General features: G+C 36.9%; 3 protein-coding genes, 1 long non-coding RNA gene and 1 pseudogene across 6 annotated transcripts; 4 read left to right on the top strand and 1 right to left on the bottom strand.

Moving 5' to 3' along the window:
* The first annotated feature begins 25,735 nt into the window (after positions 1-25,735).
* Positions 25,736-27,712, top strand: LOC147495177 (uncharacterized). The gene is given in 2 exon segments (XM_086563789.1): positions 25,736-26,451; positions 26,453-27,712. Coding segments are annotated over 2 exon segments (1,815 nt in total). The 5' UTR covers positions 25,736-25,768; the 3' UTR covers positions 27,585-27,712.
* A 2,189-nt stretch (positions 27,713-29,901) lies between these two features.
* HEME1 (Uroporphyrinogen decarboxylase) lies at positions 29,902-32,673 on the bottom strand. The gene is made up of 6 exons (XM_086563787.1): positions 32,470-32,673; positions 32,253-32,377; positions 31,791-32,173; positions 31,360-31,644; positions 30,646-30,881; positions 29,902-30,265 (listed from the first exon to the last, which is right to left on the bottom strand). The coding sequence occupies exons 1-6, from the start codon at positions 32,487-32,489 to the stop codon at positions 30,097-30,099; spliced, it is 1,218 nt and encodes a 405-aa protein (XP_086419913.1). The 5' UTR covers positions 32,490-32,673; the 3' UTR covers positions 29,902-30,096.
* A 3,302-nt stretch (positions 32,674-35,975) lies between these two features.
* On the top strand, positions 35,976-46,559 carry LOC147495175 (uncharacterized). 3 transcript variants are annotated; one of them, XM_086563784.1, is made up of 14 exons: positions 35,976-36,839; positions 36,932-37,018; positions 38,289-38,398; positions 38,985-39,035; positions 39,595-39,766; positions 40,150-40,470; positions 40,568-40,771; positions 41,126-41,607; positions 41,722-41,931; positions 43,954-44,144; positions 44,915-45,078; positions 45,195-45,347; positions 45,465-45,543; positions 45,924-46,559. In XM_086563784.1, exons 1-8 carry the CDS (start codon positions 36,408-36,410, stop codon positions 41,459-41,461), a joined length of 1,713 nt encoding a protein of 570 aa, XP_086419910.1. In that variant the 5' UTR covers positions 35,976-36,407; the 3' UTR covers positions 41,462-41,607; positions 41,722-41,931; positions 43,954-44,144; positions 44,915-45,078; positions 45,195-45,347; positions 45,465-45,543; positions 45,924-46,559. The 3 variants fall into 3 exon arrangements, with proteins under 3 accessions (XP_086419910.1, XP_086419912.1, XP_086419911.1); XM_086563786.1 differs by having other exon boundaries at positions 36,243-36,839; positions 41,162-41,607; XM_086563785.1 differs by having other exon boundaries at positions 36,270-36,839; positions 41,126-41,623.
* Positions 46,560-47,744: 1,185 nt separating this feature from the next.
* Positions 47,745-48,497, top strand: LOC147495174 (protein IWS1 homolog 1 pseudogene; annotated as a pseudogene).
* A 13,958-nt stretch (positions 48,498-62,455) lies between these two features.
* LOC147495173 (uncharacterized) lies at positions 62,456-63,101 on the top strand. The gene is made up of 2 exons (XR_015199996.1): positions 62,456-62,738; positions 62,894-63,101. It is a non-coding gene; the product is annotated as an uncharacterized LOC147495173 (long non-coding RNA).
* The last annotated feature ends 8,988 nt before the right edge of the window (positions 63,102-72,089 follow it).

Genomic DNA, 72,089 nt, shown 5'->3' with positions numbered 1-72,089 from the left:
AATATTGTGAGAAAGTCTAACAATGACTTGGAGTTCAAGAGAGGTGTTTATGGAGGTGGCCCTTGTGTGTCACATCATCCGCTGTATGACTATGCAAAGGCACGCGGGCTCGCTGATGTTTGGGAGGGGCAGGTAATATTATCATATAGTGTCTATTAGTATTTAAATTTTGTATTACTAAAACTTGTGCATACATTAATACTAAGTTTTGTTGTTTTAGGCAGAGCGAGGGTGTTGAAGTGCCATGGGCACCTAAACAAGTTGGTACAATGGGATATCGAGGAGGAGTGTTCGACCGCTCTACTTTTCACGCGGAGCTTCAAAGGACCGGCTTATGTTCTCCGGTCTTAGGTGTATATAGGCATCGATCCCGTGTTGGTCTCTCGCTTTGTGGAGAGGTGGCATCCGAGACCAACACGCTTCATATGCCATGGGCGAGATGACAATCACGCTAGGACGATGTTTCCCAACTCTTAGAGTTCCGATCGTGAGGCAAAGCAAGAATCGGGGACACTTATTTGACCTTGAAACGTATTAAAAAGACTCCTCCACAAAAATCTTGGCATACCCATGGATAAGATAAATGCGGAGATGAAATCCAATAAGTTCACTTCCAAAGTTAGGATGGATTTCTTGATGAAGCAGCTTTGCTTGGAAGGTAAAATATTGAAGATTTACGGATGAAAATGGGGTTGTTGTGGAAGAAGGCGCCAACCCAAAAAGAGGTGCAGTTTTCTTTGTGAGAGCTTATCCGTTATTTTTCTTTGATGTACCGCCTTCACCGACATCGCCCCTGAACTGCAGCTCCCGCTTGTTATCCGAGATCGCTTTTGAAATTTGCCGGTGATCGAGACTACGCTGGGTGCGTTCTTTACCGGCTTACTTGTACAGGGTCTTGGATCGCCACAAGTGCCAAGGTGAAAGGTGTTTCGTGCTATTTCACTCTCCTACGTATTAGTTTTTGTTTTTTTTTTCAATGTCAATTTTATCTATCTATTACAATATTAACTCGGTGTCTATATTAATGTAGGCATGGATTTATGAGTACTTCCTAGTGTTCAGTGCCATACCCAAATGAGGACTATCATTTGAGCATGTCCCGGCTAATAGGTACTCGCCATTACTCTCAATCTTTTATGCTAGCACAACAAATGCATTGAAGTATACCCGAGCCACCATTGATAATATGACTTGTACCGATGTAAGCATTTTGTATGTAAATAGTTTTATTTATTAATTGATATTATTAGTATGTGATTAATGATTAATTTCCTCGATCATATGCTATTTGACAGTTGAATGGTATCCCTATGTTGAAGTCCGAGCTACACGCCGGTGGATGAAATAGCATTTTTCGAGGGATTTATATGCTTTCTTGATAATGTCGAAAGCAAGATAATGTCATGGTGGTCAGGGTCAGTCACTGGTCATATGCGCTTTCTACCCCTCGTGATCCCCAAAACCAAAGACCTCGACGCTTAACTACTTCCGGACGCTGGTATGATGTGAAATTTAATATCAAGGCCTTCCTAATGGAGTAATTGGCGTAATCACTTGATTCAACTTGAACAACGAGGACCCATTCCGCCTTATCCATGGGAGTGTTAGTAGATACATGAGTTGGTACGAAAACAATAGTCATATTCAATGATAAACCCCGATCATCTTAGTCACTACTCCCTACGAGTCTTCCATATCATAATCCGTGAAGTTAATATCTTACAACGCTAATTTTGTTTTGTTTTGTTTTGGTATTTTATAAATGTAAATGTATATACTAATGTAGTTTTTGTCTTAATTTTGACAAAGACTCCGTCGCCGATGAAATTTCTCGCTTGCTCAATCAAGGCCCGCAATTGGGTGGATCAGATTCCGTGACGATGCACGTAACGAAGTTCATGGAGGCATACAATTTGACCCGTGCAAGTTCATTGGCGACGATATCGCGGAAGGAGCATAAGATTTAGGTATGTTGAGTTTGGTTAGTTTAGGTTTAGTGGTTAGTTTGGTTAGTTTACCTCTTTTATCTTGTGTTGGGACGAAAGTGTTGGAAATGGAAATGGTTTGTTTGTGTTAGTTGAGATGACGCGGGGAGTGTTTATTGGCATTTAAGATGATGCTGGTTTTGCTTTACTTTTCAGTTTGTGTTAGTTGAGATGATGCGGAGAGTGTTTATTGGCATTTGAGATTATGCGGGTTTTGCTTTACTTTTCAGTTTGTGTTAGTTGAGATGATGCGGGAGTGTTTATTGGCATTTGAGATGATGCGGTTTTCCTTTACTTTTCAGTTTGTTAGTTGAGATGATGCGGGAGTGTTTATTGGCATTTGTCTTTCTTTGTTCTTTGAGAGTTCATCATGACTTAAGTTCAAGAGTTTTCCAATCAATGAGGTTTCTAGATTTGGTGTTGGATTTGACATATATGGTAGTATTTATACCGATTCATGTGTTTTTATTAGGGGTAATTAGGCAAATGGTGGTGGCGGAAGATGGTGAACATGAGGAAGCAAGTGGAGAGGTTAGTTTTTCTGTCATTTAACCTTAATAAAGCAGTTTTGATTTAACTTTGCTTGACCGACTGCTTATTCAATTTTTTGTTTTGCGTGAAGGAGATAAAGAACAAAGAGTTAGATATACAACTAAAGTCGAAAAGTTAGATTGGAAATCTCTTTGTAGTCAAAAAATGTTATGTTAGGACTCTTTTTGTAAGTGCAAGTTGTTGATATGTAGCAACTTAGCTTTATGTTCAAGATCTGCATAATGTATTTCACATGGTGTCACATTGTTGAAATATGAAATGATAGTGATCTTGCTTTGACTTGTCATTCTTTTCATGTTCACCTAAGATCCTAGGGGTTTCATGTATTTCATGTCACATTGCCTTTGGTTATGTTTCTCGCTATTAGCGTGCATTGATTTTAATAGGACGCCTCATCGCCGCTGAGTAAACAGCTATACTACTTACCGTGGTCGCTGTGATGTGCTTTGCTTAGATCTCGCTTTATATCCATTCAATGGCTCTTGTGCTCTCCGACAATTTATGATTTTAATTTGTCACATCAAGCATCTCTATTAATAATCTAATGCGAACATTGTCCCAATGTTATCTCTAATGTCCCAATGTTATCTCTATTAGTATCTCTAATGCAAACACAAAAATCCCAATGTTATCAACAAAATCCCAATGTTATTTACCAAAACACAAAAAATCTAATGCAAGACGCAATGTTTTTGCCAAAACACAAAAGATCTGCTTTTTGCCTTTGAACGGTGTGTGGTCACACCGCTTTGGGACTAAGTCCAAACGGTGTGGCCATATCGCTTGGATTTGAACTTGCAAAAAAATGCGCGGTCTGTTTGACTTTGTCCCAAACGGCATGGCTGTCTGTTTGGACTTAGTCCCAAACGGCATGGCCACACCGCTTGGACTTAGTTCCAAACGGCATGGCCACACCGCTTGAGACTAAGGCCAACAGTGAGTACCAAACGGTGTGGCCATGCCGTTGGGGACTAAGTCCAAACGGTGTGGTTATAGCCGTTGGGACAAAGTCCAAACAGACACACCATATTTTGTAAGTTCAAAGTCCAACGGTAGATGGCCACACCGCTTGGCCTTAGTTCCAAACGCATGGCCACACCGCTTGAGACTAAGGCCAAACGGTGTAGCCATGCCGCTTTGACTTTGAACTTGGAAAAAAAATGGCGCGGTTCTGTTTGGACTTTGTCCCCAACGGCATGGCCACACCGCTTGACTAAAAGTCCAAACGGTGTGGTTGCTTGGACTTTGAACTTGCAAAAAATGGCGTGTCTGTTTGGACTTTGTCCCAAACGGCATGGCCACACCGCTTGGACTTAGTCCAAACAGAACCGCCATATTTTTTATCCAAGTTCAAATTCAAAACGATATGGCCGCATTAAGTCCATATCGCTCGATGATGTTGATGTTTTGGCAATTTATCGGTTTGGTTTGTTTGTGTTGATGTTGATTGATGATCATATGAGTTGAGGTAAATTTGTTGTTGACAAATGTTGGCATTATAATCGGTGGTATAGTATCCGCATCAATACATCATATCAACTTACTTTAACAAAATTGCAAGTGGGCACACTTGTGTAACAACAAAGAACATTTATAATAAGCACATCAAAATGCTTTATGCAATCCCAAATATTATTGTTCTCAGATTACAACATTTAAGCACATCGAATGAATTAGAAACAAGTATAGCCCGCTTCGCACCTAGCTTTGGCTTGTTCAACCCTTTCACTCCAAGTTTCAGCTCTCTTCAACTTCTCCACCTTCTTTCAACACTTCTTCTTCTCTCGCTTCTTTCCATGACAATTTCTCCCATTGTAGCTAATAACTCAATTTTGACGACTTTCTTCAATGGTGCATAGTCAAGGTGGCGTTGATACCTTGTGGCATCTTGTGGAACTCAGAGCGGTAAACATAACCGTAGAGAATGATGAAAAGACTGAAGATCGACCGATGCAAAGTCGAGGGGCTGGAAACGAATGTGATGAGTAGGCAGATTTTTACCTAAAGCAAAGCTTTGCCTCCGGATTCTCCATTTCTCCTTGAGCCATACTTCTCTTTCTACAACATCAATGAGATTAGAACTCAAATTTAATTAAACTCCCCAAATGTAACCTAAACCAGCAATATTGAACTTTGAAAATAAAAAGGAGAAAGAAGTTATCAAAAGCACCGGGTCTATCATTATGATGTTTCCTATCTAGAGCCTAGCTAGCGAGACAACATTAGATACTATCAAATGGACATAATGATGCAATAGAACACAACCCCCATTAATACCAACTTAACAACACTTTGATAAAACTCTAACAAGGTTGCCATATCTAAACCACTCTTAACAAGTCCAGACATCAATGAAGTCCATGACGATTTATAAAATATCATTAGAACTAGTGAACATTTAGAATCAAAGAGTTTTGAATAAAGCTATACTTACAATCCATTGTGATTACGATTTTTTTCTCCCCTGACAATTTCTCGAGTCATGGTTAGCAATCATTCCACATCCGTGACACTTTCTTCCCTGAATTGTTTAGGGCTATCTCTCTTTGGGATTTCCATCCGTCCGCTTTCTTCTTCCCCCCTTTTTGTTTGAGAAATATTGGGATTCAAAATCAATAGCTGAAATAAAGACCGAATTAAAATAAATATTTATATCAAATTAAACACTAAATTTATATCAAATTAAACATTCAAATAAAAAAACCTCGTGATGTATTAACCGGTTGTATCGGGGCTCTCGCGAATCGAGGCTATGCAACTTCCTCGTCTCCTTTGTAGGAAGTCTCATTAAACTTTGAAATTTCAATGGCCATTTCACCTCAAATGTATGCGACGCATCGTAAGCCACTTGAGAAGCAACCTTGATAGAATGAGCCACTCTCAAAGGTTCATTTGAGACATTCCCACCACAAATCCAAAGATCAAACTCCGCTCATAAGTTGTTAGACTTTTGCATCCACCGCTGCGTCAATCTAAAATGGTTTGGAATCTCTTCAATCTCGTGAGCATAAAACCTTTTTAAGATATGACCACAAAGCAAACCCATAAACTGAAAAGTACTTGCATTTCATAGCTCCCTCTAAGGTTCCTCTATCAAACTCACTCTCCAAAACGAATTCTTCAAGTCTCTCCATTTCACCATGTAGCTTCCGGTTCCATACCTGTCAACCTGTTCCCCATCAATTTTGTACTCCATCTTTGCCTTTTCTAGTTGCTCTTTAAATTTATTGAATATTGAGATCGTTATAGACCTTCATGTATGCATAAGGATGAAAGCATCGTTAGGCACAATCCGTGAACTATGCTCGCGCGGTAATCAAAATATCTTTCTTTCCTAGCAAGCAGCCAAAGACTTCTCATTACCATGTACAAACCGCATAAAGCGTGAGTCGCCGAATTGACAAACCGGTCATAATGAGCATTCATCGATTCACTTCCCGATGGTGCATACCAAAGAAAAAGGTGCCACTGAGATAACAAGGAACCCATTTCTCCCGCATTGAATATATCTCACAACCAAGGATTTTCGCACAACTCATACTTCTCAATGATTGTACACCATCTTCTTTCAAAATCAACAATCCTATCTTAAAAAGAAATAGTGTTCTTCAACTCGGCCAACCAATGTCTCAAATTTGGTAAATGACATCTTCTCTTGAATTTATGCATAATATGCCAAAGACAAGAACGATGACGAAGTATTAGGAAACACTTTGGCAATGGGCTGCTTTGTCATGCGTAGCTCTATCCCGTTAGGTGATGACGTTGCAGTTGAGCGCCGCGACCACCCATGGCTCGCAAGCCGGGCCTTAAATAGCCATATGAATGTATCTTCCGTCTCTTCAAGCAACAATGCATAACCAAACTGAATCGGTGATAATGATGGTTGACTCCGGTAAAAGGGCAAAAGGCAAACTTTAGTCTACCAATCTCCACCGGTGTTCGAGTTTTGAACTCTTTCGAGTTCGTGAACTCTATCGAGTTTTGAACTCTTTCGAGAGTTTTGAACTCTGTCGAAGTTCGTGAACTCTTTCGGAAGTTTGAACTACGTCGAGGATTCGCGAACTCTTTCGTGAAGTTAAGAGTTTTGAACTCTTTCAGAGTTTTGAACTCAGAAGAGTTCGGTGAACTCTATCGAGAGTTTTGAACTCTTTCGAGTTTTGAACTCTGTCGAGTTCGTGAGTTTTGAACTCTGTGAGTTCAGTGAACTCTTTCAGTTCGTTCCCGAGTTTTTGAACTCGTCGAGTTTTGAACTCTCTGTTAGAGTTCGGTGAACTCTTTCGAGTTCGGTGAACTATGTAAGAGTTTTGAACTCTTTCGAGTTTTGAACTCTGAAGAGTTTGATGAACTCTATCGAGTTTTGAACTCTTTCAGAGTTTTGAACTTCTGTCGAGTTCAGAGTTTTGAACTCGTCGAGTTCGGTGAACTCTTTCGAGTTCGAGTTTTGAACTTCCCGCCGAAGTTCGTGAACTATGTAAGAGTTTTGAACTCTTCGAGAGTTCGTGAACTCTGTCGAGTTTTGAACTTAGATATAGATTGGCATGCACACACTTTTATTTCGCTTTTTTGTTTTTCACGCCGGTATTGCAACAATTTGAATTAGTTGAATGTCTTATTTTTTAACTCCTATTTATTTTGTAGCAATGCCTCGAACAAAGAATCAATGTGAAGAATGCAGCAAAAAGTGTTTTCCGCGGGTGCTAAGAAGTTGTTAAAAAGGGGGGAGTAGGTAGTTCGGGTCTCAGATTAGGAGCCCGAGAAAAAGAGAGGAAGGAGAACAACCACTTGGCATCAGTTAGAGAGAGGGATCGGAAAGCGGATGATCCTAGTAATGTTGTAAGTGGTGTAGAGTTAGGAAATCAAAAGAGAAGAAAGGGGACAGTTCTTAGTGATGTAGATGTAGATGTAGATGTAGATGTAGATTTAGATTTAGATGTAGATGTAGATGTAGATGTAGATGACGGCGATGGCGATGGCGATGGCGATGACGATGACGATGGAGATGGCGATGACGTAAATATGGATCGTGGGAAGAGTGTAGTTCTAAGTCATGCTGATAGTGAAGAAGAGGGTGTTGATGATGCAGAAGAAGAGACTGACGAGGAGGAAGAGGACGCGGAGGAGGAGGAGGAGGATGACGAGGAAGTCCATGTACTTGCATTCTCCTCCGGTGAATATTGTGAGAAAGTCTAACAATGACTTGGAGTTCAAGAGAGGTGTTTATGGAGGTGGCCCTTGTGTCAATCATCTTGTATGACTATCTATGCAAGGCACGGCTCGCGCGATGTTTGGGAGGGGTAATAATATTATCATTGAGTGTCTATTAGTATTTAAATTTTGTATTCTGAAACTTGTGCATACATTAATACTAAGTTTTTGTTGTTTTAGGGCGAGGCGAGGGGTGTTGAAGTGCCATGGGCACCTAAACAAGTTGGTACAATGGGATATCCTCGAGAGTGTTCAAACCGTTCTACTTTTCACGTGGAGCTTCAAAGAACCGGCTTATGTGCTCGTCTTAGGTGTATACAGCATCGGGATCTGTGTTGGTCTCTGCGTTTGTGGAGAGGTGGCATCCGAGACCACCAACACGTTTCATATGCCGTGGGCGAGATGACAATCACGTTGGGCGATGTTTCCCATTTCTTAGGAGTTCGATCGAGGCAAAAGCGCGTGGATTTGGGACACCGATTTGACCTTTGAAATGCATTAAAAGACTCCTCCACAAAGATCTTGGCATACCCATGGATAAGATAGATCTTGGAGATGAAATCCATAAGTTCACTTCCAAAGTTAGGATGGATTTCTTGATGAAGCGGTTCTTTGGGAAGGTAACCGGCGAAGATTTACGCGATGAAAATAGGGTTGTTGTGAAGAAGCGCCAACCCAAAAAGAGGTGCGATTTCTTTGTGAGAGCTTATCCGTTATTTTTTTCTTTGGATGTACGCGCTTCACCGACATCGCCCTGAACTACTTGCAGTTCCCGTTTGTTATCCGAGACGCTTTGAAATTTGCGAGATCGAGACTACGCGTGGGGTGCAGCCTTTACTTGTTACTTGTATTGGTCTTGGGATCGCCACAAGTGCCAAGGTGAAGGGTGTTTCGGGCTATTTCACTCTCCTACGGGTATTAGTTTTTGTTTTTCTTTTCAATGTCAATTTTATCTATCTATTACAATATTAACGGGTGTCTATATTAATGTAGGCATGGATTTATGAGTACTTCCCGGTGTTCAGCCATACCCAAATGAGGACTATCAGTTGAGCATGTGTCGTGGAGTCGTAGAGGGTACTTCGGTTACTTTCGATCTTTTATGCTAGCACAATGACAGCTGCGTTGGAAGCATACCGAGCCACCATTGATAATATGACTTGTACCGATGTAAGCATTTTTGTATGTAAATAGTTTTATTTATTAATTGATATTATTAGTATGTGGTTAATGATTAATTTCCTCGATCATATGCTATTTGACAGTTGAATGGTATCCCTATGTGCAAGTCCGAGCTATCTGGCCCGGTGGATGAAATAGCATTTTTCGGGGATTTATATGCTTTCTTGATAATGTCGAAGCAAGCATAATGTTTGAGGGTTATGCGTCGGTTAGGTCATATGCAGTTTGTACCCTCGGATCCCCAAGCTGGAAAGACCTCGACGCGAACTACTTCCCGGACGGGGCGATGTGAAATTTAATATTGCATCTTCATCTTCGGAGTAAATGGCGTAATCACTTGATTCAACTTGAACAACGAGGACCCATTCCGTCTTATCCATGGGAGTGTGTTAGTAGATACATGAGTTGGTACGAAAACAATAGTCATATGAGAATGATAAACCCTGATCATCTTAGTCACTACTCCCTACAGAGTCTTCCATATCATAATCTGGTGAGTTAATATCTTACAACGTTAATTTTTGTTTTGTTTTGTTTTGGTATTTTATAAATGTAAATTGTATAAATGTAAATGTATTTTTTGTTTTTATTTTGACAGCACCCCGTCGTCGATGAAATTTCTCGCTTGCTCAATCAAGGCCTGCAATTGGGTGGGATCGCGATTCAGACGATACCTGAAACGAGTTCATGGAGGCATACAATTTGACCCGTGCAAGTTCATTGGCGGACGATATCGTGAATGAGCATCTTATACTAGGTATGTTGAGTTTGGTTAGTTTAGGGTTTAGTGGTTAGCATAGGATTTTAGGTATGTTGAGTCCAAACTCAACATAGGGTTTAGTTTACCTCCTTTTTATCTTGTGTTGGGATGAGTGTTGGAAATGGAAATGGTGAACATGAGGGAAGCAAGTGGAGAGGTTAGTTTTGCAGAATAAAGCACACACACATGTTGACTTTGAAACTGGAAAGCTTTAAGGATTGTGCTAGTGTATAAATGATTAGGACAACAAGGCAAGTTTAGATATACCTTCATGATCCACCAAAGGGGATAGTCCCTAACATGGGGTTTAGGAAGTCCCCAAGGATACTTACACAAAGTATGATTCCCAATTCACTAATACAAGTATCCAGTTATCTAAAGGTAAATTGCTCCGACTATCACCAAAGCGTCGATTCACCTTCTACCCAATCGAGCGACAACAAAAGCCCCAACCTACGCATGGCGAAGCCTTAGTTTGTCTACTCTAAACTCATATGCAAATGGCATGTTTACTCAATTTTCTTCGAGAATTGAAGTTGCTTCTTTCCCATTACTCTTTGATTAAAGAGTGGATGCTACTAAAATTTCAAATATTACCCACATAATTCACCTTCTCATGTAAACTTGATATCATTTGTCTTGTATCCACGGAATCATTGATCGACCCATGAAACTAAAAAGTTTGTCTCTTTCAAATCTGTTATACTAATGGCAATTCAACTCAATTTTCTTGGTGAATTTCAAGATACTTAACCCTACTAAATTTATTTGATGAAAGGATACTTAACTTTACAAATATTAGACACAATAATACACTTCATCGGGATGGAAATTTGTCCAATTTGCCTTGATCATTCTGAACTTATCTTATAGGTTTGTTAATAGAAGCTTGTTTGCTCTTCTTGATTCTGGTAACTGAATCTTGGATTTGGAGACCTTAATAGAATAGATATTACGGCTTAATGATTGCAAAAGGTCTATTGCATAGTTAATTATATTTGGCTTTATCTGAAACATTTGTAATCTGACCTTACAATGTTCATCCTTATAAGACTTGTAGTGTTCCTCTTGGTGCAGGTTGCGATAATGGTTCTGCAAAGAATGTTGAAGAAGTTGAAGTTAAGAAAGTGAGGATACGGGTTCAGACTTCAGAGTGCCCTCTCTTTAGGCAGTAAAGCAGTGGTCTATTATATATCCGCTTATTTGCTGAAAGTTATGTCCACTTACTGGAGAGATTGCAACTTTTAAATCTTGGAGAAGCTGTATTGTCATTTTTTGGGATGTCAAAGTATTTTAGCATGCGTAACAAACATGTTAACCCTGAAATTCTGTTCCTGAAACATGTTACTACAGTAACTTATCTGTTCACATTTTAGATTTTGATAACATAGATTTTGAAAACTTATTAGTACTTTCAGAGGGTGTATGGTTATTATTCAGGTGGTCAGGATTGATTACACAAACAAACACTATTCTTTTGCCTGACCTGATTGATTACACTTTTATTTTTTTGTTTGTGTTATGTGCAAATGTTGTGTTTGTGTATTATTGCCTCTATAAGTCTATGGATTCATCATAGCACGAAAGTATATGGACTTGCAAAGGGGCCTGAAACTTGACCCGAGCCTGATCTAATAATTTTTTTCATTTCATTTTGTTGGTCTCCTCAGATAAACGCGCATTGCTTCATTTGAATTTATTGCTTAGCCCACGACAATATCCCTGCTTCATTCGCGTTTGCTAGAAAAGTGGCGGACTATAACCCCATGGTTTTCACAAAAAAAGTAATAAAACTTCGAGATGATTCCTAAAAACAAAACGAAATGCTTTCGGCGACTTAAAATTCGGACACTTGTGGCGTTTTCGATTCTTCTAACTATTTCTTCATTCCCTCTTTCAAACACCGAATCATCAAAGCAGACAACACCATTTTTTTACTTTCGATGTTTGGGACTAAGGCAAAGCGGTGTGGCCACACCGTTTGGGGACTAAGACAAAGCGGTGTGGCCACACCGCTTGGGACTAAGGAAAAACGGTGTAGCCACATCGTTTTATACTAAGGCCAAACGGTGTGGCCACCACCGTTGGGGACTAAGGACAAACAGAATTAAACAACATTTTTAACCCGGTTCAAATCCCAAAGCGGTGTGGCCACACCGTTTGGGATAAGACAAACGGTGTGGCCACAACGTTTGGGGACTAAGAACAACCGTGAGCCACCATTTTTAACCCGGTTCAAATCCCCAAGCGGTGTGGCCACACGTTTTGGGACTAAGACAAACGGTGTGGCCACACCGTTTTACTAGGACAAGCGGTGTGGCCACATCGTTTTATACTAAAACGCAAACACACCGTTTAGGGACTAAGGACAACGGACAACACCATTTTTTAACCCGGTTCAAATCCCAAACGGTGTGGCCACACGTTTGGGACTAAGGGCAAACGGTGTGGCCACACCGTTTGGTACTAAAACCAAACGGTGTGGCCACACGTTTGGGACTAAGAACAAACGGTGTGGCCACACGTTTGATACTCAAAACCAAACGGGTGTGGCTACATCGTTTTGTACTAAAACAAACGGTGTGGCCACACCGCTTGGGACTAGAACAAACAGACAACACCATTTTTTACCCGGTTCAAATCCGTACCCGTTTGGGACTAAGGACAAACGCGGTGTGGCCACACCGTTGGTACTAAGGACAACCGAGACAACACCATTTTTAACCCGGTTCAAATCCCAAACGGTGTAGCCACACGTTTTGGGACTAAGACAAGCGGTGTGGCCACACCGTTTGGTACTAAACAAACGGTGTAGCCACACCGTTTTGGGACTAAGGACAAAGCAGACAACACCATTTTTACCCGGTTCAAATCCCAAACGGTCGAGGGTAAGTCCAAACGGTGTGGTCACACCGTTCAAGAGGTAAAAACACGGACACCACCATTTTATCCAAGTTCAAATCCCAAGCGGCATGGCCACACCGTTTGGGACCTGAATCAAATGGTGTGGCCACACCGTTTGGTGTGCAATAAAACTACCTAGCCAAAAGGTCGTTTTAGCCTCGAATTTTGTCTCTCACCAAATCGATCCGATCACAACACATCAATAATTACTACATGCATAATTACGTTTTAAATCAACTGTTTATACTAAAACTCAAGTTCATATAATTTACACAAACTTCTGACATGTAAAACTTCTGAAAGGTAATCAAGTTCTGACATATAATCAAGTTCATATAATTTACTAAACTTCTGATTGGTTCCAAAATGAATAAATAGTTTACTAAAACTATGATAACTAAAACTCTGACAATTCACCCAAATAACTAAAACCCAAATAAAACTCAAATCACTAAAACTTCTTCACAATTCCAGAACTCTGACAGCCCCACCAAATAAAGTTGGTGACATGAATGGCGTAGATATTCGTGTCCTCAAACAGCCCCACCACCGCTCCTTGCTAGGTTCCATACGAGCAGGATAAAACTGGATAAAGGGAAATGTTATCATTTGTGCCCTCGTCTTCGTTCTCCTCCCCATCCTCGTCTTCGTTCTCCTCATCGTCGTCGTCTCTGTCCTCTAACTCTACATCCAATCAGTAAAATCAAAAAGAATGGAAAAAACGTTAAGTTTTAAAGGCAATTGTGTAAGATAGGATACTACTTAATTAAGCTTAAGGAAACAATATTATACTTACTTGGGCCCTTCTTTTTGTTTGGATTTTCAGGACAATTTCGTCTGTCATGGTTAACACCAACTTTGTTACAACATGTACATCTCCTCTCTGTCTTTGCTTTGGCTTTTGCGCATGCTTGTTCAAGACCCCCTTTTATTCTACCCTTGTCCTTAGTTTTCTTATAAATCTTCACCGACTTTTTTTCTTCCTTTTGTTTGAGAGATGTTAGGATTCAAAAGTAAAACTTGGGATAGGTCAAGGCGGCGGTCTTTGAACTATCGGCAATAGTGCATGAATTAACAAATCAAAACACCCGTGGTCAACTTCCTTCGTTTCTTGAGCTCCACTGGCAGTTCTTGCAGTCTTTGTAGCATTAATTGGTAAAATTTGAATCAGTTTTAGCGGCTTCATAAACCCGGTGATTAGCAACCATTTGAAGTCGAGTAATTCTCGGTACCTCGAGTTCTCATGGCCACTTACCGGTCCGGGTCATACTTTCGACTCTATACTTATTTGCCTTTCATCCACCTCTTAAGAATAAAGAGCTCGGGAATCTCAATATCCGACTCTGAAATACCTTTATGAGGTGTCCACAAAATATCCCTCTAAATTCAAAGTTTTGCATTCACAATTACCTTCTTTTGTCATTTGGGTTGAACTTCACCTTCCATTCACGTCACAATTAACTTCGCGACTTATAAGTGTAGGTTACATTGCCGTCGGTTACCTTTTCATCATCATCGCAGGGACATACTTTCGGTTTATAACTTCGAATTCTTGCTTGAATCTATCATAAGCATTCCTTGTGTATACACTTGTGCACTCTTCAAGAGAAATGAATTACTGCCTATAATCCGATTCGAGTGTTCAGTAATATAATCCTCTTTTTTTTTCTTTCAACAATCCTCATCAAACACTTATCATTCTTCACTACAAACTCTCTAAGAGTTGTGCGTAGATGTGAAAAAGTTCTTGTAAACGAAATTCATGCTTTGAGCGCCCGGTAGTCGAGTCTTAGGCATAAAAAGTATCAAGTGATAAAAGCTGGAGCCCATTTGTGTCGAATCTTGTACATCTCTTGAAGCCATTCATTCTCCTCCAACTTAAAACTAGACATCAATTCTGCCCACCTCCTTTCAAACACATCGGGAATAAATATTTGCGAATCGGATGTTTGAATTCTTTTTAATTTTGACTTCGATAATAATAATTTGGAAGTTTTTCAGAACTTCTTCATAATATGCCATAGGCAGATCAATGTCAGTATTAGGAATACCGTACCAATAGCTAGAGTCATAGCTCTATCTTGATCTGTGATAATTGCAGATGGGGCACGCCCCATAGCTCCAAGCCAAGTCTCAAAACCCACTGAAAAAGAATCTTACGTTTCATCCAAAAGTAGTGCACAACCAAATTGGATTGATTGCATATGGTGGTTAACTCCGATAAATGGGGCTGAATGGCATTTCATATACATTCTTCCGATATGTGGTATCAAAGAAAACCACGTCACCAAAATATTGAAACGTATGCGCGACCGACCATCTACCCGAGAAAAATTAATGGCCCTTGCTTCATGATCCATCGTATTGCATAAAAAGAAATTAGGATCCTCTATACTTTTTTTCTTGAAAAATGAAGCACCCACGCGATAGCATCACCTCTCACGGTTTTCTTGTATTCTTTTGAGGGGCCCAAATGGTTCCAACAATCCCTATCATCAAAACCAATTTGTACTCCGTCAAGTATATCAACAACTTTATTCACGGTACACCACCATCACGAAATGAGTCAATCAACACCTTAGCTGCAGCGGGCATATTTCTATTAACAGCATAACGCATTCTTTTTCTTGGACTAACCGGAGTTGTGATTGTGCTTTCGCTACTAAATTTCATCACTTTCAGTTTCCACTATTTTGCTTTGTCACCCTCATTGAAGCAAGGCACCCACATTTAAGCAGATTTGTTTTTCTTTTCTCACTTCTTTCTCGGTTCCATCCACATTCTTATTTTTGCCTCCTCGATCTCTATAAACCCCAAATCGCGAGCAAGTCATTTGACAACTACTAACTTCATCCTAACGCGAAACTGATTTTTTCAGAGCTTGAATTCTTGGACTAAATCCAAATGATTTTCCGTAAAGCTATATAGAATTGTTTTGCTGCCTCAAGAGTTTCAAAACACATTCCCAAACATGGTGGCTTCACAATTTCCACTTCCACTTCAAACTCGGAGGTTGAGCGGAGGAAAAAATGCCACGAAGGTGCCGCATAAGGTGCGCGAAAGACTCTGATATCGCAAATAAATGTGTCCACGTCAAAAATAAAACAAATAAACTAACACGGTACAATAATCTGATTATTGAATTCGTTGGTAGAAATCGAAAATAAAATTGAAACATTAGCTCACTGAACCGTATTCTTCCTTCTCTCCGACTTCATCAATCAATATTGAGTCGTCCATCTACACTGATAACAAAAAATGTCAAAATTGTGGAAACAAGGGCATTGTGAACAAAGTATAGTAGCAACTACAACTCAAACAAATTGTTGTCCATTTAAGCAAGTCACAAGTGTAAATGTATAATAAGGCTAGTCGAGAAAATGCATAAGGAAATTCAAAATAGAGAAATTAATGAGAAATAGAAAATAAGGAAATTCTCGATGTAATGTTTTGTTTATTTAGTGTTTTTGCTTTGCAAAATTTTGTTTTTTTCTGAAATTTCGTTTGGGATTTGGCGTGGATCTGTTTTTCTCTCTTGAGCGGTGCGCCCCACCGTTTTCACTAAGGTCCCCCAAAGCGGTGTGGCCATGCCGTTTGGGATTTGAGCTTGATAAAATGGTGGTCTGTTTTTTCCCTCTTGAGCGGTGTGATCATACCGTTTGGATTTAGTCCCAAACGGTGTGGCCATGTCGTTTGGGATTTGAGCAATGACAAACTAAAATCGCCAAGTTGTCGGAGTGTAAAACTAGTACGACTTGTGTTATGTTATGTTAGCTTGTGCTTTTTTCAGTCGGTGTTCTCATTGTCTTTTTCTATTCTACTTGCGGTTTTTTATGTTTTACGTGAAATACCAATACTCGACGGCTTGTACTTGTTCTCGACGGCTTGTACTTGTTCTCGGCGGCTTGTAGGAACTTGTTTATCTTTATGTTTATGGCAACAAAACTATTTAAGTTGTAGGAACTGTGGATGACTTTTATTTAGTTTTTATTTTCTCGGCGAAACTATTAGAACAAACTACCAATCAAACTTATTCATTGTTATTAGAACAAACTACCAATCAAATTTATTCATTGTTACATCAACACAAGATTCTCAGAGCAAATAAATAAAGTCATAGTTACGATAGATAAGCACAAGTTCACCACAAGTTCATAACGAGAGTCATAGTTACATGGAGTCATAACCACAAGTTCACCACAAGTTGTTACCAAGATAAGCAAAATGGATTAACCAAAAGTTCACAAAATGAATTAACCAGCATAATTACATTCACCACAAGTTCACAAAAAACAATACAAAGAACTTGAAATCAACCACGCACTCATCTAATTTTACAATGAAACTTCGAATTCTTTTCGACAAACCATCGTCGTCAATTTCAAGTGTAATTTTGACTTTTTATCTTTTTTTTGAAGGCGAGGAGAGGATGATCGTGGAAGAGCTTGAACTTCGCTGCCAACTCAATGTTGCTCCTTAACCAAGCTAACAAAGTATCCAACCATTCAAAATCCTTCCCACACTCGCAATTCAAGAATTTTTCTGCCTTCATTTTCCGTTTTCTTCATTGTTGTATTAACCTTTACGAACCCCCGCCAATTCAACCGCGCATCCTAGATTCTCTAGAGGTACTAATGGCGATGCTCCTCGTCTTCCAACCATTGGAAGTCTCCAAAGCCGACAGGTCAAAAATTTTTCCCAAGATTGGATTTGGCTCGACCGTTTAGGGATCCTACTTCCATCCACGACATTTTCGAATGCAACAAAGCGTGAACAACCAACAACATTTCTCGATGAATGAGTGTTATCACCACACCTATTGCACAGAGTTCTTTCCATCTACGATAACAAAAATCCAAACAAACAAACATCCATTTAGCTACACTTGTCTAACAAACCAATAAAAAAGAAACTACGACCTATTTGAACTAGGACACAAGGACCGCGACTAATTAAAAATAAAACTATTTCTATTCTTTAGTTACACAACTAACTCTTGGGTTCAAGACCTTAAAAGTGTCTCTTTACAGATAAATAACTATGGAAGTGGCCATATGTCATATACAAAGTGTCCATGTTACTTAGCAAAAATCAAAATTTGATTTTTTCATCACTCCGGTTGAAGATATCTCTTCTTGGACACCTCTGATTGTATAACTATCCAAATCACCTTTTCCTTTGCAACTTCATCTCTAAAAGCGTATTTAAGAATTAGCCTCACCTTCACATTAGATATTCTAACTTCAACTTCCCAATTTTGTATCAACAGCTCCTTTTTCATATAGACTTTAAAGAAGTAAAGTCACGAGGTACTAAGTAAAACTTCACGATAAAAGGCTTCCATTAATTTATATAGTAAAAGTACATAGTCAAAAGAAGGGAAAACCAACCACATAAAGTATCTTCCCCTTGGTAACCTTTACAAAGCGGGGGTCAAGTCTATTACCCTAGTCCAATGCGGGTCGAGACTCATGAAAGTATTTTGACCACGAGTTTGGTGAACATTTGGGCTTTAAACCTAGTGTTAGAGGAGGCCTGCAAGGAAATATGGCTTAGAAGACTTAAGATAAAATCAATGCAATCGATGTCATATGTGGTACTTTGTACAAATTCCGATCTCTTACAATGATTGTTAAGGTGAACTAAAGAGAAGAGGGTATTCCACACTCTCTTCATGGCAAATGAACGAAAAGAGATAAAGAGAGGCCTCGGTTTTACTGCAAGAGAATCAAATGTCTTTCAAAACCAAAACATCGCAAGCTTCAAACACATTTCCACGTAAGTCCCCGATCCGACTAAATACAAAAAAGAAAGCCCATGCACAACCATAAAAGTGAGTTCTTCCCTACTTCACTTGTCCAACAAACCAATAAAAGTTGAGTTTTCCAATTTTATATAGAAAGTCGGGGCTAACCGGTAGATCCAAGAACAACTTAAAACCTAATCGCACAATGCGGATGCATCTAAAAGCTTGTTGTAGCTCACAAAGACCATTACCACGGAGACAAAGAGGAAAAAGTATACATATTTCGAGGGTGGCTCCTAACTTCACTTCATTTCAAATGAACCAATTAACGTTAACTCACTGAACTCGTGAGTTCAAAACTCCCACAGAGTAGTTCAAAACTTCGAAAGAGTTCACCGAACTTCGACGAGTTCAAAACTTTGAACTTCGACAGAGTTCAAAACTCTGAACTCGAAAGAGTTCACGAACTCTAACAGAGTTCAAAACTTCTGATAGAGTTCACCGTTCATAACTTCATTGCTTGATTTAATGATTTATTTATTTTGAATCATTCATCTCTTATAACGAGTTCAAAACTCAACTCGGTTGCAACCCGAACTTCGGCCGAGTTCACGAACTCTAACGAGTTCAAAACTCCGAACTCGAAAGAGTTCAAAACTCTAACGAGTTCACGAACTTCTGACGAGTTCAAAACTCAACTTCGAAAAGAGTTCAAAACTCTGAACTTCGAAAGAGTTCACCGAACTCGACGAGTTCAAAACTCGACAGAGTTCAAAACTCGAACTTCGAAAGAGTTCAAAACTCTGATAGAGTTCACCGAACTCTGACAGAGTTCACCGAACTCTAACAGAGTTCAAAACTCCGAACTCTGAAAGAGTTCAAAACTCTAACAGAGTTCACCGAACTCTGACAGAGTTCAAAACTCTGAACTCGAAGAGTTCACCCGAACTTCGACGAGTTCAAAACTCTAAACTCTGAAAGAGTTCAAAACTCCCATGACGAGTTCAAAACTCGAACTTCGAAAAGAGTTCAAAACTCGATAGAGTTCACAAACTCGACAGAGTTCACCCAACTTCACGAGTTCACCGTTCATAACTTCATTGCTTGATTTAATGATTTATTTATTTTGAATCATTCATCTCTTATAAATCCAATCAAGTAAACAAACAAAATATCTTCAATTAATAATTCAATCCCACTTAAAATGTTTATAAAGCAAACAAATATCAAACAAACCCATAGCAACGCCAATTAGTTCCATAAAAAAGAAGCAAAATCCCAATTTATGAACAACAAAATCTTGTTTGAATGGAAGAAACAAACCCCAGAAAATAAAGGTTGCTCCGACTTAAACCAAGCTTGAAACGAAGATTGATTCGTCAATGAACACCTTAATTCAACACAACAATGGTTAATTAGCACATTGTTTTCGATTGAAACAATTAAGGTTTTTGGAGATAAGATTAAAAGAGAGAATGTAAACACAAACCTTAATTGTTTTCGGAGAGTGTAGCTGTGTCCACTGATTTTTTTTGGAGATTGATTCGTAAACACTGATTTTTTTGGAGAAGAAGGTAAACATTCGATTTTTTATTTGAATCCTATTTCGATTGTTTATCACACTGATTGTCACAATGATTGTCACACTGAAATTGGAGGAGATTGTCACACTGATTTTTTTTTGGAGAAGAAGGTAAACATTTCAAAATTTTGGTTTCAAAATTTTTGTTTTCAAAATTCCTGAAATTTTGGTTTTTCCGAATTTCGTTTTTCAAAATTTCGGAATTTACGTTGTTCGTAGGATCAGTTGGGTTGATGGGGAGATGAAAGGTGTGGATCGGTATGTCCACAATGTGGCTCTGACTACAGTGGCTGTATCCTAACCCCATATATATATATATATATATATATATATATATATATATATATATATATATATATAATTTTGAAAACAAAAATTTTGAAACCAAAATTTTTGAAATGTTTACCTTCTTCTCCAAAAAAAATTAAAATTAGTGTTTTGGTTTAGGTGTTTTGGTTCAAAATTAGTGTTTATGTCCTGATTTAAGTGTTTTTTTGGAGAAGAAGGTAAACATTTCAAAATTTTGGTTTCAAAATTTTGTTTTCAAAATTCTGAAAATTTTGGTTTTTCCGAATTTCGTTTTTCAAAATTTCGAATTTCTCATTTGTCCGTAGGATCGGTTGGGTTGATGGGGAGATGAAAGGTGTGGATCGGTTGTGTCCACAATGTGGCTACATCTGATGTACAATGTATCCTAACCCTATATATATATATATATATATATATATATATATATATATATATATATATATATATATATATATATATATATTTGTCATTTATTATTATTATTTTGTTATTATAGTTTTATATTATTAATTTATGATTTTATATAATATTTTATACAATAATAAATTAATAAATTAATTATATATAATAACTATTAATTTTTTAAATCAGATCAGATATTTTCGGATGTGGATATGGCAGTATTCGATACCAATTCGGACATAAAAAATTATCCGAATCCGATATCCGAAATTTTCAGATAATATCCGATTTTTCGAATACGAATTCGAATCGGATTCGAATATTTGGATATCCACTTGCACTCCTAATTCAAAGTGTAGTTAGAATTGGGGGTGCAAACGGATAGGTCCGGATTTGGATATGTCTGTATCCGAATCCGAATCAGAAAATTTATACCGATATCCGAATCCGACGGATATTAAAAACTGTATCCGTATCCGATTTTGGATATCCGAATCGGATATCGGATAATCTCCAAAATTATTTGAATATAAAAAATTATTCGAATCCGAATCCGATATCTGAAATTTTCAGATAATATCTGATTTTTCGAATTCGAATCGGATTTGAATATTTGGATATCCACTTGCACCCCTAATTCAAAGTGTAGTTAGAACTATGGGTGCAAACGGTAGGTCCGGATTCGGATATATCTGTATCCGAATCCGAATCCAAAAATTTATACCGATATCCAAATCCGACGGATATTAAAATAATTATCCTAATCCGATTTTGGATATCTGAATCGGATATCGGATAATCTCCGATCTGAAAATTAATATTAATTAAAATTTTATTTGCTTTGAATAATTCATTTTACCACTATAAAAAAGATTATAAATATATATATTTGTCATTTATTATTATTATTTTGTTATTATAGTTTTATATTACTAGTTTATGATTTTATATAATATTTTATACAATAATAAATAAAATAAATAAATAAATTATATATAATAAATATTAATTTTTTAAATCGGATCGGATATTTTCGGATGCGGATATGGCAGTATAATCCGTATCCGAAACCAATTCGAACATAAAAAATTATCCGAATCCGATATCCGATATCCGAAATTTTCGGATAATATCCGATTTTTTGAATTCAAATTCGAATCGGATTTGAATATTTGGATATCAACTTGCACCCCTAATTCAAAGTGTAGTTAGAACTAGGGATGCAAACGGATAGGTCCGGATTCAGATATGTCTGTATCCGAATCCGAAAATTTATACTGATATCCGAATCTGACGGATATTAAAAAAATTATCCGAATCGAATATCGGATAATATCTGATCCAAAAATTAATATTAGTTAAAATTTGATTTGCTTTAAATAATTCATTTTGCCACTAAAAAAACTAGTATATATATATATATTTCATTTATTATTATTATTTTGTTATTATAGTTTTATATTATTAGTTTATGATTTTATATAATATTTTATACAATAATAAATAAATAAATAATATATAATAACTATTAATTTTTTAAATCGGATCGGATATTTTCGATCCGATATGGCAAAGATCTAGGGTGGGAATTTGGCCCTAACGACCCTAACCCGCCCCGACCGACCTAACCCTAAGCCCTATAAAAGCCTCACAACTAAAGCCCTCCACGAGTTTAGGGCCGGCCGCCCGCCCCCCTAATGCTTTCTAGGGGCGGGGCTTAAAGCTAAGATTCTAAAAACATAGGCCCGACCCTAACAAGCCCCTAACCAAGCCCTAACCGCGCCCTTTCATACTTTCACTATATAAATACACATACCATAATTGTCCAACTCTTTTGTTAAATATTTTCAATTAAAATAACATTGTCGTTTGTAATTTATCACTTACACCCAAGGGTACTTCCAATAACTTGTTTTATATAACAAAAACTTGTCAACTTAGCAGCCATGAAGAACAATGAGCACTAGCCTAATAAAAAAAATAAGACTTTATTCCTTTTGATCATCAAGTCAAAGTCCATAACTTATTATTCTCAATTTCTTTTCTCACTTATTTCTTATAAATTATATTTTTATTCACATCCAAGCTAAGTCTAAAACTAAAGGTTTCCTTCCACACCATTAAAGTAAAATACAGAGCAGACATTTGTAACATAGAAACCAAAAAACACCCTTTGTCAGAAAAATGACATTTATAATCTCAAACCTTTCTCCATCACTTGTTCAAAAGCCAATATTTTCATTTCCATATACAAAGTTTGAATCACTTTTAAATTAGAAGAAAGGTAATATTATATTTGTTTGAATCTATTATAGAAATAATTTATGATATTACAAATAGTTTAACAACTTCCATGACCTTTAACCAAAACTATTATGTTTCTTTTTTATATCTATTACTTCTTCCTTTAAAATGATAATATAATTATTTGTCTATGTATTTCAATGTTAAATGTAATTTTAGTGAGGTTTGAGTACAAGGAAGAACAAATTCGAACTCTCATGTGACTTCTTGATTCATTAGATTGTGGATGTGCATTTTAAAATTTTGGACTTATCTGAGGATTATTACTAGATTGGTTGGACTTTGAGTTTGTAGATTATTGTACATTTTTGTAATATAAATGAGTTTTAAAACCATGTGTAGTAAAAAAAAAATATATAGGCCCTGGCCCTAAAGCCCGACCACTAAAGCCCTTAAAGAGGGCTAGGGTCGGTCGTGGCTTGAGATTTAGACTTGTGACCGGCCCGACCGCCCTATGTCGACTTTTAGGGTCGGGGCCGGCCCGACCCCCTAATATCTGAAGGGCTTTAAATGTTTAGGGCCGGGCTAGCCCGACCCGGCCCATTGCCCACCCCTAGCAGTATCTAGTTCAGACATAAAAAATTATCCGAATCTGAATTTGTTATCCGAAATTTTTGAATAATATATGATTTTTCGAATACGAATTCGAATATTTGGATATCCACTTGCACCCGTAGTTAGAAATGTACTAATTCAAACCCTAAACCCTATACATAAGTACAGTTGCTATCAATTCTGAAATAAAAAATTATAACCTAAACGTTTTATTATAGATTGGATAATGGATTTAAATTATATTATATAATCTAATTTTAATTTGTTGGTAAAAATTTAGATGTTAGATTCAAAGTCTAGTTAGAACTGTATTTATTCAAACCCTAAACCCTAGAGTGCCTAGAGACATGTACAATTGCTAACAATTCGAAAATCAAAATTTATAACCTAAATGTTTTCTACTTGTTGGAACTAAGTTATCACCTAAAACAATTACAAATAAGTTAAAATATGCTAATTATTAATCAAATTATTATCAAATAGATGATTAAATATTTAAATATTGGAACTTGACATCACAGCAACAAGATGCCAAATGGTTTAAGAATTTTCGGTGTCTATTTGTTGTATCTTTACTTGGTAAATGATAACCCGACGCTATAATTTATAGTTATGTTTCAGCAACTTACTGTGGTTTATGGTATTTTACGACAATGTGTTACCGTTCATCAAAATAGCACATACATCAAAATTACATAAAATTTATTTTGAAATCTAATATTCAAACTATCATAATTCATTTAGTTTCAATTCCATTAAGCAATTTCAATTACATTAATCTCCAATTTATTTATTTTCATGTTCAATTGATTCTTCTAACATTATATAATTTTCAATTTATTCGACATTGAGATGTGGGTCTTTGTATTATGATAAATCGTTCATTTGAGAGTTGGATAATAATACATACTCCATTTGAGAGTTAAAATATAGAGGTATTGAGAGTTGAGAAGTAGAAGAAAATTGAGTTGAGTTGAGTTAAGGAAAATTGAATTGGATGTAGATAATTGGAGAAGGAGAGTGTATTTTGATAGTATATAGAGTTGCGTAGTGCAAATTAATTACTTAAGGGCAATAGGAGGTTATTACTATTTTTGATGGGGAGTGCCCTCTTATAAAACATGGGTTTTAAGTTGGGACACAAATGTAATAACAAATTTTGGGTTAGAGAGTGCCCTCTTAGAAATGGAGAGTGTATTTAAGATTACACTATAAGTTCTATGTTGCTAGTCAGCTAGTATATATGGGATGACTTCACCAGGAAAAAAGAAAATACAAAAAAAAAAGGGGATGCGAATTTATGATATCTTACAAATTTAACTCTGTGCATTCTCCTTTGGGAAAATTAAAATATTTATATTGATCGTTTTTGTGCATCCTATCTTTCTCAAAAAAAATGTCAAGACAAGATGATTATATGTCCAACTTTATACTAATAAAAAATTAAAAGGTGTCCCATAAAACACATTAGGTGGTGTCTGGTTATTCAATATCCCAATATTACAAAAAAACTGTGAATATCACCCAATGCCAAACACAAATTTGATGAACCATCACATCATCTCTACACTAAATGATAGTCGGGTATTTAGCAACCCCTCTCCACCAGTGGAGTAGACAATTTGTAATTTTCATAGTTGCTCAATTTCAAAACACCTCCCTCACAAAAATTAGAACAAACCCACCCCCTATTTATTAATAATTTAGAAAAGCCTCCTTAATATTATTTAAATTATATAATTATTCTCAATTTTCCTCGCTAATATTAGAACAAGCTCTCTTTTATTAATAATTTAGAAAAACATTTTTAATGTCACTTAAATAACATAATTATTCCCTATTAAAAAAAATAGATGAGTCTTTCCTACATAATTATAATTACCAAATTACAATTAGAATCTAAAAAAAAAACCATATAATTATTCTCTATTAAAAAAATAGATAAGCTTTTTCTACATAATTACAATTACCAATCACAATTATAATCCAAAAAAATCATGTTAACTATCGAACTCGAGGGACGGATTTCAAGACTTTAGAAAGAAAAAAAACCAATGCACAACATGGTTTGCATATTTGTTTTTCTTAAAACAAAATGTGGAGACAAGATACGGCCACACCAATTTGGTGAACCAAAGTTTCTAACACAACACAAGAATTGAGAGAAGAGACATCGAAGCCCAGCCCACATTGTATGAAGCCCAGCCCATCAATCCAAACACTCTCGCTCTCCTCTTTTTGATTTTACACTTTGAGCTAAACCCTTAAACCCTTAAGAAATGTTATCCCCTTTCTCCACAAAACCCTTAAACCCTTCTATCTCTTCCTTCCAATGGATTTCCCCAAACACCCTCTCTTTCCCATCTTCCAAAACCTACACCACAAAATTTCCTTCCCCTCAAAACCCAAAGTTCCTCCCAATTCAATCCTTCCACAAACCCCCCACATTCCCTCTCTCTCTCAACAGAAGAAACCCAACTCTTGTTTCTGCAGGCAGAAGCAATAAGAAACCAGGTGGTCCATCAACAGGTAGACTTGAGGGTGGCTCAGAAATACGCCGCGAAGCGAAGAAGAACGCCAAAAGAAGAAGTAGAAGACTGGCTGAGAATTTATTCTACCGTCTTAAAAACCCGAATAAGAACCAAGCGGATAATTTTACAGAAGATGAGTTACAAATGATTGGGTTGGGGTATGATAGAATGGTTAGGTTTATGGAAAAAGATGACCCTAATTTAAAACACCCTTATGATTGGTATAAGTATGGGCAGTTTGGTCCGTATTCGTGGCGTGGGGTAGTTATTGGAGATCCTATTCGCGGTAGGTTTAGTGATGAACGTGTTAGTATGATTGGGTCGGTTAGAGATCATGAAGAGTGGGAGGAGATTGAACAGTTTGAAATGACTAAGGAGTTTGGGAATAGGTTGAATACATTGGATAAAGAAAAGGGGTTGAAGTATTTTTGGGTTTTGTTCGCATCCTAAATGGAGAGTTAGTGAGTTGCCATGGGAGCAATGGACTTTGGTTAGTGAGATTGTTGTTGAAAGTGGAAACAAGAGGTTGGATAAGTGGAACTTGATGGGTAGACTTGGGAATAAGGTTAGAGCTATGATAACACAGTGTGCTGCATGGATGAGACCGGATATAATTTATGTGAAGAGACCGGTGTATCAATGTAGGTTCGAACCGCAAGAGGATTTTTTTAAGGCCATGGGGCCTTTGCTTGATCCTAGTACGGAGCAGAATTTTTTGTTTGAGTTGCAACGTGAAGATGGGACGATTGAGACATGTACATATTTTGGTGGTTTGTGTAAGATTGTGAAGGCGAATCCGAAGGCATTTGTGGATGATGTTGTGAAGGGTTATGGGAAATTGAGTGATGAAAATAAGTCGAAATGTTTGTTTTTTCTATTGGGGAATCATCCGAGGGAGTTGTTGCATCCTTATACTAAGGAGTGGAAAGCGAAGTTGGAAGAGATGGAGCTGGGTTGTGATGCTCCTGCTGACGACGAAGATAATGTGAATGAGACACAGATGGCAGAATGGATTGAAGATGGTGATGAGGAGGATGAAGATGATGATGTTGAGGATGAAGACGATGAAGAAGAATATGATGAAGAGGATGACAATGATGAGGATGAAGTTATTGATGTAGAAAATGAGGAAAAAGAACTGGGGATTAAAGAAGAGGATGAGAGTCCTGAAGAGAATGAGAAGTACTGGGAAGACGAGTTTCAAAAGGCATTGAGAAGTTCTGAAGCAATGGAAGGCTTGGTAAAGCGAAGTGTGGAGAAGTCTACTGCATTGTATAAAAGGCAATTAAAAGAGATGGAAGAAAAGAATCACAAAGAGGTGAAGGAACCAAATGTGGAAGTTATTGAGGATTCAGAAGAGAGAATAAGACCAAAGATGTATAAAGATGAATGGGATTATGTTGGTTACGGGCGAAAGAGAAGAAGAAAGACCGGGAAGAATAGAATCCCACCAGAACTATTCTTGCGTGGTGCTGTTCGACCATTTACATACAGGAATCTAGTTAAAGAAATTGTGCTGATGAGACACGCCATTATAGATGGCGATATTAGTGGTCAGAGTTAATGGTGATTGTTTTGCATTTGACTGAGAGGGGCCATTTATGTATGTGTGAATTAAGATACCGTGTTGAATATGATTCTTGTAATGTGTAACTCATTATAAAATTTATCTCTCAACTGGTGTTTGATATACTTGCAGTTGTAATCAATTTTGATCACTAAAGAAAGCCTTTAAAAGTGACTTTCACTAGAGGTTTTTTATTTCTACGTGAGCACTGAGCACCATGTCAAACAATTTGTACCATTTGGATTTTGCAGCAAGTTAGCAACTCACTGTTGCTCAATAACCTGTTTATTCATCCAATATAATGGTATGCTAACTTGTCCAAGTTCGCAAAAGTTTCCTTGTTAGGATTGGAACTACAACAAGGGTGATTCAAGTTGGCGAAGTTTTATCTTCCCATGACAAAGTCGACAAGGTTTGTTAAAAAACGTTAAGGCTGGCTGGCTAATCTCCGGAGACATTCCATACATTCTTAAGATATATGTTGTTTTGAACGAAGTTTTGGTTAATTCTAACACAAAATTGTATCCATCTCTTCAAAGTTATGGTACCAAGTAGGGCAGGGAATTGGGTTGGGTAGACCCGAATCCGACCCGACCCGATTACTGAATACATCGGTTCGGGTGTATTTTCATATCCGTTTATTTATTCAGGTTCGGATTCATATATAATTTTTGGGCTTTTTTGAATTTTTAGTGTTATCCGATCGCGTCGGCCAGGTTCGGGGCTTTTTGAATTTTTTAGATATTAAATTTCGGTTTTGGTTCGATTCTCGATTCGATATAACCATATCCGACCCGATCCCTATCCTAGTACCAAGTATCTTTTTTTTTCCTAAATTATTGTACTTGGTAAATGGACAGAACAAATGGAGTCTTTTTAGCTAAAAGATGATAGTTTTAGGCTTTTAGCTAAGAGGATTCTTTTGAGATGATGGACTTTTTTAGGATTTCAAATAAGAGAACTTTAGGTATCTCTACACATATTTAGTAACCTCAGTAAGTCTCAACTGTCAATGCAACAAATACTAGAAAGAACAGACTTGTTATCATATACAGAGAAGTCAGTAAATCTGGCATAATTAAATTTAGTTTGAATAAATTTTGTGTCCCAAGTTATACAGCCTACAGACTTATATAAGAGAACAGTATCATCACATTGCAATATGCTCACACCAAGGCCTGAAGGAAAAGCAATGCAGACCAACTTCAACAATGTTTCTAGAGCCTTCAAACTTCTTTTGGTGTCGGTTGCACTTTGTGAGTGTTCAGCTGTTTATGGAAGAGTACACGTATATTTGAAAAATGAGATTGGCCCAAAGGTAGCCTTGAATTTCCGTTGTCAATCAAAGGACAATAATCTTGGTGATCACATACTCTATTACGGTCAAACATATACGTGGAGCTTTGGAGATCAAATTTTTGGTAGGACACTCTACTGGTGCAGGATGCATTGGTTGGATTCCAAGAAGAACATCTATATAGAAGGAACCTTCGACATTTATAAGACCTCACCAGATAAACTCATTTGTGGTTCAAACTGCACTCGTGTTGCAAGATCTCATGGTGTATATGCAAACAATTATGGCCAAGAAGAATTATTTTTGTATTATGAATGGCCTAGGCAGAAATATCTGATGCAACAAAATCAAACTAAAGCTTGAGAGAAGAATTATGCTAATTAGCAGAAACGTATATGATTTAGTTGAAGCTATGGCTGAGTAAATAAAATTATATTATATTACGGGTTTAAAATTGCGCCATCCATTTGTTTTGTTTTTCATGTTACTTGCAATTTGGTAAGTTTGATTCAATAAGATACATCTCAAATATGATCCTTTCAAATGCTATTTTGCTGTGAAGTCTGTAAGTCGACTCTAGAGTTTTGGATATTAATCCAATGGTTAAGATTTTGATCCTCAATTCTTACAAAGTTCAACCAAAACAACAAAAGCTCCCTCTTCAGAAAATGAAGTCTTCTGAGTGAGATGCCAAAATAGGTTGATCCCAGTCATGTTTCTTTCTTAGCAATTTCGAAACATCAATAAAGAATTCTTCTTGAGGATATGACTGCCTAGGTTAGGTAGAAGCCGATGAAGATTAATTAACATAGATCGGAATTCAGTTAAATGACACAGATATCTTACTGAATTTAATTGCATAAAACGATGTTGGGCAGGTGCATATTGCCGCTTCTCCTTATTATTTAAAAAGTAATACTCTGTTCCTGATTACTAGTGCGATAAAATAGAGACACGATATTGACGCAAACTATGACACGAGTTTGGTAACATAAAAGACAATTGAATAGAAGCAAATGAAACAATTTCCAACGATTGCATATAATTAACAAGCAGTGCAATTGTACAATGGAATAGAATTGGTATCATTACAAACTCAGATATACCTTGGGACTTTTCGTCAGTACATTTGTTGATACGGAGATAGACCTATTCAATGTCGAAAGGAAAAATAAATAAATAGCTCAATGGATCTGTCATCCTCTATTTTTCTCAAACTACCAGTTCTGATTTTTCTCTTGGGCGATCTTCAGAATAGATATCATACTTCAGGCTTCTTGCTACATCAAAGAAATGAGCAACAGCTTCCTCAGGTGTCCCAACGAGCACTCCATGGCCCAGATTAAGAATGTGCCCCCTCTGCCCTGCACATTTCACAACCCTGCCAAAGGGATGCCGTCAGATTATGTTGTTTACAAATCTGCATGGTCTTACAATCGACATAACAGTATCTCACATTTCAACTGAAGTACCATTATCTTCAATACAGGAGTATGACATAAAGAACACCCATTTGCTATAAGCCTATAACTACCATCGCCATTCCAAATTTAGTTCTTATTAATGTGGCTACAGCAATCAACCATTACCAGTATGATTTATAAAGGTATACGATTATAAATCAGTACACTTAACTTAAATGATACTGTTAAGCACACTCTACATCAAGATAATAATGACATGCGCAACACGAAAACTTGCCAAGGACTCTGAAATTTAGTCCAAATTGAAGTTCCAATGCCATAGAAAGTAGAAACTAACCTTTGGATCTCATCCGTCAAGGAAGGAAGTGGTGAAAATAGATAAGCTGGGTCCACGTTTCCCTGTACACTGATCCCAGTTCCTAAACGCTGTCTCCCATCTGCCATATCAACAGTCCAGTCAAGACCAATTACATCAACTCCAGTTCCTTTCATGCGTTCGAGAAGGCCACCGTTGCCATTGATGTAAAGGACTATTGGTGTTTGTGGGCACCTCTTCTTCACTGCGGCCACAATCTGTATGCATCAAATCCAAGGGGTCAGAATGCATGTTTCTTACTTTCTTTCAAAGAGTTCAGTAACTTGATAGTGTGAAAGTGGGGATTGAACACCCCAGACTTCTGGTATCATCACCCAAAGGTTTTACCAACTGAACGCATGGTTTTTTCAAAAAAGAAGAAGACGGAGGCATATATTCCTTGCAGTATCATCCCAGTACTAATGCATGCTTCCAACATGTCAGAACTATGCAGGAGTACAAGAGAAACTGTAACAATAATAAAACAAACCTAGAAGCATCCAATGCATCTTCGCAAGTTCTTACTTCAAAAAATAAGACAAAAACCTTCACTGGACACATCTCACGGTGATCATAGAGGTAACAAGTTACAAGTTACAGTATCATAGTTATGACTACTCTATCTTCATATGATGTCAAATTTTGAGCTTGAAGGCTCGTATGGCCTTATTAGGCAAGAAAGAAACATTGGGTTACCTCTATAATATAAGGTTTTGACCACTGCTCCCACATATTAGGAGGTAACTGTCCACCCCATGAATCAAATATTTGTATGCAGTGAGCCCCAGAATTCACTTGAAAGACTATATATTCTGTTATTGCCTGTGTCAGATGAGAGAGAAGAGCCTTCAATACATGCGGTGCAGTATGGCACATTCTCTTAATAGTTGTATATGTGCGAGTCGTACCCCCCTCCACTATGTATGTTGCAATCGTCCATGGTGCTCCCACAAAACCCAGCACCGCTGCTTGTTCTCCGACCTACATATAGTAAAGTTGAATCAGAGTATGCTAATAAGGAATAATCGACTATCAGAAAAGAAAGAGCTATGACCAAGTTATACATAAACTTCCTAGTAGAACAGAACTTCTATTCAAAATGGAAAACAAAAAAAAAAAATGTATACCTCCTGGTGCAATATTCGCAGGGACTCCCCCACGAAATGGAGTTTGTCTAAGTCAATGGGATGCAATGCTTTCAATCCCTCTTCAGAACGAATTGGAGAGTGAATAACAGGACCCCTCACTTCTTCAATGTCGAATGGCACACCGAATGCCGGAAGAGGAGTAAGTATGTCAGAGAAAATAATAACTCCATCGGGACGGAAAGCTTTCCAAGGCTGCAAAGAAATTTCCACAATGAGATCAGTTGTCTCTGACCTTTCCCTGAAGGATGGGTGTTTCTCTGCAAGCTTTCTGTAAACAGCCATATACCTTCCTGCTTGACGCATCATCCATGCTGGTGGCCGGCTTACCACATCCCCTCGTGCAGCTTTTACCAAGAGCGGGTCTGGAAGTATGCCAAATAGTGATCAAAACTAGGAAAAATACCATGTCCCGGACCCAAACAAGGTGTCGAGTATACATACCAGAAGAAGAAATGGTAGCCTTGGGAAGCAATCTATACAGCTTGAAATTGGTTTTGGAACAAATTCCATGAGGAAACACAACCCCTTTTTGTTTAAAGAAGCTTGATGAACTCCAACCAATTGAGCTGCATATATATATCAATAACACATTCTAGCTATAATTACACACATGCAACATAAAACACAAAAACAGAGGGAATGGAAGTGTTTTTGTTACCTGGTTGTAGAACAAGTCATTTCAAAATATTGACAGCATAAAAAAAAAAACCAACAACTTCTTCTCTATCTCCTTATCCCATATAAAATCCATTTCAGCCTCTTTCGTTCCCAACCATTCATGGGCCGTTTGGGCCTTTGCCCAATTCGGGTTACAACATATTGGACTTTAGCCCTGGGAAAGCCCACGAGTCTAAAAATGAATGTGGTTTCGACTTTGGAGATCGTATCAATGTGAACTGAGTCCAACACTAATCAAATTACTCAAACGATAAACGTTGCTATTTTTATTTTTTTATTTTTTTTATTGACAAATCTGTTTTAAATTAGATCAGTAACTCTTTGATGTTGACAGCGTTTGAGTCCCATACCTCTCCAACTTTACTCGGCCTACAAAATTTATAGACAAGCCTGTTTTTAACGTTGCTATTTCGTTTGTTAGCATCTCGTTTTCCTTTTTCGGAATGGCTTGTATTGAAATTGAAATGAGCAGTTGTTTAGGAGATGGAATAATTTAATAGGTTAATTAAACTCTGGGACCACAATTTGATTCATCAGAATTGTTGATTGATTGCTCGGTTTTGTAGTTGAATAAACATTCTTATGCGCTGATCGTCATCGCTTGAACTTGTCCTTTCTTCTGGTCTCTCGAGAATTGAAGTCATTTTCGTTAGCTGTCATACCCAATGAGGTATGTTATCTCACATGTGCAACACAGCCACGAAAATAGTTAGTTTATTATTACTTACTTAGAAGGTGTTATTTATTCTATTTCAATTGAACCATTCTATTGTCGCTAAAATATGTGTTTAGGCAAGTGAGCTAAGGAATTATGACTTTTAAAATTTTCTGTTTTTGGATAATCAATAATTGTGACGACCCTAAACAAGAGCTCCACGTTATCTCCACAGCAATTTTGTGTTTGAATGAAATTATAAAAAAAATCGGTATTTGGTGTTTATGCAAATATGTAAATCAGTGGTTACTTATCAAACGTAGAAGATAAAATGGTTTTCTGATGTATTATTATTACCCTGCCCGGCCCCTTAAGTCTTAAGAACATGGATGAGATCTATTTGAACTGGAATGCTGGATTCAGGCCTTTTTATTTGGACATAAAATAGACCTTTACTGCTTTACATACATTTTTTAAAGAGTTAAATCTACCCTACATTTTTATCCAAATCAAAAAATACATTTCACATTCTTTTTCTTTTCTTTTTTTTTGATTTTGGTTTTGATTTCCGGATCCAACGGCGAGATCCAACGGTCTCAGAACCTGCATCCCTATAGGGATATTCTCGTGGTAGCCCAAATCTTTTTAAAACAAAATACAATAGGTAGATAAATAATGTACCTGATCTGTAGTCGACATTAAAAGGTAAAAAGAATACACGTATTTGAAACAAATGTGATGTCATATGCGTTCATTTGCGACAAATGGAATTAGATGGTGCTTGCAAAAGAAAATTAAAAAATTCGTTGAGATCAAGGGGACCATAAGGGTTGAAGCCTAACCAATTAACACGCATTTTTTTTGGTGATCCGTTAATTGTCAATTGGTTTTGTGTTTTTGGGTTTATTCTCGTGATTCATATGTGACTAGCAAACATTGTGACTACCCGCCTCCATCCACAGTTGGGACCTCAAAAAAGTCTAGATCGAACTCAAAGCCCAGTTTACCCCCATTGGCTTGGGTTTAACATTACCCAATCGGAATCTTTATTCGATGCAAGAATTTTAGTTAGGGCATCTCTAATGGGGTGTAAAATTACATCTCCACATAGGCGCCACCTAGATACTATTAGGATTTTACAATGCCAATTGTAAATTATTGTAGAGTCCATAAATATACACTCTCTACTGTTCTCAATGAAAATGTATAAAAAAGTTAAAATTTAAATTCGGATGACACTTCAAGTGATATCCCTTTTTAAATTAAAGTGGGACGTTACTTCAAGTGTCGTTCGAGTTTAAAATTTACAAATTGTGACTTTCGAAATAGATAGGGACAACACTCCAAGTGACGTCCGATTTTTTTTTTTCCGGGCGCCCTGCTCGAAGTGTCGCCGGACTTTTATTAGCTGATAGTGAGAGGAGAAATTTCCCACTCTCTCTATCAACTAATACTCTATTATCTACAGTATAACACTTACATTAAAAAGAGTTTTTTGACATTTTGAGTGTAAAATTTCCACTCTATACGGTTTACACTCCCCATTGGAGATGCTCTTAGTTAATACTTGTAACGAGAATAACACTTGTAACTTCAGATTGTGTGAGTATTCTTAAATCACATTTACATTGCTTATCAACAGTAAAATATAATGACTCTAAAAAAACTCGTGATCCATACATTGAAATAAGATTTGGGGTTGTCTTGGATCTTCTCAACCAAACATGAAGGTATGAGGAAAACATCCATGGTTGAATCACATGTGGAGATTTAAAGTCTATCCGATTGATTAATTTACAAAATTTTGAAGATGCTCCATTCTTTGTCAATTGGTTTTGAATTGGAAGCTCTAACCTTTAAAATATTTTAAAAATAATTAATGTGACCATAAAGTAAAACATATTATAGGTAAAAACGCTAAAAAGAGCATAGGATTGACAAAATTGATGTATGTCAGCCTATTATTAGTAACAGTTAAATTGCCTCTACCAAGGGTTTATTGTTTTTATCATTTACCAAGCTGCACTAATTTCTTAAATGAAAAACATTGAACAAATGATCCGTTTTCATTTGGTGAAGGAATTTTACAAAACAAAATTATTTATTTTTTCTTTCGAGTGACAAAAGCAATTTACCCTCGAAAATAGGTAGAGCCTAATTAATCAACTTCTTCACTGCTGTACTTTGTAACCATTTTTCAAGGTTGATATTTTGACACCCATATGAATGAATCAAATGGTTAAACTTAAATAAATCTTGAAATGCAAATTCTTTTACCTTGGTAAGTGGGTTGCATTTTACTTTAACTTTAGGCTATGTTTTCACAGCGATTTAAATAATTTTAATTAGAAAACTAAATGCAACAAACATGTCTTCGGGGTTACAAAAAAACATTTCGCTCAACTCAATGTTGAAAGTCGAACCCGATAATAAACAATGCCGCTGCAAACCTGTTGGTTTGGGTTTGGGGTTAAACCCTCTAGGTGAAGTTGGTGCAACTAAATTTAGAAACACTAGTTGTGTAACTGTAAAATGTAAACAGTAAAAACATTAAACCAGAAAAGCAGTTAACAGAATCACGAAAATAACAAAGATCCTAAATTAGATTCCCTGATATCTAGCTCTCTGTCTTTCTCAGCAAGTAATGATGCTGTTTTATTTTGTTCACTTTATTTCTCAACTTAAATTCAACTCCACGGCTAAAAAACGCGGTGTCCTCTATTTACCACTCCTGTGTTTTAATATTCGTTGACTCTTAACCCATTCCTCCACGTCATCAACTGTTGAGGATGCGCACGTATCTTAACCTGTCCCCCCTCTTTCTTCACTCTATTCTTTACTCTTTTTCACAGACATCTTGCACTTTTTAATGGCATCCTCAAAAACCCAAAAAAGACTCAACCACTTGTTACAACCCCAATGCAGCAGCTTCACTATAAATATATAAACTTTCCAAAAAAAAAAAAAACTGTGTTTCTTTAGCTGGAAAATTCAGTTTTTTTGGCCTTGGGAGTGTTTTAGAAAGTTGGTTTCGTGTTTGAATGATTTGGGAAGTGTTTTTATGCTGTAAATAGAAGTGGGGTGTTTTTAAATTGGAAGTATTGAGTGGAAATATAAGAAAGTTTTGTTTTTTTTGGATCTTGGCTTGGCGTGCCATATGTTTTTAGGAAGTTTTGTTGTGGTTTAAATGGAAATGGGGTGTTTAGAAATTGGTTTTAGTTGTACAGATGATTGAGAGAAGTGTTTTTGTGATGTGAGTTGGAATGGGGTCATTAGAAAGTGGAATTTCAGTAAAGAGATCACCTTTACTACGATCTTCTTCCACCAGTAGAACAGATAGAACTTCGTTTTTTCATAGACCAAGATCAAGATTTGCACGTTTTTTGATGTTTGAGAAGGTGGACTATCTTCAATGGATATGTACTGTGGCTGTTTTTTTCTTTGTTGTTGTTTTAGTTCAGATGTTTTTACCTGGTTCAGTAATGGAGAAATCAGGAGTTGGTTCTGAATTTGGTGTTGTAAGGGATAGAGGGGAGTTGGTGAGTTTTAAGGAGATTGGTGGTTTGGATTTTGGAGATGGTATTCGATTCGAGCCTTCGAAATTGTTGGATAAGTTTCAGAAAGAGGCTACTACTCAGTTGAACTTGAGTAGACCTCTTGTGAGGTCAGGAGTTAGGAAACCTCAGCTGGCTTTGGTTAGTAATGTTTTTCTGGTTCATCTTATTTTGCATTCTTGTGTTTGGTTTGTTGATTCTGTTTAATTATGATGGTTGATTTGTCTGTGCAGGTTTTTGGTGATTTATCGGTTGAGCCAGGGCAGCTGTTGATGGTCAGTGTGGCAGTTTCTTTGCAAGAGATTGGATATGCAATTGAGGTACTACATGCATGAAACATGTGTTGATGTAATTCTTTGAATTTTGTTATGCATGTAAGTAAATAGTTGGTGGGATGCCTAATCATTAATATAGGAATAGACAAGGTGCTAGAATCTGGTTCGTTTCATAATTACATGGGGTGAAACAAAATACCATATGTTTTAACATTTGACACTGTCACATTGTTTTGCTGGGAACACTATTGTTACCAAATGTTGTTAGCTAACTGTTACGAATGTGAATGGGGAGTATGGTTGCATAATGCATCTTCTCTATTAAGGCTGGGAGTCCTTGGCTCTGTTTAATGGTTATAAGGAGATAAGTTTTCCGACTTTGAATATACTAGTGGTTGAATTGTAACATATAACAAGAATTAATCCAAATGAGCAAGTTTCCATAAACTTACCCAAGGTCATGTATGCTAATCCACAACCTCACAGAAGACAATGATTTCCTAAAAGCTCCTAGACTTCCTGATGTAGATTGAAGTGGCGGAAAATCAAAATCTACACTTTATAAAACCCTAAATGTCTCACCTTTATTGATAATCACTCAATAATTCATAACACACATAAGCACAATTAAAACAACTCCTGGAAACCCTAACCATAAGCCCTTATTTATATTAATCCTGACAACAAAACAAACCAATAGAAAACAAACACGTGGCAAATAATAACTAATGGACTCCTAATTGCACACGCAAAACACGACCATGGGCTTGGACTCGACTAAGGGCGCATGCCCATGGCACTGACAACATCAAACTAATGTTCTACGTCACTTTCATAATAATCATCATTTTTTGTATTTTTTGTAAGATAGTACTCCTACCTCCTTGGAGGTTAATTAATTATTAGATCAAGAAATTATTTGATGCAGCTTAGACTTGGTCACTTGAAAAAAAAAACTACACGAGTAAATACTAGAGGAAATTAGAAAAAGTTTTTCATGAACACTGGTCCAGTCGTCCAGCTGATTGTCACGCGACACAGTTGTTCAGCCGATCTCACAGTAAAATTAGAACTATATTTTCTTTGCTATGGTCATCGTGATTGATGACATCTAGTTGTTGAATCCTAAGATTTTTAATAATCAATCAGCAAAGCTATGCTATTAGGGTTTTAATCTCTAAATTGCAAATACTTGGATCCAAATATCCAATGTCTTGAAATTGGCAAATTTTCAATTGTTTGCCTGGGAAAGTGTTACTACGGATTTCCTCTGGGTTTTTTTTAACTGTGGTTGTTATGGCTTCGTTATTTGCAGGTTTTTTCTCTTGAAGATGGTCCTGCCAAAGCTGTTTGGAGTAGCTTAGGTGTGCGTGTCACCATTCTTCGCAATAGTATCAAACCAGAGGTCGCTGTAGATTGGTTAAAGTATGCTGGTCATTTACTTTATACAATGTGCACAATATAACTTGGCATTGATTCTTTCTTGTAGCAATGAGAAGAGTAATATGATAATTCCAATAAGAGAATAAATATCATGTTTCACTGTATTTGGAGTTGCTAAATGATTTGTCTTGTTTCTCTATTCGAAAAACATATACAAAAAAGTAAGAAAGAATCAAAAGAAAGAAAACGAAATGTTTTGATCATCTTGGGTTTATGTGTTGAAAATTTTCCTTTTCTTCCGGAAAGAGCTATATATCATGGATGTATGTTATCTACAATCTGGATGAATCAGATGATCCTAACAATTCAACTAATCATACTTTTTTGAAGTTTGAGCCTCTAATTGTTACTTCATATGTAGAAAATTATTTATTACTTCTGAAATGCATCCAATATAAGAGGTTTATTCTCTATGTGGCACTCATATGGTAACCCATCGGATATCATAGTTTGTTTTAAGGCATGATAGGATATTTGTTTATATGGATTCGTTTTTCTTATTATCAGGGAAGTAGATAATTCTGTTAATATTGGTGTAAAATCTAATTCATTCTAACATGTTGTGCAGCTACGAAGGTATACTTGTGAATTCTATTGAAACCAAGAGCATCTTCAAATGGTAAATATTATCTAACCACTTGTCAAATTTGTACGCATAGTTATCTGAATTCTTTTTGTTTTATGTTTTTATCCTCTCTTTTGCTCTGTATCCGTTTGCATTCTTTCTCCTCTCACTCTTTCTCTTCTGTTCATATTAGTATTGGTGATCCCATCATAAGGACCTATGACATTTTATTATACAATTGTCAAGTAAAATTTATACATTGTGATTGTGTTATATGGTTACCAAGTACTTATGTTATGCTATTCATGGGCATAATACCTCTCTTTTAACTAAACCCCCTCTCTGAAAGTTATAAAGATACTGATATTTGTTGATTATCAAAATGCGCCGGCATGTGTTTGATACGAGTCATTTGACTCATTCTTCCAACATGGCGCAGTCTTACAATATTGAATCATCTGATATAGCATAAAACTATTGGTGAAAAATGAATGTGAGAATAACATTAAGTTCCTTAAGAAGCTTGCTTTTAATGAATGTCCAAATACATTACAGCTGTAATATATCTTGTCACTTATCTTTTATTTCTTTATTATGTTCATGCTTGTTACAGTCTTCTGCAGGAACCTTTCAAATCCTTACCTATTATTTGGACCATCCATGAAAAAGAATTGGCCATTCGGTCAAGAGAGTACTCTTCAAATGGGCAAGTTCAGCTTATTAATGATTGGAGACAAGCCTTCAACCGAGCTACTGTTGTCGTCTTCCCTAACCACTACTTGCCGGTATGCTATTTGACACTTAAATTCATCTAACACAATCTTCTAATTTGCAGATCACATATAAATGGAGGGGATTCAAGGAGCCTATTGATTTGGATCCAACTTAGGAGATCTCCTTTGAAAACTAGTGTGGCCTATTGATCATCAAATGGTTGATCATTTCAATCCTTAAAAAAGAGTAACTTTAGTAAGCAAACCCAACATGCATGTATAGATTGACAATCCCTTCTTTAGGTTGGCTTTTAACTAGCGAGATTAGGCTATGATTTCTTAAAAAACCTAATCCTATTAGCTATTATAAATACCTTCTAGGACTCCAAAACTAGTCAGACTGGTGCTGAAATTGGCTTTTAATCTCTAATAGGTGAATCTTTTTCTCATGTCAGATGATGTACTCGTCTTTTGATTCTGGGAACTATTTTGTTATCCCTGGGTCTCCTGATCAAGCATGGGAAGTCAACAGTTTCGCCCACTTGAATAATAGGGATGGTCAACAAGTTAAATTGGTTCATGTACCTGATGATTTTGTTATCGCTATTGTGGGAAGTGAATTTTCGTACAGTGGTTTGTGGTTGGAACATGCCTTTGTATTACAAGCTTTATTACCAGTCCTCTCCGACTTACCGTCCAATACCAATTCCAGTTCTCGCCTCAGAGTGTGTATATTAAGAGGGGATTCTTCTAGCAATTACAGTGTGGCTGTGGAGGTACTACCAAATGAGTTTACAATTGCTTCCAGTTGAACATTCTTAAAGATACTGAATATCTTGGTTAAATAGCCTTGCTTTTAAACCCTATTTGTAGGCTATGGCTCTTAAACTGGGATATCCAACAGGAAGCGTGGAGCACATTGGCATTGATGGGGATGTGAACAGATTCCTAAGCAGTTCCGATCTTGTAATATATGGATCTTTTCTTGAAGAACAATCATTCCCAGAGATTCTGATTCAAGCTATGTGCCTTGGAAAACCGATTATAGCTCCAGATCTCTCCATGATAAAAAAATATGTAAGTTTTCTAATTGTGCATCTCTTCTTTGCATTTATAGAGGAAATTTAAGATACATGCTGGTTAGGCTGAAGAATAGTGTCTGGACACCATAGTGGTTCATGGGATAGACAGGAAACCATGTTTTGGTGGGATCTCCTGGGAGGTTAATGATCACGATTCAGAGAAAAAGTATTGGTCATGTGTATATACCTGGTTCATGTGTGCTGGGGGTTCCTGTTGTCTTTCTATTCTGTGTCTTATTCCTCTTTGTTGTATGTACTAGGTAGGATGAATTTATTCTAGGATTATGAAATGGGGGTTCCCTATTTTGATTTATTTCATGACAAACTATGAACTCTGTACCTTCACTAGGTTGATGACAGGGTAAATGGTTTTCTTTTCCCAAAGGAGAATATTGGAGTTCTAACCCAGGTTCTATCTCAAGCAATCAGTAATGGGAAATTATCTCCTTTGGCTCGGAATGTTGCATCAATTGGAAAAGGTCCTGCTAAAAACCTGATGGTTTCAGAGACAGTAGAAGGGTATGCATTTCTACTGGCAAATGTTCTCAAGTTCCCATCAGAAGTTAGACCTCCAAAGCCTGTTGCAGAGATCCCTTCTAGGTTGAAAGAGGAATGGCACTGGCATTTGTTTGACGAAATTATGCATTCAAATTATTCAATAGAAGTCTTAGCTACAGATACCTAGATGAGGTTGAGGAGCTGTGGAATCATACCACTAGTGAGAGTTCTGTTGCTGGAAGCGCGATAGATGAAGCATTCTCTTATACTGATTGGGAGGAGGAAAGGTTAATAGAAATGATAAATTCTAGAAAGAAACGAGAAGATGAAGAGGTAATAAATGGAGCAGGTGAAGTTTATGTTTTTTTAATTTGATTGTAAGCTAATTCTGCTTAGTGTTTATTGGTTCTTCAGTGGAGAAACCCCTAACCCTGGAACTCAATGCAGTTGAAAGATAGAACAGATCAGCCTCATGGAACATGGGAGGAGGTATATCGAAATGCAAAAAGGGTTGATCGGGCTAGGAATGATTTGCATGAAAGAGATGACAGGGAGCTTGAAAGGACAGGTCAACCATTGTGCATATATGAACCCTACTTTGGGGAAGGGGCCTGGCCGTTTCTGCATCGACGTTCTCTCTATCGTGGAATTGGATTGGTGAGTAGTGTACTAGTTTCGTCAACTCTGACTATACTAATCCCTTGTTTCCGTATTCATGGAGCTTTATGTTCCATTTTAAACAAAAAATGGCAGAAATATCTGTTTCACTTAGGCACCTGATGTTGTGGATTGTTCCCACATGTTTCCCTGGTGTCACATGCTTTGAGATACTAGATTGACCAGTTCCCCAACCGCATCCTGCCGAAGACGCCCAACCTTGTGGGGAAGGCGATTCTTGGTCACTACGATCTCCAAGTGGTCTTTTTCATTTCTTATTTAGGGAGCTCTAGGTTACAAATCTATGCAAAAAAAGAGAAATGGGCAAAAATAAATAAATAAAATTGAGATTGTGCAGCCAAACGTGTTTCATGATGGCTAAAATTGGGGTAATGCCCACATCAGGTGGCGCTGCATGGAATCTTATGTAATCTTCTGTAGTTATAGATCTCCGTTTTTTGTTCCTAGAAAGTGTACATAGTAAGCAATTATCAGATTTAGAGGTTACTACTATCTGCTAAAAAAATTCAGATTCTTATAATTTACCATACAGAAACAAATCAGATTGTATTAACAAGACAGTGTAAAACACTTCACACTGTATTAAAAGAAGCACTTAGCGACCAGTGGCGGAGCCAGAAAATTAAGTGAGGGTGAGCCGCCCAGACAACCAAACATACCGAAAAAAAAACTCATTTTTTTTAAACTAATATTTCGAACCCAATCACAAAACAAATATTAGATAAATATCAAAATTCATATAAAACGATAGCAATAAATGTATTATAAAAAAGAAAAAATAATGTGGGATGCTTTCGTAGAGTGTAACTATATATGTGTTTGGTATTTCTTGGTTTTTAAATATGATGGGAATTTGTTGTTTAATGTTGTTATATGTGATAATTGACGATAATAAATGTTAAAAATTTGGAAATTAATTGGAAATCGGATCGGATTTTGAAAACTCATCAAATTCCTATCAAATTATTTTTCGAAAAATTCGGATATTGGAATTTTGGAAATCGAAATACAAATATCTTTGTCAAATTCGGAAAAATATCGGATCGGATTTCGGATTATCGGAAAAAAGTGGCACCCCTATTAAAAACAATGGTTGAGCAGTCACAAGATATGGTCCAACCAAAACTTTGGGGCATAGCGATCCTTACTAGCTAGAAACAACTTTATTACGCTTAGGTTATGCAAATATGATGCAGCAAAAATTGGATCTTATTCAGATCAAATCCTCAAGGAATTATCAGTTTGGTTTCGTTATGAGGCAAGTTCAAATCACAAGGAGATTTAAATTGGATAACCAAAAGAATCAGATTCAATCTTCTGTAAATCGACGTACTCCAACCGAACATGAGCACTATTTTGTATAGATAGAATAAGAATTGAAGCACTTTCAACTAAGAGTGTTGGTTTGAACCTAGCAAAAAAAAGTGCTGAATCGGAATGAATTTACACTGTAGTAAGCAAGAAACCATAACTAGTGGAGCGAATGAGCTGAGAGAGAGTAAGTGAGGGTTAGTGGGTTACTGTTTTTGGGTGGGTTTGGTTGGGTTAATCATGAGAGAATAGCATATGAATAGGATGAATACTGTTTTTTTTTTTTTTTTTTTTTTGAAGTGAGGGTGCGCCAGGGCGTACCCTGGGCCCCCCTAGCTCCGCCACTGTTAGCGACTATTACATGTTCTTGCTCAGACATAATGTCCTTGGATGCCTATTACTTAGAATTTCGGAGAATAGGATATGTCAGTATACTACTTCGAAGAAACCTTGCTTAACCTCTACTTTTATACCTGTCTGAAGTTTTCTGGAAGCAGCAATCCTGCGTCACCTGGTTGACTGCTGGGATCGCAAAGTTAGAAGCAAATTTATAAACAATATATTGATTAATGAGTGCTTTCGGCCATCTTTGTCAACAAAGTTAATGTAGATCTTCATATATATGCTTTACTGGATCTTCTGCTTGTATATGATAAAATGGCTCTGATCTAGATGATTATTTGATTTCAGTCCACCAAAGGAAGAAGACCAGGAGAAGATGATGTGGAGGCACCTTCTCGACTTTCCCTTCTCAGCACCCATTATTACCGGGACATTCTTGGTGAATATGGAGCGTTTTTAAATAATTGCTAACCTAATTGATCGAATACACAAGAACGCTTTGGATAGGATTTCAGTCATGGAGAGCAGTTGCAAGAAAGGTAGTTAGAGAGTGTTCTGCTAAAAAAATTCCTGAGGTTTCTATACTTAATTATGTAGCTGAATGCAGATGTGTCATAAACAGTCCCAGAGTTCAGAACAATATTGAATGAGTTAAGAATTGGTAGGAATTTGAAGTTATTGGAAAACCCTTGAACCTTATCCTGAAATTGCTAAATTAGAGGGCACCGAGTTTCACCAACATAATCTGAGCCTCCAATTGCGAGAAGTTTGAAAATTAAAACCAACTGCATTCAACAACAGCAGCCCTTCACAACATACCAATGTTTGGATTTCATGAAACTCGAGAGAGGTTGGAGTGAGTTTATCCTTCCCTTAGGATTATGTTGATTAGTTGTGTAATAGTCTGTTTTCGCAGTTCCAAATGTCACACATAAAACTTTTTTCTTCTTGTAGGTTTCTTAAAACATTAGAGAATATTTTCTTCCCGTTCTTTGGCAATATGGAAATTAAATAATTAGAATCAAATGGCTTGTCTTTAGGTGAGTGTCAAAGTTTGGGTGAAAGGTGTCTATGCTGGTAAACGTATATCCTGAAGATTTAGCTCAACTACATTGTACATTTTCTTCTCCGTTTTTGGTTGGGTAGATTAAGGAGGATCTCATTTACTGAAAGGACCATGTTTTTTTCTCTCTATTGTTGAGCTTGTGTTCCTTTTTGTGGGGTTATGAGAATTTGTTCTCGAATAAAGGAAAAATTGGCAGAAATGAACACTAAAAAATTGATAGAAAATTATGTGTTTGCATTGCAGGCTTCTTTGTCAAAGACTGCAGAGATTGCATTGTTAGATGCCATCCAAAAGAGGAAGCACGGAGACACCCTCTACTTTTGGGTACCAATGGATAAGGATCCCAGAAGTCCATCGCAAAAGGATTTTTGGTCTTTCTGTGATTCTATAAATGCAGGAAACTGCAGGTAGAATAAACTAGCTTTTTTGTCTTCTTTTACAGATATCTAGTCTTGTATTCTTACTCATGCTTTGATGAAATATGATATTTGATCTGATACACTCCCACATTTGGTGGTTCAAGGTTTGCTGTTTCTGATGCTCTTCAGAGGATGTATGGCATAGAGCATGACTTGAATTCATTGCCACCCATGCCTGTGGATGGGAACACATGGTCTGTGATGCACAGCTGGGCTTTGCCAACTAGGTCCTTCCTCGAGTTTGTCATGTTTTCAAGGTACACCAGATTACTGAAATGTGCTCATTAGCATCTAGCTTTCCAAAACCCCTAAATCGTTTTCAAGACATTAAATCTCCCTTTTCCACAATAAATGACCTGGCATCAAATTCTCAGGATGTTTGTGGATGCACTCGATGCACAGATGTATGATGAGCATCACCAAAGCGGGCACTGTTATCTTAGTCTATACAAGGTGAGTTATATTTTTCCACATTTCATTTGTTGACATAAAGTTTACTGCACAGAGCACAGTATTATATTTCTTACGAAGGATGAAGAAGAAATTTTATAACATTAGTGAAATCATTTTAAAACAAATAACATAACATGAATCAACTTCAACCTCCAAGTTCCAAAGGTATGAGTTGCAGGCTTTTCTCAAGGAAAGAACTCATATGGCAGCTGTAGCCCTACTAACAATATATCCATGCCTCATGAGTGCCCTTTCACTCTACTCGTAATTTCATTGTAACATGGGTTGGAAGCATTTGTGCGCGGTAGCTTATCAGATGAGCCCATCAACTATAAAATTTAAAATTTGTTCTTTTTTTAAGATTGTATAACACATTGCAGGATCGAAATTGCTACTCCCGTGTGCTTGAGCTGCTTGTTAATGTCTGGGCATACCACAGCGCAAGGCGGATGGTGTATGTGAACCCTGAGAACGGTGTGATGCAAGAACAACACAGAGTAAAGAATCGGAGAGGTCAGATGTGGATCAAGTGGTTTTCATATACCACCCTCAAGAGCATGGATGAAGACTTGGCTGAGGAGTTCGATTCTGATCATCCTACACGGAGATGGCTATGGCCATCAACTGGTGAAGTCTTTTGGCAAGGGCTGTTTGAGAGGGAGCGAAATTTACGGCATCGACAAAAAGAGAAGAGAAAACAACAGAGTAAGGATAAGATCGCACGGATGCGTAAACGTTTTCGTCAAAAAGCAATAGGCAAATATGTGAAACCTCCGCCAGAGGATAAAGGAGATTTGAACTCGACAACGTCAACAATTTTGCGATAGCATTCTCCTCCAAAGCTTATTTTATTGAAATTAAAATTTAATTGATGATTCATTTTTTTCCTTTTTCTTTTGGGTCTGAAAATGTGCAAGGCATATTGTATTCTTAGGTTTTCTGTTGTAACATCTGTATCATTCTGTAACTGAAGCTCATGAATACTTGATTATATATATTTGTTATATTCTTTTCCATGCACCTATGGCATATTGTTGATTTGTTGTCTTTGCAAGATGGTCAATGTACTCTAAATTTTTTTCATTTGTCTTTCGTTTTCCCGGAGGAACCTTTTATTTGTTATCTTCTCTACATATAAGATAACCAGACTTTCGGAGCCACAATTTTTAACCGTATGAAGTAAATCTAATCTCCTTTTTATTGAAATTTAGGTCTTGAGATACCTTTTTCCTATATATTTTACTGATAGTGTCTCTGGTGCGTATTTACAAACCATTACCACTGTGTAAGATTATGCTGCTGGATGGTAGAAACCTAAAACTGATTTCCCACCACAGGTCGAGTTTGCCCATGGAGACCTGCTCAAACTGAGAGTTTCTCTGCTGGAAACTTTCAGACTGCAATGCAGTGACTTGACCATGCAACAGGTTGCAGGTTCAGTTCAGGGACAGGAAGGGGTGGCGTCCCCTGAACTTACAGGCAAGTAGAATCGAACAAAATAGGTGGATGAATGGAAAGGTCCAGAGTCTGCGACAATGCTTGTCGAGACAGGAATTGTCATTGACACTTGGGAGTTATTCAGATTGGCACCTTGGATATAGTGGAATAACCTATGGGATCCAAGTTTAGGGGCTTTCTCAAAAGAAATGTCACGAACAGCAGACATTCATGCAGTATCTCTGTAAAGTATAATCTCAAAATCAGATTCAGTGTGAACAACTGTGAATTGGGGTTGACTCAATTCAAAATGGTTCAATTCATATCTACGTTCTAAAGTTTGGTAAAGTTCTTCTCACACATGGTATCTGAATATCTGATGACCGTTCAATCACAATGCAACAAAAGAGAGATGAGAATTAGGACATAATAGAGCTCAACTTTCTATTTTGCTATGCAGGCAGCCCAACATCAGTATCCAACCAGGATTAGTAGTCATATGAAACTGGAAACTCTCCTCCTTTAATTAAACTTAAAACTAAAATTAGAAACTCTCCTGAATACCGTGTAGTCGCGTAGGTGTAATCAGAACCCAACAACAAGAATTAGAAATCCTCCTTTTCCCCTATATATAATAACCCTTTCTCTGTTACGTCATACACAAGCAAGAAAAAAAAAATATTACAAACAAACTCACAACCCTAGGTTTCTATTCCAGTTTCCTTTGTATTCAACAACAAAATCTAGTAGTAGAAGATATTATCATGGGCAACAAAGTAGAAGATGGTATAGTACGCGTTCTAATGAAGTCGAATGAGGACAACAAAGTACAAGATGGTATAATGAAGTCGAATGAGGACAACGCTATTCGGGCAAAAAGAAGCCGTGAAGAAGAGCTCAACGACTTATTCGACATGGGCAAGAGGAAGATGAGAGTTGAGAAGACTGCTGCCGAAACAGCATTGTATGTGGAGAAGATCATTGCTGAACTGGAAGTGGCAGCAGAAGACGATGCAGAGTTTAATAGAGAGTGTAAGCCGGCTATAAACAAACTCAAGAAGCTACCTTTATTAACCCAAGCTCTTTCAGAGAAACTACACCAACAAGAGTTCTTAGAACACGGATTGTTCAACCTTCTTAGAAAGTGGCTTGAACCCTTACCAGATGGAAGCCTACCTAATATAGCCATCCGAACTAAGGTACTTGAAATATTGTCTGATTATCCACTCGGTCTAGAGCATCTTCATAGAAGAGAAGAACTTGGGAAAAGTGGTCTCGGCAAAGCTATTAACTTTTTATCAATGTCCAATGAAGAGAGTACTCGAAACAGAAAGCTTGCACAACATCTTGTTAATAACTGGAGTCGGTATATATTTAATAACCGTACAAGGTATGATCTGGAAGTGAGAAGCAATAATGTGGATAGAGTCTTCTACAAGAGGCCATCGACAAAAAGAGCAACCGGGTTGGGATTCAGTCAGGGGCGGAACCAGGATTTTATTCGGGGGCTATTATGAAGTTGAACAAATTTTTTTATGAAGGGTGTGGGTCTAGATGAAAGTATGTATATATCTGGACTGGGCCGTATATGACTAGATAAGGATGTTTTATTGGGTTTGTACCTGCCCACACAGTTAATATAGATAGAAACCTGCATTTTCATATTGACTATAAATATAGTAATTTATTTTTTTGGTGGGGAAATTAGGGGAGGCTATAGCCCCTGTTAGCCCTCTCCTAGGTCCGCCCCTGGATTCAGTGATGCTCATCTTGATTTGATTAAACCTCACCACCCAATCTATCCAAGTAATGACAATGGACTTTGTTGGGGGTGAGCACCATCTTGATTTGATTAAACCTCACCATCCAATCCATCCAAGTAACGACAATGGACTTTGTTGCATAAATGGATATTGGGGGTGCGTGTAGGGGGGGCAACTATGAGATTAGAAATACTCTACTACCACATAACTAATTGCTCTTGAAAAAATTTCAAACTATAAGGACTTTTACCCCAATGTTTTTAGCAAACTTCCGCTACCACCCACAAAAACTATAGTGAGAATATAATCAACAAAAAAAATAGTATGAAAAAAAAATTAATAAAAAACATTTTAATAAACAACGTTTTTTTTGTTTTTTTTTTTTTTTTGGCCTTACAAAATTATCATTTATCATTTATTTTGAGTCCAAAACCATTAAAGATAGACAAATGTGTCTTTGAATGTTTGATGGGTTAATGAAACTAAAAAACCTAGTTCATTTGTGGAGGATGTAAGGAAAATTGCACATGATGATGCAATAGGAAAAGAATATGTAAAGATGTAATCACAAGTTTTATTTATAAAAAGGGGGAGGGGACCTCTCTAACAACCTCGCTTACCGACAAAAAAAACAAAATAAAAAAAACAAATAGCCGAACCGATCAGTTTGTATAATTCTAATCTTAAATAAACGTCAATAATTCTAATCACCCATAACAAACCCAGAAGCTCTCCATTTTTTCTTTCACTCTCAATTCTTAAACAAGCGTCAGACCTTAACCCAAACAAAAAACAAAAAACAAATTCATAAATGCAGCGCATTGCAGTTTGTCTTGATTATTTGTAAAACTCAAAAAAAAAAAAAAAAAAAACCCAACAACAACAAGGTTACAAGAAACAAACAAATAAGGTAATTTTTTTTACTTTCAATGTTAATATTTTATAGTTTTCTCCACATGATAGTAGGGTTATATAGACTTATAACATTATAGAAAGTTAACAATTTGTTGAATTGTTGTAGGCTTGTGGATTAGATTATGTAGATATATATAGACATAGTAGTATCAATTAATGGCTTAAGTGCTTAAGTAGTTAACTTTGTATTCTTAGTAGTCAACGACTCAACGCACTAGTTTTGTGAATTAAAATAAATACATAATTTTGTTAATCTTTATTGTTTAGACCTTCTGAAAAAAAATAAAAAAGTGCATAATTTTTTTTTTTGGTTGGGGGTGTGCACATAATCTCACACCTCCTAGCTTAGAATCATGGATGTGCCTCCTTTGTTGTACGTCCCCAGATAAACCCTGCTGAAGTTCGAGAAAAGGCAGTACAAATTGTCCATGATCAGCGGCGACTCAGGCTATCCAAAAACTTACAGAACTTAAAAGCTCAAAACAGAAGACCGGTTCAAGCTATGAATCCCAGTGTGCATGGTTGGTGGCCCTGTTGTGCGTGTAGCGAATTTAGTTAGATTGACCAATGTAACCATACAAGATTGTATAAACATGATGTTTTTTAATGATGATATATCCAAAGGAAAACTTTGTTCTATTTTTTGTTCTTGTTTTATTATCTGTACTCATATATATAAATATCCCATTATCCCTGTCAATTGATTTTGAGGTACTTATATAATACCTTAATCTACAATGTTTTGTGTCGCGTTACAAGTTTCCAACTTATTTCTTTCTGCAACTTTGTTCCTGTAGATAATAATTTTATCATCTTGGCTAGACCGTTGAAGCAAAATGAAACTACGTTACGTATAGCCAAGTCCAAGAGTGTGATGATTCAAAACGTATATGTGAGTGGTTCAAACTAAAATCATATTCTCAATCTGTTAGTACTCAAAACTCATATTAAAACTCGTAAACGTGCTCAAAATCTAAGTTTTGGGTTTTGATCAAAAGAAACCTGCCATATATAGATAAGAGTGGGATGGATGAAGGTAGAAACCCTAGTTCTTTCACTTCTTTGGTTGCCAAGATCATGACTGGAAATGGTTAATCCTTTTGGGGTTATAGCTCGCGAAGCTAGACATTGGAACAGGCTACACCGGAGATGAAAAGTACAGTGATGTTCTAGAAATCCCACTGAATGTCACTGAACAAGGAATATTTGAATGGGGTGATTACCATGTAGGCTATTTTCTTGAAAAAATGCTTCCTTTCCACCAAGTTAAACAAGCCTTGAGCAAACAATGGAAGGCAAACAAAGGTACTTATGAGATTATAGCTGATTTACAAATGTTTTATTTTTAAGTTTTCAAATGCAGAAGATAGATCACTAGTCTTGACTGGACCTACTTTTGTTGTTGGAAAAATTAACTATATGGTCACCTCAAATTGATAAAAGTTTCCCTAGTGTTTCCAATTGGGTGAACTTAGATATACCCAAAGTACTGTGGACAAAAAAAGGGGAATAAGTTATTTAGCAAACCTGTTTGGGCCTTGGGGAACCCATTTGCCTCGATGAGTTAATTGCTAAGAAAAAAAATACTTGGTTATGCAAGAGTGCTTGTTGAGATATTCATTGATCAGCTTATGATAAGAGCCAAAAACTGTAGTTTTAACCCCTTAACAATATTGCTTTTTGACCAATTATGTGATTAATAAGTAAGAGTTAGTACTGTTATCGTGTTTTTATGTATTTCAAGCATTGAAGTCGAATATGTGCAGAAATGCGTCCCTTTTGCAAGATAAAGAAGCAAAAGTTGGTTGCTAAGAAGTTCTATGATTGAAGGTCAGGATTCAAGGAGAAAAACCTTTTAAAACCCAGTCAAGGCTGAAAAGTCAAAGTCAACGCGGGCAGAAATAGCACACAAAAGTCAACTGAACTTCCAAAAGCCATATCTTTGGACTCAGACTTCAGAATTGGGCCTACCTTACGTCAAAACGACCAGTTTGGAAAGAGATTTCTAATGGTCTAAGCCTTGAACCAATCAGAGGAGCAAAAATAGATAAAAATGCTGTTGAAGTCAAATCCAGTTGAAAACCCCTTTGTGGACTGAAGTAATAAGGTTTTGGGCTCGATTTTTCGGCCCAAAACATGGCTCCTCAGCCCATGCACGAAATTGTGGATCTTGTCTCCTCCATATGAAGAGACAAAGGCTTACCTCTTAAGCTACTTAGTTTTTACTTAGTCAATTAGTTTTTAGTTAGTCTTTAATGAGTGAATGATCAAAATACTTAGTTTTAATTCATCAAATTAGTTTTTATAGATTAATCTAGTTAGTTGTCAATTTTATTAGTTGTTAGAACAAGTTTTGAACTTTAGAATAAAATACTTAGTTTAAATTTCAATATTTAATTTTGAATTCAATCTTTCATTCATAGATTTAGTTGTTTTAAATTGATAATTAGTATTCATAACCTTAGTTCTAAATTAGTTTTAAATTCAGTTTTAATCCATTTTGAATCTTAGACTATTGTTAAATTAGATTAATAAAGTTAATTAGTTATTCAATAATGACTTGTTTTGATTGTTCTTGTTTTAGAAATAATAGTATAATGATTCAAGGCTAAAACCTCTATTAGAGTGGTTTGAGGAAGCCTTGATGAAACTTGATTGTTATTAGCGTAGAATTGTTGGTAATGATCTATTCCATTCTAGAAGTAGTTAGTTCACCATGAGAATGAGTTTGATTGCTTCACATGCTAGTTGTTAGTTGGTAGAGATTACCATGAACAATTAGGGATTAGAAAGACCCAATTGTTATGCGAAAGCATTGCAATTCGGATTACGACAATTCTTGCTAGTTTATTAAGTCAAAAAAATGACCGTTTAGTACCATGAACTTTGGCGGTTTTATCAATTTAGGCCACGAATTTTTTTTTGAGCAAATTGGGCCATGACCTTTCTTTTTTGTATCAGTTTGGGCCACCGTTATCATTCTGTTACTTCACATGCTTATGTGGCGTGCCGGATGTATATGTGTCCGACCAAATGCTTATGTGTCACCGTTGAAGTGCACACCTAATCACCGGTGACATGGCATCGAAATTTCAAAGTGTTTCGAACTCGAAATTTCACATAAGTTTCATAGAAATTTCAAATTCACATAAGCCCACATATTGATTTCGACCCAAGCCCAACAAAACCAAAAAAATTCACTGTTCATCTTCCTCACCAACGCCTCCACCACCACCACCGGATTATGAGGATTCAACACCTTCCATTTACTTGATACCTTAATCATGCGATTAAAATTTTATGTGGACAACAATTCAGTAGTCAACACTCAACAACACTATCATCATCAATGTAGGCAATGGAGAAAAAGAAGCGGCGCGGCAAAGGGAGCTACCGGGTGCACACCCTGACGCTTCCGGGAAGAAGAATGGAGGTCCAGTCGTGAAAGCACTCAACTGATGAGGAAAGGGCGCTACGCCACTGGTCTCAAAGAAAAAAAAAGTCCCTGTGGTGTAAGCACTCATTGATTTGAAGGTCCAGTAATAGATGTTGGTGGTGGTATCATCCAAAAAGTTGCGTTTGAAGGGACCATGTTAACGTTAACATTACCCCCAGTTCCTAAAGCCCACATAGGAACAAGCCCTTGATGTTGCTGATATGTTGTTGCTGAAACTGCACTTGCTTGAATAGGTGCTAAACCAGAAGAAACCAGAAGAAACTGCACCCCATCGTTAATAGGATCAAAGAAATCACTAGTAACAGGACGTTTTCTTTTCTTCTTATTCATATCTGCTGCTGGTGTTTCTTGACTTGGAGATGTAGTTGGTATCTTTAAAGTTCCACCTACAGACATAGCTATAGCAGGAATAGTTCCAGTTCCTCGTTGCTTTCAATAATAGCCGGTTCAAAGATGTTCAAGTAACCATCTAATAGTTTCACCATCCGATTTATGACCAAGTTCTCTCGTTAATCAAATATTCTTGCCGCATTATGTTGCCGGGCATAATCCTCCTTCTTCCTCTTCCTTCTACTTTTGTGTGTCTATCTTTTGTTGATGCTCTTTTTGTTGTTGTTGGTTTTGTTATCTGCATTTGCATAGGTCTATCCCTCTAGAAGGATGAAAGAAAGGCAGGATGCTAAGCATATGAAGACTCTCTTATGACATCATCATGCCACATCAGATGTTTCTAGGTCAATTTCAAAATTCAAAGCGTGATTTTACGATGACGACATTATGACATCATCATGCCACATCAGCTGTTTCTAGGTGTCGATTACAGCAGAGCCACATAAGCTTATGTTAAGCCACATTTGCATCTGTTAGTACATATCAGCATTTGAAATAACAGAAACACACCGGTGGCCTAACGTGATAGATTTTGCAAAGGTCATGGCCCAATTTGCTCAAAAAAAAAGTTCGTGGCCCAAATTGATAAAACCACTAAAGTTCATGGTACTAAAAGGTCATTTTTTCTTGAAATAAAGAACTTTGAAATCAAACTTGGATTGATAGGAACTTGAAGACAACAATGGAAAATGCAAATAAAGTAAATAAAAGAAAATAAAAACACTTTAATGTAAATTTAGGTTACACTACTCCTAGGGATGTCCAAACGGGTACTTGACCCAGCCCGAACCTGACTTTTCGGGTTTTGAAAGGGTATCGGGTTACCCGAACCCAGACCAGTTTTCAGCAGGTCAGGTTCGGAGTCGGGTATTTTGTTAAGAAGTGTGATCAAACCCTACCCTAACCCTATATTTCGGGTACCCATCGGGCTCGAGTTCAAGTTTCGAGTAATATAAAGCCCGGTATAAATGAAGAAAGAAGACAATAAAAAACTTTATTTGAAATATATATCTACATTTTATTCCTTCTTCGGCTATCCACCAATCCTTCAAACAAAATAAAATTTCTAATGAACTTGGAAGTAATTATCACCTATACTCGGACATAATTATTTGATATGATTTAAAAATAGATGGACTCGGAATGAACTATAGACACACGATCACGTGCAATTACTGAAAAAATTGGAAATCTCAACATAATTTTTTTCATAATCCAATATATTAAATAACTCATCATTGTAAACATGAATAATGAGATCATAATCCAAATATTTATCTAACTCATTCTTTTATATGAAATTAGTAGTATGCAATTGAAACCGGATTTGGGGTTCGATTTCAGTCTGGGTTTGGTTTCGGGTTTTTTAGCCCTTTTAACGGGTTTAGGGCTAAATTATCAGGTCGGGCTCGGGTCGGTCCGGGTTTAAAGAGTGTGACCAAAACTACTCCTAGCAAACCAAATGGTTTGGACCCTAATACGTTGGATAACTAATTCTCTACATCTCTTTGGTTTATATAGGACACCAATTACACCCTTGCCCTTCTTTCTAGAAACAACCTTGTGGGCTTTTAACCTAAGCTCATACAATGGAATTTTTGATTTTGGCTTTAAGTCCCTGGGTCCTTGACTTTTAGCTTTGAGTCTTTGACAGTTGACTTTGACTTTTCGACATTTTTGCTCCTAAGCTAAAATCTTCCCAAGCAGTGTCAATAGCAGTCATTTTCGTGCTAAATTACACGTATTAGGAATATATGTCCTAAATGGTCTGTATCCTGCAAACGGTAGCAAAAACTATAAGTTGTCTGTTCATTAAGCATAAGAAGGGCATAATTGAAGTATTGTAAAGGTAATAAAATGCACATTTGGGGCTGATCAACTACCTCCAAACAGCAATTTGCATATATTGAATTATACATCTTGAGCTTAATTTAGATCAAAGTTGTGCATTTTAATTGAAGGTAAGAATAGACTTGCTGAAATTTTAAGAAAGGTTAGCGCTGGTCTGATTTCGAGCTCAGTTTTAATTTAGTTAGAGTTTAAACTAGATTTTTATGAAAACATGAAAACGTAGGGTTTGGAAGTCTGCTTTTCAACCCAATTGACCTCGTCGCATTCCGAGGTTTGTAGATATGGTTACGGTGTTCGGAAGTTAGCACGTCATAATTTTCTAACTGCAGAAATCTGGATCTGTGCCTGTTTTCGAACCACGTTTTCACATAGTTAGGTTCAGATTCAAACTCTCGCCGAAACATGAAATAGTGAGTTTTCTGAGTCTTCTTTCCAACCCAATTGGACTCGATGCATTCCAAGGTCTGTAGAGATAGCTATGATGTCAGGAAGCTTGGTTGACATAAAATAGTGTGTCAGAAATCAATTTCTACGCACTGTGTTCAAGTACAGTTTTAAAATAGTTAGGGTGAGAGTTAGAATTTTTATAAAACATAAAAGAGTAAGATCTGGAAGTCTGATTTCTATTCCAATTGGCCTCATCGCATTCGAAGGCCTGTGGAATTAGTTATGACGTTTGGAAGTTTGACTGGCAGAAAATAGTGCGTCAGAAATCAGTTTCTTCGCACTGTGTTTGAGCCTAATTTTGGCACATTTAGAATGAGATTGGGTATTTTTGTAAAACATAAGAAAGTAAGTTCTGTGTGTCAGATTTTCAACACAGAAAGCCTCGATGCGTTTGGATACCTGTGGAAAGAGTTGTGTCATTCGGAAGATAGTCTATCAGAAATCTAGTTTGCTGAATATTAGGATTTTTACCGTTTTCGACCTAAGTTTTCTTCTGGATGGGCTGAGGTTGGGACTTCGAGTTCTACATGAAAAAGAATATCTACATACCTTAGTTTCTAAATAATTAAGTTACATGTCATTTGGATGAATGTAGGAAAAACTATAGCATTGACTATGTGGCTGATAAGAACTACGAAGGCTTGATTCCAATCTTGAAATATTTGGATATGTAGGCAGCTTTGAGCAAAAACACAGCCACTACACTACACTATATTTTATATTAGTTATTAGTTATTAATTATTGTGATAACTATATGTGTACAATGTTAGTACTTAATTGTGTACGTGATTGTGGTTGTTTAAAATGTATTCACGAGACATTTAACTAATGCGTTATTCCTGATTGAACCTTTTGATATCTATGATTTATATAATTGATAATGAGATGAGTTGATTAGTTATTGTGTTTAGAATATTCAGTAATGATTCTATTGTTTGAGACGGTGTTTGTTTTGTAATAAAAATATTTTAATAACTGAGAACTCTTGAGTGTTAAAATCCGGTGTAAAAATGTCCGGTGAAAATTTAATGTGTCGCCCATATTGTTAGATCTCTCCATGCCTTTGTGATGAAAAGAAATGTTTATTACTAATGATGTCATGTGAAAAGCCGCCTTAGAGAGGAACTAAGGCATTCGCCTTGTGGGTGGCATGTATTTCTTGAATGTACGGGAATGTAGGTGGGTATTCTTTGAATGTGCCATGAATGACCTGTTAGTGTTATGATAGGTATTCCTGGAATGTGGCGGGAATGACCTAAGGTATTCATTGAATGTGCCATGAATGACCTGTTAGTATTATGATGGGTATTCCTTGAATGTGGCGGGAATGACCCAAGGAATTCATTGAATGTGCCATGAATGACCTGATATTTTGTTATACCCAAAGGAGGCTTTGTGATTATGTGTATGGAAAGCCCAGAGATAGTTGTGACTCACAAGTTACGAGTTTACAAGATGAAAGTATGTTTCCTGGAGGTGATATCCCGCTTGGGACATATGTCTTGTAGTGGTACTCGGTGTGAGTGAGGCACATAGATATGTGTGATTTGGCAAATGTGTGTAGTGCAAATCGTGGAGTAGAAACTAAAGGTTGGGCTGTGTCTTTTAATGAATGAGTTAACGAGATAGTTAATAATCAAAGTAAAATATTGATTTTACGTGTGCTGGAGTTATTGCATATGATGCATATGATTTCTTATGAGAAATATTTATGTGGTTTGTGTGAGTTGATATTCATGAGGGATGAATGTACTCCCTGGTTGTGACTTTTTCCTCGTTCTCATAAGTAGACGAGTGATATTAAAATAAAACATTGATTTTACATGTGATTGAGTTATTGCATATGAATATTTATGTATTATGATGTACATGGTTTCTTATAAGGAAATGTATACGTGGTTGGTGTAAGTTGATACTCACAAGGGATGAATGTACTCCCTAGTTGTGATATAGTTCCTCGTTCTCATCAGTAGATGAGTGGTTTTTAAGAAAAATATTGGCTTTAAGTATGAGCGAGTTGTTGGATATGGTTGGTGATATATTATGATATAATGCATATAATTTCTTACGAAGGAATGTGAATATGGTTAGCGTGATATGATGGATATGGTGGTGTGATATGAATGTTAGTTAATATTGGCGATATATTATGCCAGATTATATATACCCATGATGGTTGCAGTGAGAGTGAAATAGATGTATACTATATATGATTACGTTTGGGAAATCTAACTTTGCTTTGCAGGAAGGTAGGACTTATTAACTTTTTATGCAGAGACGTTGTCCTACCCTAAGACGACGTGTTGGCTTAAACGTAAGGTATACCAAACTAATATTTTATTAGGTTATCATATGTGCATTTAATAAATAGAATGTAAGTAATATTTATGTTGTGAGTTATTTTGGAAAGTGGGATTGATGAGTAATGTTATATGAGATTCTTGAAATTTGTATATTGGGGGTGAAATTTTACTTGGGAAGAAACTACACGCCGTTTTGGAAAACGGAACTATATTGTCTTCCAAGTTGAAATGGTTGGTAATGTTATATTTATTAATTTGAAAGATTATTATATATATTTTTTTGTTAGTCTACTCATACCAGCAAATTCAATTTGCTGACCCATGTTTGCTTTGTTTTGCAACGTGAGTGTGTTCTTGGGAACATAGATGGTGGAGTGCAGTAGATAAGGACACGTGATTTGGAGTTGCTCTTGGAGTCTTATGGTTTAAGATTTTCTGAAGGGTACGGTTTTGTTTTGAGACAGATGTAATAGAGTTGGTTAGTTTCTTTGTAGTTTAATAATGTGATTTAAGGATTGTTCCTTTTAGTTTTCTTTTGATTTCAGTTTTGCATATATTGTGTTTGATAACAGGATTTTGGGTTTTGTTTCACCCCAGGTTTCCAGATAATTGAATATAATTGTTTTAAATATTGTCTAGAAATTTGGGGTGTGACACTTCCTCTATTTAGTACAAAAGGTCTTGTTTCCTTATTTATTCTCAGAGGTTTATACATCTCATTAGCTGGGAATAAAGAAAAACTCCTTTGAACTTAGAATAATATATATACAATAATTTAATCATCTAAAGATAAACGTGCAAAACATGAGCGGTGAAATCCAAAAGCAGAGTCGTTTCCAAAACTTTTGGAGAGCATCCTTAAGTTGGGTTCTCACAGGGGTGTGTTGCAATCACAACTCTCTGATAGATTCACTCAAGTTTCATTTTCTCAAGTGCAGAGGGCACTTATATTCCTCACATACTCGAATGTCGTCTAAGGAAATCGGGGTCGATTGATCACAATATCCACTTACTATCACACCATCCTTATTCCTAGTTGATCTGAGCTAGATATCTTTTATTAGAAATTACGGGGCTAAGGTAGTGGTTTAGAAATAAAAGGAAGGGTCGACAAACTCTGATAAGTTGAGAAATTGGGTCTTTAGGATATTTGTAACTAGAGAAGAACCTCGTTTTGTTCTTTTGCTTTTGATTTTGTGATTCATTATTGGCCCTTTGGCTTTGTGACTCCATATGATTTTGATTTTTGGGAGTTCTAACTTTTCTTTTGTTTCTTTTGAATTCGACTCCTTTTGATTTTGAACTTTTGGGAGATTTCGATCTTTGAATCTTTTCTTTCTTTTGAAGCTTCTAACTATTATGTTTTTGTACAAGGCATTCTCTTCTCTTTTTATTGTTCATCTAATTCTCAACTCGTCAGCTGGGTACGCTTTTTATTGTGTGTGTAGTAACGGTTCAGGGATTGATGGTGAAGAAATAAAAAGGCTCTTTTAGAAATTGGTGAAGGCTCAAGGGGGGTAACTAGAGGAAAAATTATCTTTTTGGGTTTTTAACGTTTATTTGGCTATATTGATCCAAAAAGGGCCTAAATTCTCTCCTAGGATATGGCGTGGTGATCAAGCAAGTGGACGTGTTATCTTTCTATCTGGACATCCTTGTGTCATCACTCACTACAACAAATATGACATATGACATCACTAATTTTAGATCACTTTCAGCGAAGTGATGTCATATGAAAACTATGACATCACTTTTCTTAGCATGTGATGTAATAATTATCACAATCATTTTTTAACATCACTTATTTGAAAGGTTGATGTAGTAGAGTTGTACAACATCATTTTAATAAGTGATGTCGTGATAGTGAATAGTAACACCTTTTTACGTTACTCGCCGTGTTACTTATAAAGTGATGTAATATCTATGTATTTAACATCATTTTAAAGGTGTTGTCACTCATTGTGTCACTTATAAAGTGATGTAATATCTATGTATTCAACATCACTTTAAGAGTAACTTTGCCAAGTTTTCGAAATCACTTGTGATGTGACTTCCATAAGTGTTATTATTGATATACCTATTAATTATTAAGTTAACTAGTTAGAAAAAACCATCGAAAAAAAATTAGGTTAAATAGAAATGAAACAGGCGCGTGATTGGTTTGTTAGACTAGCCACCCTTAAATGAGAAATAAAAAATAAAAGACCGCGATTTTTTATACTGAATATATTTTGGTTTCCCTAGTTAGAATCGAAAGACCATTGAAAAATTAGTTTAAATAGAAATTAAACAGCCACTGGTTTGCTTGACTAGCCTTAAATGAAAATTAGAAATAAAAAACCGCAAATTTGATACTGAAAATTTTGGTTTCCCGTTGAGAGAACTTGGTATAAGTTATACTTAGGGGAAACTGTTATGGGAAAAGCTAGAAAGTCGGCTGAAAATTATTGCGAAACAAGTTTGTTTCTTCTTCCTTTCTTCCTCCCCTCTTGATTTTCTTCTTATATACCAGTTTGAAATTAACTAATTTATACCTTGTTTTCACGATTTCATAAAAAAAAGAATCATCTTTTTCAGTAGATCTTACATGTGAGAGAAGGAAGAACGCAAACAGGTTCCCCCCCTTTTTTCTCTCTCCCTCTCTCCATACTCGATTTCCCGATCTTTTTATTCAATATATTTGTGTTTGTCTGGTGGTGTGCTAAATTTTTAGCGTTTTTCAATTGAGTGTTTTTCTATTTGTGAATCGGTATGGCCTCTTTAAGATTTCTTGATATGTTTATTAAATTATTGTGATTTGCTGTGTTCAGTTCATCTTTAAGATTAATTGTTTGAGATTGTTTGGCTGCAATCTTTTGGATTGCACTTGTTTATGGATAAGTTTCTGGGATGGTTTTGTAGAGAGTTTTTGTGTGTGTGTGTGTGGAATTAGGCATGATGATATTGCAATGGTGTTACTTGATGTCTAGATGGTAGTCATGGAGTCTGGTTTTACAAGTTACTAGATAACTCATGGTTTGGGTTTGAGGTCTATTATTGAAGTATTCCCTTAATTAGATGAGGTCTATCGATAGTATTTAGTAGTCTGCATGGTGCGTTTCTAGCTAGTCATATTTCCGACCTGCCTCTTTGTATGAATTGTATCTGTAATATGAGTTCTGAACAACTCTACAATAATAAGAAATATAATTGTCGAGGCACAATTCTTCGCCATTAAAACCGGCCAAGATTAAATGGATAAGCTGTCCGATTTACATCCATTTAAAAATCAGATTCCCTTATCCAGATTTATCTAAAACTAAATTTGAAAGATGAATACAAATATGCAATACTAACATTTGCTTTACCTAATTGTCTTCAGATGCCTCCAATTAGGGGACTTAAGTTTTGGTATTAGATTTTGATGTTTTGGGGATAAATTGTACACACATGACACATGTACTGATCTACCCACTAATCAGACTACCCTTATCAGTCCTGAACAAAATTAATCCACTGAAGTTTTTTTGCATTTAAAAAAAAATAAGAACATCACATCAAAACAATCAAATGCTCTTTTTCCGGCCAACACAATTAACTATACTGAAACCTACAACTAGGAACAAAGGTTGAAGGATCTAGACATTGGTAGTGTGGTACACTCAATAGTCAAGAGTGTGTAGACATTTGAGATCTAGACATTTGTGGGAACCTGCACCTCACGATTGCATCACTTAATTTCTCACCTGATTTGTTAGGATTGACTACTGCTAATGTTGTTATGATTCTTATACATCTAGGTGCTACTCTTCGATATAGTAGGTTCAATATAAGCGACGTTATGGACAAGACTTGGAAAACTTTAAATAGGTTAAATAGTTTACACTTCTATTGCTTTATTTGAAACAAGTGCTTATTACTATGTACATATATCATTGACTATACTGAAATTTTCCAGAGCTAGTGATGAGTACGAAGATGCTGTTGATGAATTCATCGCATTCGCTTTGGCTCCTTTGATGGATAAAACAAGCATTAGATGTCCGTGCATTAGTTGCAAAAACTTTAACCATTTGAGTCTCGATATTGTAAAAGACCATTTGATCATTGAGGGTATTGATATGACTTATGATCCTTTCATTTTGCATGGAAAAGAAGGGCAAGTGCATGTAGTAGATGAAGGAGTTGAAACTACAGACTTTAACCTCACCGAGACTTATGAGATGCTTAAAGCGACAAATGAGAGTAATAAGAAAGAAGAGTTTTCTGGTGATCCAAAAAAAAAAAGCCAAATTCCAAAAGGCAGTTGAGGAGTCTGGAAGGCCATTATATGAAGGTTGTAGCAAGTATACGAAGTTTTCTAGGGGTGTAGCCCTCCAAACAAACAGGTTCACTGTTGCTTTGCTTGTTTATAATCGTTCTTCCCATTTATCAATATATGTGAATGTATATTAATCTGACGGATTTACATGATACGTCAAATGGGTGGACACAACCACAACCATACCCAAACCAGTGGAATGGTGCTGGGTATTATGGATACAACCAGGCTAGGTTACGAATCCTACGGATATGCCCCTCCCGCTCAAGATCCTAACATGTATGCTTATGGTGGAGCCTATCCTGGACATGGAGATTACCCACAACAACAGGTGTGTTTTCTGCATGTTCTCTCTTGTAGAGTAATTTCATTAATAAATTGAACTTAGAAAGATACTTCTATAGATACAGAGTATATTGTTAATTTAAGCGTATTATAACTTGAGATATACATTAGTGAGCATATTCTATATTGATTTGGTATCAGGGATACTTGAGATGACATTCAACATTCAAGTTTGATACCAAGTGTGGCTATTGGGATTCTTTGAAGAGGTTTGTTTTGTAATAATTGTGATGTTGGGATGGATTATTTGAAGTGGCTTCTTTTGTAATAATTGTGATGTTGGGATGGATTATTTGAAGAGGCTTCTTTTATAATAATCGTCTGTTGGGTAAAGTTGTTCATTGGAAAAGAGTTTGGTGCACTTGAAGCACTGGTGCAGCTTACATGCTATTTGTGTTACTGCCTAAATCATTAACAGCTATTTAAATGTTTTTTTTGGGCAGACACAAGTTTTAGATTACTCCGCTAGTGATGTAGGAAATTAAAATGGACGACAACATTTTTATTTTAACTCAACCTCCAACCAGCTTTTGGCATAGCGTTAGACCTGATCTTCTGTAGAACTTCCTTTGTCATTCAGGTACTATATTATGCGGATGTTCTGTCTATTTATTTTCCTTTTATAAAATTTGCATTGATTTTCTAGTACAATGTTTCATACTACAGAAAAAAGAAAACAGATTGATTTGTTAGGCTGTGATAGGTTCTTGGATTAAATTGATTGCATCAAGCCAGGCTGTGATAGGTTCTTGGTTGGGTGATTGTGGTTCTCTTTGGCTCATTTCGGTACTGCAGATTAGATTTTGTTGGTATATGTTGGCTCGTTACAATTTTTTCTATATAGTGTAATATTTGTAATTGGAGATGATATTTGTGTGGTGAATGTGATTTTAAGATACATTTCATCTTTATTTGATGATAAATGACCAAGAAAATGGTATTATATTGGGATGATATTGGCAATTTTGTTTTTTTTATTATTATATATATTTTTTATTTTGATAAATGGGACATAACTTTTAAAGTGATTTATAGAGTTATTTCATATCACTTTACAAGTAATTTGGAATCTGAATGAAACGTCACTTCCTAAGTGATGTTAATCGGCCTTATTGATTTCACTTAAAAAGTGATGTTAAACGTTATAACATCACTTGTGGACATCGATTAAAAATGATGCAAAGTTATAACATCACTTGTGGACATCAATTAAAAAGTGATGTGAAGTAACATCACTTGTGGACATCGTTTAAAAAGTGATGTGGAAAACCCTAACTTTTCACGTCGCCACTGTAAGGGGGATTTCTCGTCATTGGATAGATGACACGTGTATAGGAAATAACCCATGACTATAGATGTCCAGAATGAGACGTGGACCATCGGATCAGTTCTGCGAATAAGTGATCTCGTGTTTAGCACGAGTGTTTAGTAGGCATGTGTTAGGCACGTGACTGATCGCCTCTAAGCATAACAGTTATCTAAGTCGTTAGGAACTGATATGGACAGTTCCTGAACTGAAGGAAACTGAAGAGGGCGATCTTTGATGATAAGGAAGGAGTCGTAATCACATATCTTAAGAGTTACCTTTTAGATAGAATCTTCCCATATACGATGGGACATTATGATCAACAAGGATACCTGTCTCTAATAAGATATGGTATAGATTCAGACTTCTATAAGAAGAGGATTCCTAATAGGAAGGCAGAGTCCAAAAATGGAAAGGAACTCACAAGCGGTGAGGTTTGCCCTAACCCTAGGACTCTCAAAGCTCTTCTTATATAAACCATAGGAATTTGCTCTTGGGAACTACACAAAATAGGGTTTGATTCCCCTAAATAAACAAGGAGATACGTAGGCAGCCGTCAGGTGTTTCAACCCTGAACTCACAATCATCTCATCCCTTATCTACTCAGTAAAATCTTCTAGATCACAAGGCATAGAGCAAGATTAGGGGATACTCAGAAATTCCCCTACATCTTGTGGCGCCGTCTATGGGGACGAAAGCAGGTAAACATTCGTTCCAAATGACTGATTTAGTTTAAAAACTCTTACCATTATGATGGCAGGAGCAAAGAAAACAAAGGGAGGCGCTATCACACGCAGCGTCGCTGTCAGAGAAGAAGAGCACGAGATACCTTAAGGGGGGGGGGGGAGAATGTTGGTCACCATGATGTGAATAATCCCCTCTAAAGACCTGTGACCAACACCGACGGACCAGTTGCTCTCGGTGTAGGCCCCAGGAATAACTCTCAGGAGGAGCATCAAGATGGTGAGAATGTTGTCCTCACAAACCTAGAGTCTGTTCAGGTGAGCCAAGCAGTACAGGCACTGGAATAACAAATAAGCAACCTTGAGTGAGAATTACAGCTGCTGAGGCATTTGTATCAATCTGACACAGGGAAGGATCCACTCATCGATCTCGATGATGACGACCTTCCAGAAGGCGGTCGTGCAAAGAACCCAAGGCGTGGGGGTCCAGTTCGACGCGAGACATCTGAGTCGAAATATAGTAACTCAGATGAGGACTCGGATACAACATCTGAACAAGAGTCAACTGACTAGGATCATGATGTCGACCCTCGACACCGAAAAAGAGCTCAGATCTAGAAGCTTTCTACCAAAGAAAGTGCATGGGAAACTGAGAAGAATGACCTGATCCGTCAGATGCATCGGATGATAGGTAAGGGGAGAAAAATGCAAGACTCCCTTGTTCAATTCACCATAATGGGGGTAGGCAGATCTCCTTTCACATCTCGAATAATGAGAAAGCCTTATCCTCGCGGTAACCGGCAACCAAAGTTCAGTGTCTTCAGTGGTAAGTCAGATTCGGTGGATCACGTATTCATATATCGAGCAACTATAGGACAATATGAAAGGTATGACCACGTCATGTGTCAAGAGTTCAAAGCTTCCCTGTCTAGATCTACACTCCAGTGGTACCACAGGTTACCTGAGCGGCAGATCAGGTCCTTAGAAGAAATGTTTAGGACCTTCATAGACAGGTACTCGTGCAACAAGCACCAACCAAAGCGGATCGACGCATTGTTCAACATCAAGAAAAAAGACGGAGAAGTATTGAGGTCTTACATGTAACGATTCATGGAAATTTCAATCCAGATAGAGTCTTGTGATGAACAAACTGCCATAATAGCCTTCAAACAAGGGTTGGATGAAAACAACGCCTTATTCGGATCCCTCTCTAGGAAACCACCCTGTGATTTGGAGGAGCTCCTAGATAGGTGATAAAGGTAAAAATTGAATAGTTTTACCTACGTAATAAAACGATGAAATTCACAACACAAGTAAAACTAAACTTATTACAATGCTAGTCTATCAAAGATTTCTACTCTCGAATCCATCGAAATAGAGTGGAGTAAAAGATTCGTTCCACTCCTAGTTCTTTAGCATTCAAGTTTTCTATAATTGGTGGTCTATCCAAAGTCAATGAGAGATTTACGAAGGGAATTTATACTACGATGCAAATTCAAATAACAAGATATTAACTAAAATGATTCAACTACGAAATGCTACGGTATACTAAACGTTTGTATCTAGAATAAGAATTAGGGGGGATTTGAATCCACCTTGAATCCAACTTAAGAACTAGCATAGATTGTTGTAATCCAATTCTTACGTTCTTACGGTAAGAATTGGTCATTCTAATCCCTAATTATACATGGCATCTCTACCAATTTATAACTAGTATGTGAGGAAGTCCACCCATTCTCATGGCGAATCAACTCCCTTCTAGAGTGGAATAGACTCTTACAACGATTCTACACTGCATAATCAAGTTTTCATCAAACCCCTCTAATAGAGGTTTAACCTTGATTCATCAAACTATCATTTCTATGTGAAATTGAATACGACATAATATAAAGATTATAATTTTATTAAATTGAACTAAACAATAATTCAAATCTAAATAAATAACTAAGAAATGAATAACAAACAAGAATTGAAATTAGATCTAAGCAATTTTAAATAACAAAAATTGAATTTATCAAGAACTAACTATTTTATTTATCTAATGAATGAATAACAATGATTCAAATAACTAATCTAAAACAATGTATGAAAAACTAATTAATTAACTAATTAAAATTCTCAAAACTAGATTTAGAAGCTATCTCTAATGACTACTTTCTATCCTAAGCTAATTTTTCTTAAGAGCTAAGTCTTGTATTCTTTAAAGGAGGAGACCAGATCCACATTTTTGTGCATGGGCTGGGGAGCCATGTTTTGGGCCGGAAAATCGAGCCCAAAGCCCAAATTCTTTAGTCCACAGAGCCCTTTTCAGCTGGCTTTGATTTCAGTAGACTTTCTGCCTACTTTTGCTCTTTTGATTGGGTTAAGGCTTAGACCATTGGAAAGCTCTTTCTGATCCGGTCGTTTTGACATAAGGTAGGCCCAATTCCGAGGCCTGAGTCCAAAGATATGGTCTTTGGAAGTTCTACTGACTTGTGCATTGTTTCTGCCCGCGTTGACTTTTCAGCTTTTGACAGGGTTTTACAAAGGCTTTGTCTCCTTTAATCTTGGCCTTTAATCACAGAACTTCTTAGCAACCAACCCTTGCTCCTTTATCTCGCCAAAGTGGCACATTTCTACACATAATTGACTTCAATGCCTGAAATACATAAAAACACGTAATCAGCATTAACTCTTATTTATTACTCGCATAATTGGTCTAAAAGTATGATTGTTAAGGGGTTAAAACTACAATTTTGGGATCTTATCAAACCACCCCCAAACAGCATTTTGCTTGTCCTCAAGCAAATATGAGAAATTAGAATAAGTGACAAAAAATGGAGTTCTAACTACTCTCGTTTCGCTGAGTGCGATTGCATTGACCATATGCAACAAGGCCTTAAACCACTAGGAATTTCCTAGTAGACGAGTTATAGCCTCGTGAGAGTTTTCCAGTGAAGGTACTCACAAACTTCGTCTATACTACAACGACTACGAAATAAAACTATTGTTTCCTTATTCATGCTCCAAATTATCCATACATCTCACTAGCAATGAATACAGAATAATCAAGTCGAAACCTAAGCTAATATATGCATAATAATCAATCGTCTACAATAAACATATATACAATGAGTAATACTATGAAATGCACTAGCAGGTCCGTTTCTGAAAACTCGAAATAGTGTCCTTAAGTAGGTCCTCACATAAATGTCAAGACAAAAACCATTATGATTTTTCCACTCAAGTTTTGCTACTCCAGTGTGCAGTGGGCACACTTTACCTTATAATCTCAATGACACACAAGGAAGCCGGAGTCGATCAAACACATCTGCCACTTATTATCACACTAACCTATTCCTAATTGAGCTAGAGGTCTTTATTAGGTGTTGCGGGGATTAGGAGATGGTTTAAGAAGGAAGGAAATGGATATTCAAAAAGTAAAAGTCTGAGATAATAGAGTCTTCATATTATGTAACTAGAGAAGACCTTGTTTCTTACTTTTGCTTCTACACTTTGTTTCCATCCTTAGCCATATTTTTCTTTTTTTTGGCTTTTGACTCATTTGATTCTATTTTTGGAGTTCTAACTCTTTATTTTCTTTTATTTGTTTTGTTTTGTTTTTTTTAATTTGGATGGAAACTTTCTTTTCTTATTTGAAGCGACTGACAAATTCTTGATTTTAAAGGTCTTTCTCTTTTCTATTCTTCATCTCTATTCTCAGACTTATTCAAAGAATGGGTAGGCTGATTTTTTATTTTTATTTGTTTTGTAACAGCTTAAAGGATTTGCGGGTTATGAAAGGCTAAAGAAAGGCTCAGAGGGGCTACTAGCGAAAAATAATTTCATAAGGGTTGAATTTCTGGCTATATTGATCCAAAGAGGGCCTAAATTCTCGCTTAGGATATGGTATAGTGATCAAGCAAGTGGACGTGTGATTTCTCTATCCGGATTTTACTTCTCCCTTGTGTCATTTCTCTAATGTTTCACTCATATAAGGCTTTAGGCTATATTCTCACAGGATTTGTAGAATAAGTACTCTAGCCTAGGTTTTAGAAACTTACTACCAAACAATCATAGATACTCATGTAATATATTTATAGCTAGATGCAAAAATTATTACCTACATATTGACCTAAGTTTCTACAATTTATTATAATGCAAAAGCTACATGAGACTTCTAGATTATTCAAAGCATAGAGAAAGAAAACAATACCAATATTCCTAAGTGTATAGTATAAACTTTTTATTTTTATTTTTCTGAATTTTTGAAAATTTTGAATTTTTAACTAGAAAATAAGTGCATATTATACATATCTATTTTCTAACAGATACCTTAATTACACGTGTTTCTATCCCCCCCCCAAACAAGAAGCATGCTTTGTCCTCAAAGTATTTTAAATAAAGAGGGTAGGAAAATACCATTGAAACGCGTGAAATTTTGGAACATCTGCAAAACAAGGTTATAACATACTAATATAGAAAATAAAAACTGACGCAACTCTATAAGAGTTCCACCCGTTATGAGGTAGTAAGAAATTAAATTGCTTGGGACATAAGCAGACACTAACTGAAACTAAAAACTTACCTGCACTCCTGCTTACTCTTCCTCTTCATCTAGAAAGAAATGAGGTTCCTTCGCGTCCTGCCATGCCATGATAATTTGCCAGGCTTCACGCCATTTATCATCTATGATTGCTAATCTATTAAGCGCCACTTGGTCGGATGGGGTGTAAGGTGCAACCAAATGAGGTTGTATCCTCCACCCTTGCCAAGTCATTGCACAAAAAGATCGAATAATACTATTGGTGGGTCGCACAGTGTCGACCCCAACCCAATCCGTGAAACGCGTACAAAAAATAGGGAAGAAACATAGCATAATTCGGCAAACTAACACCGGCATAAGAAGGTACTTATGTCTCATGCTATGGGCTCATGCTAAACTAGAAAGTAAGGTTCATGGAAGGTCATAGAACATATGTCCCATGGCTAAAGCAAGGAAAATGCTGCAAGTGCCTTCCTTCACATAAGAAAAACGCCATTCCCCTAATATGTTTAGCATTATCCAAAACATAACAGTGCCCACGGTCATGGATAGGCTACCAAGGGCGACGTTGTATTCCCCTTGGTCCTCAATACAGAAAATTCCTACCCCATAAGCTTCGTGCAAAAACTCATAGGTGTAGACATACATATTATCTACCCAATAGCCCCATGGGTCTTGTATTTAAGCGGGCATAGCAAGTCCGAGAACAAATGCTAGTAAAAACCTGGTAATTTCCATTGGTTCATCCTCAATGGTGATGGAGAACACTTGTTCTCCATTTGGTCTATCAAAGAACATGCAATTATCATAAAAATACGATGTAAGTGCGAGAAAATAATGTTCATCAGGTCTTACCATTAGCGGTTCCCAGCCGACATGTACGATCACCTCGCGAAACCAAGCACCATAGGCGGTGCTTTGGAATAAGTCTTCGAAAGATTGCTCGGGGATGACTTTAGGAGTTGTCATCTCAAAACTACCTTCTGGAACAGCTGCAACTATCCTGGAACAACCCACAAAAAATTGGATTTTTTTTTGCCCACGGGTCGGGTGTCTTTGAGTCGCGCAAGCTATGCAGGATGGGCGAGCGGGTGCTCGGTGAATTTCTAGTTCCAGCACTTGGGCAGGGAGCTCACTTTTGCTCGATAGGCGGGTTGCGCTCGATGAAAAACTGGAATTCCAGTGTTTTGGGCGCAGTCGCTTCGGGTTTAATTTGGAGAGGGCGAGGTGCGCTCAGGGCAGATTTTTTTTTTCTGACGCATTAGTAAAGGCGCAGGCGCTCCATCACAATCGGTGCGCCTGGGAGCTGTAACATCGAAGTGTGAAGGAAAAATAAGGCAAATTGGGAGTGAAAAGTGAGAGATGGAAGTGAGGTGTAGTGTGGGTTGTGAGTGTAGAATGAATGAAGTTTTTATAGGTTTGAAATTGCTAAAACGAATTGGAAAGTTGCCAAAAAACTTTAAGGCAATTGCCGGAAACAATAAAATTTCCAAAACCGAAAACGGAAACAACTCATATTCTTGATTCTAAAACAACCCTAATATCTTTTAGGTTAAATTTAGGATAGAAACTGCCTAACTCATCGAGATTTCATCCTACCACAATATCTATTCATAGGGATGCTCATATCGGCAATATTCTCAACCCTCACTCCAAAACAACTTCTAAAATAGATGATCATATAACGAATTATGCTAGGCTAATAATACCACCTCCAAACAATTTGGGAAGGTGAGATTAATGATAAAAATAACGCATAATTTGAAAATAACCAAATTATATTAAAATTGAATTCAAACAACATAAAACAACCAAATTCAAATTTAATTACTGAACTAATATCCGAACTAATAAAATAATAAAAACGACTAAATAACAGCGAAACACAAAATTATTCGAAACACCTAGCCATGTGATGAAGATGGACCCTGAGATGGAGATTGGTCATGGAATGAAGAAGGGCTCGAGCCATCCGTTCTTTGGCGACGACGCTCATACCTCTCAGACTGCTCCTCAGAAGAAGAACCTCCTTGGGGTGGGTTGCATCCAAGCATATCTTCTCTGAACTTGTGCTGTGCTATCATCTCAGCTTTTATTTCTGTATACTGGGCATGGTGACGCTGGTGGATAGTCTCCATGTTACACAAGATATCGTCCTGACCCTTTTCGAGCGTTTCAACACTCGTCCGAAGGTTCTTTTGTTTATTTCGAATTATAATTTGTCTATCTCGTATATCTTCACAAATAGCGTAAATGCAACGCACGCTAGTATGCAACACTGACATGCGGTCTGAATCAGACGTACACCTCTCCAAGTCATCTCCATCCAAACATGTCATGTCCTCCATTTCCTCGTCCGAATCCACCACCTTATCCTCCGGCAACATCCAAGTCTTTTGGATACACTCCCTATAACTAATTTCATTTGCATGCAATTTCAACATCCTCCGCTCAGTTCTTGGTTCCCCCCTCCCAAGACAACATTATCTTCATAATTAAAACAAGAAATAGTGCGATACTCTTCCCAACTCCTCTAATCATATTTAGCAAAAACTCGAGGATACAGAATTCATACCTCTTCTCTTGCAATATCCAGAGAACGTGTAGACATGTGAACCCGATATCACTCACTTTTTCCTTCCCAATGACGTTCTTACCAATCCATTGAGCTACAGCCAGTTGGTTGGTTCGCAGAGATGATTGTCGAGCACAATGAGAATTCGTATTATATTGACCCTCCATGACGGTGTTGTTCATCAATGCAGGAACTCCAGTATACTGGGATTCCTGCACGGTGGCTTCTAGGTGGCGTCCAGGCGTAAT

This window comes from Coptis chinensis, chromosome 6 (assembly GCF_015680905.1).
Source record: "Coptis chinensis isolate HL-2020 chromosome 6, ASM1568090v1, whole genome shotgun sequence".
NCBI classification, from domain to species: domain Eukaryota; kingdom Viridiplantae; phylum Streptophyta; class Magnoliopsida; order Ranunculales; family Ranunculaceae; genus Coptis; species Coptis chinensis.
Note: the sequence above shows the minus strand (reverse complement) of the source record. Positions and strands in the feature narration are given on the sequence as shown.

What these genes read in the sequence shown, in the direction of transcription:
- HEME1 (XM_086563787.1), bottom strand. Translation starts at nt 32,489, where the DNA reads ATGACTTGTTCTACAACCAG. An exon ending in CAAAACCTTATATTATAGAG is followed by an intron (nt 30,882 to 31,359) that starts GTAACCCAATGT and finishes TGATGCATACAG; the next exon opens with ATTGTGGCCGCAGTGAAGAA. An exon ending in TTGACGGATGAGATCCAAAG is followed by an intron (nt 30,266 to 30,645) that starts GTTAGTTTCTAC and finishes TCCCTTTGGCAG; the next exon opens with GGTTGTGAAATGTGCAGGGC.
- LOC147495175 (XM_086563784.1), top strand. Translation starts at nt 36,408, where the DNA reads ATGGGGTCATTAGAAAGTGGAATTTCAGTAAAGAGATCACCTTTACTA. An exon ending in GTCGCTGTAGATTGGTTAAA is followed by an intron (nt 38,399 to 38,984) that starts GTATGCTGGTCA and finishes CATGTTGTGCAG; the next exon opens with CTACGAAGGTATACTTGTGA. An exon ending in TCCCTAACCACTACTTGCCG is followed by an intron (nt 39,767 to 40,149) that starts GTATGCTATTTG and finishes TTCTCATGTCAG; the next exon opens with ATGATGTACTCGTCTTTTGA.